General features: G+C 44.0%; 1 protein-coding gene across 1 annotated transcript; it reads right to left on the bottom strand.

Moving 5' to 3' along the window:
* Positions 1-21287: 21287 nt before the first annotated feature.
* LOC149469203 (cytochrome P450 3A24-like) lies at positions 21288-64185 on the bottom strand. Its single transcript, XM_089669640.1, has 13 exons — positions 64017-64185; positions 59684-59777; positions 50287-50339; positions 45298-45397; positions 44135-44248; positions 42116-42204; positions 41592-41740; positions 41370-41497; positions 29481-29565; positions 27395-27555; positions 26010-26236; positions 21995-22157; positions 21288-21716 (listed from the first exon to the last, which is right to left on the bottom strand). Exons 1-13 carry the CDS (start codon positions 64085-64087, stop codon positions 21621-21623), a joined length of 1530 nt encoding a protein of 509 aa, XP_089525766.1. The 5' UTR covers positions 64088-64185; the 3' UTR covers positions 21288-21620.
* Positions 64186-72089: the final 7904 nt, after the last annotated feature.

Below are 72089 nucleotides of genomic sequence, written 5' to 3'. Positions count from 1 at the left end.
TAGATAAACTCTTCAGCTGAAAATAAGGGTACCAGGTGCAGACCGGAACACATTGTTACACAGGAAATAAGGGAGGGGGGAAGTGAGCTGATGACCTTGCAAACAGAGGCTGTTAGAAATGTTAAAGTTTAAAGGGGAACTCTGCAATATTTGGGTGCTGCCACGTTCCCTCCTTTAATGGTATGATAGTGAGAATGTGAGTGAGATAAAGCATCACCAATTGACCACTGACCGCCCAAAGCATTAAGGGGCTAAAGGCAGTCCTGCTAATCCTGGGTCTGCATTTGCGGTTTCACACTTATGAATCTTATCTCTCTAGTTTCAGACAGAAAAATACAGAATGTTGAGAGGGGGGAGTGAGTTGAGAGAAAAAAACAAATCTGTATGCAGCTGTGAGGAACTGCAGAGATGCAACACAGGTATCAGCCTGTTCTTCGCAGCAAAAAACGTAAGCAGAAACAAAGCATCACTTAACATAACTTCATAGATGAGGTCATAACAGGTTATCTGGTTCCCTACAGTGCACATTGAATAAGTTTTTTCATTATGTATGTACACAAATGTCAGTTACTGTGCCTTCACATAATGAGAATGCCATAGTAACATTCTAGTGGTTACAGATCCTACTCTAGCAGTCTTGATACACGGGTCACATGATCTGCCCTCCCCCCTATTGTTCTAGCCAGGGTTATTACTATGGCTACCAGCAATTTTATTAAAACATTTTTATCAGGCATCATATTGATGTAGATTCCCTTTCTTCCGCTGTACGTTGACCAGTCAGCTTCTGGGTGTGACTGGAGCAGAGCTGGAGTTCTTCCGTCTAGCAGATATCAGATATATCCCTTTTTTCCGCCTTGCGTTGACTCAACAGCTTCTGGGTGTGTTGAGAACACGGCTGGAGTTGCTGATTTCTCTGGTCAGTTTTAGCTTAAAGGGGACTTGAGGGTCTGCTTTACTCAGCCAGGAATTTGCGATCAGCAGCTCGCTTTGCGCTGGAGTGATGTATCCAGGGGGGTCACCTTAATGGCTGGGAGTAGATAGCAGAACAGTGTAAGAACCTCTCCATCCGGGCCCTAAGGGGGTTACGCTCCACTCCTTTACCCACAATGCATCTCCCGGTGCAAAGGGATGAACGGGGTTGGACAGGCTTATGGGGAGTTTCTCTTGAGCCCACTTCCCTATATCCTGCATATTCTTCCCCAATTTCTGTAACAGTTCACGGTTCACCCCCCCTATCTGGTGTAAGTCTCCCTTGATGCCTCTAATGATGGATGGGGGCCTACTATATAGTACTTCAAAATAGGACAGATTTGTCCTCTTTGTTGGAGTACTCCTGAGTTTCAGAAGGCAATGGGCAGCATCAAGGTCCACTTCATTTGGGTTTCCTGACAGAGTTTTGCCAGTTGTAACTTTAGGGTGTGGGTCAGTCTCTCCACTTTTCCAGAACTTTGAGGCCTGTATGCGGTATGTAGTTTCCAAGTAATCTTGAGTGCGGTTGCTAATTCCTGAAGGCACTTGTGAACAAAGGCAGGACCATTGTCTGAGCCTATGGAGGAAGGAATTCCATATCTGGAGATAATCTCCTGTATTAGGCATTTGACCACTTCTCTGGTAGTTTCAGTTCGTGTAGGCCAGGCTTCCACCAAACCCGAATAAATGCAGATGGCCACCAGCAGATATTTATATCCTCCTCAGGGGGGCATAACAGTGAAGTTTACCAATAATTCTTCCATCCTGCAGTTGATACCACCGATCTTCCCTGTACTTTCCAGGTTCAGTCTCTATCCATTCTTGTTCTGCCTTTGTATAGATTGGGTCCTATTCAGAGAGTGGTACTGGGAACAGAGGGGCCATAATCTGTTGTGGAGATCGCTGTAGTGCTGCCTCCCTGGCTGCTTGATCTGCTTTTCTGTTGCCTTTGGCCACCTGGGATTCTTAACGTCTGGCTTTCCCAAGGGGCTGTCTCTCAAGTCTGGCCAACTTGCATAGACTTAATTCATTACCTGGAGGCAGTCATGTATTAGGGGTTCTTTTGAGGTGGGGAGCAGGGTGGCGGGCTTCAGGGTGTTAACAGTCTCCAAATGGATTTGAGGATTTTCACACAGCATGGCCTGGTATTTGTCCATCCGGCTGTTATTGAACCAGTGATTTCCCTTATAATCCATCAATGCCTGAATGTGGTGTGGAACTCGGACATAGATCTCTTGACCCAGTGACAACCTTTCAGCTTCGGCCACCAAGAGAGCTGTTGTTGCAATAGCCTGCAGGCAAGGTGGCAAACCTTGAGCTAAAGTGTCCAGTAGTTTGGAAAGGTACACCACCGGGCATTGCCATGAATCCAGGTATTGTGTTAACAATCCCACTGCTATCCCCTGCTTCTCACTGACATACAGATAATAGGGTTTCTTACAGTCCGGTAGGCCGGGGGCTTTCATTAAGGAAGTCTTAATGTTTGGGAATGCTTGGTCTTGTTGTCTTTCCCATAGGAATGGTTCCTTCTCTCCCCCCTTTGTAAATTCATAGAGGGGCTTGGCTTTTGTGGCAAAGCCTGGTATCCAGATCTGGCAGAGTCCGGCTGCTCCCAGGAATTCATGCACTTGACGCCTGGTTGTTGGTGTAGGGATTTGGCCAACAGCCTCTTTCCTGCCCTCTCCCAACTGTCTCTGGCCTTGTGATACTTTAAATCCCAGGTATTTTACAGTCTCTTGGCACAACTGAGCCTATTTCCTGGATACCTTATAGCCTGCCTCCCACAGTAGTTGTAGCAGTAAGCATGGGCTCCCGGAGGGCCAAGTGGGATGGAGCCCGGTCGGTCTCAGTACTTATCCTCATCTGGATACACAGAGCCTGCTAGTCCCACAACATCTGCATATGGGTGGGGTTATGCGTCTGGATTATTGAACAGAGAAGATCTGTGACAGCCTGTGGTTTCTCACTATAAGAGGGGTTATGGGTCTTCCAGTTCAGTAAGTCAGTTGTGGTGGGAGTATAGACTAGAGTCTGGTGGGCCCCCTATTAATTGTTCCCTTAGGGGTATTTGCATGGGTAAATTGAAAGATGGGGCAAGAGTCCGATTACTGGCACTGGAGTCCTTCAGGGTGGAAGTGAACACCTGATCTGTGCGCCCATTAGTTGTTGTGCCTCCAGCTCCCATCTTATTGCTAGTACTGAGAGTATCACAACTAGGGGTGTTAGTATGATCATGTTGGTAAGATTTGGCATTTACGGGCTGCTCCCATCTGCTTTGGGAAGTAAGTCTGAGCTAAATTCCCACTGTCTATGGGGAGAGGCATCAGGGCTTGAACTTTGTCTATATTTACCTGTGGTATGTCTCTGTACACATGGAGGAGGCAGATCTGTCTCCTCAGGTTGGGTAAGGATACGCTTGGTACTTTTAGTCTGTGGTATTACCTCTGTCATAACCATAATTCTACACTGCTCCTCCCTGGCTTTATGTATTTACTTAGGGTCTTCCTCTGTCACCCTTTTCCAACAGTCTATGTACGGAATCTGGTCATGCTTCTGTGAATCAGACCTAATATATTCTTGCAATCGGTCAATTATCTCTAAATCAAATGTGCCCTGGAGCGGCCAACATTTTCCATAACGGGGCCAGTCTTTCTCGAACAGTGTTTCTAGCCTTTTAGGAATGAGTTTCAGTTCTTGCAAAATTCACTCCTGAAATTACTGACCATGCACTCTAAGGGGGTCTGAATTGACTGATTACCACCAGTATTGTTTCCTTAGAGACACCAAAACAGACACGGAGGGGTAGAGGATTGAGGATCTGGTAAGGGGTCCAAGATCCTCGACACAATAGGTTAAAAGACAAACGCTTCCCCTTATCGGTGGCTTGGAACAGGACGATATCAGCCCCAGTACCAAGAACTGCACCTACTGAGGGTCCAATCTCGCTTCGCTGCTGGGCAGCATCTCATTCACTCACATACACACCAGATTTTCCAACCCGAAATTACTGACCGACTGGAGTTTAGCCCAGGATGCGCAATCATCCGATTGGGGTCACCTCGGGAGGTGATCAGGTTCCCCTTCCCTCCAAAATACCGTCAGGAGGTCCTTACTGACTGTTATAACCCAAAAGGCAAATATCTCACCTTTTCCTGAAGTGGAGCTCCATAATTTGGTGGTTGGTTCCCCAGTCCGGGTTCTTGGACTCCAGCAGGTTGATCCTCGGAGCAGGTGACCAAGATATAGCGCAGTCTCCTAGACAAATGTCCGGCAGCGCCTGAGACAATGCAGTGATCCCAGGAGCCAGCTCCGAACTGATCCCCGTGTGTCGTGGTGGAAAACCACCTGTCTCGGTAGTTACACCTGGTTTCCTGGCCATTGCACCAGGAAATGTAATGGCAACTTTGGGAATACCAGTTAAAACTCCGGACACAAACTTGAGGAAAACAAACCTTTTATTAACCAGTGCTGGTTGAGACTTAGCAAGGAATTGTGTCTGCAAGCTAAGTGCCTTGAAAAGCATCTCACAGGGTATACATATCAGCAATTACGTCACAATGCATATATTTCTTCTTTCACTTTTTGTACATTCAAAAGACTTTCTAAACAGTGCAGAATATGACCTTGTGGTTTCACAGATTGATAAACTCTCTTCAGCTGAAAATAAGGGTACCAGGTGCAGACTGGAACACATTGTTACACAGGAAATAAGGGAGGGGGGAAGTGAGCTGATGACCTTGCGAAGAGAGGCTGTTAGAAATGTTAAAGTTCAAAGGGGAACTCTGCAATATTTAGGTGCTGCCACAGCACGATTTCAAAGTTAGGCTTGATGTGTCCGGTGGCTTATCAGCATTTCCTTTTCCCACATGCTGTCACTGTGTGAGGAAAGGAGAGATAGTAACTGGCAATCCTGACAGGACACATTTACTCTGATAATCAAGGCACTGATCATCAGTGCTCTGATAATGAGTGCGGCTTATTAGTGCCCATCGATGCTGCCTATCAGTGCTCATCAGCGCCGCCTATCAATGCTGCTAAATCAGTGCAGCCACATCAGTGCAGCCTCATGAGCGCCCAGGTCCATCAGCGCAGCCTCATCAGTGCACAGTGTAGACCCATCAGCGCTCAGTGAAGAAGAAAAATTACTTATTTGCAAATATTTCTAACAGAACTAAGAAAAATTTAGTTTTTTTCCCCCTAAATTTTCAGACTTTTTTAGTTCGTTTAGCAAAAAATAAAAAACCCAATGGTGATTAACCACTTGCCTACTGGGCACTTATACCCCCTTCATGCCCAGGCCAATTTTCAGCTTTCAGCGCTGTCGCACATTGAATGATAATTGCGCGGACATGCAACATTGTACCAATATGATTATAATTTATTTTGCACGCATAGAGCTTTCTATTGGTGGTATTTGATCACCACTGGGCATTTAATTTTTTGCACTATAAACAAAAAAAGACCAACAAATTTGAAAAAAAAGTTTTTCTTTGTTATAAAATTTTGCAAACAGGTAATTTTTCTCCACTGATATGCGTTGATGAGGCTGCTCTGATATGCAGCACTAATGGGCACTGATAGGCAGTACTGATGGGCACTGATGAGGTGGCAGGGATAGGCAGCACTGATAGGCTGCACTGATGAGGCGGCACTGGTGGGTATTGATGAGGAGGCACTGATGATGCTGCACTGATATGCAGCACTGATGGTCACTGACTGGAAGCACTGACTGGCAGCACTGATGGGCACAACTGCTGGACAGCACTGAAGGGTGGCATTGCTGGGGGGCACTGATGGGCCCTGATGGGTGGCACTAGTGGGGAGGCACTTCAGGGCACTGATCATCAGGGTACTGATGACCAGTGCCCTGATGATCAGTGTCGATCTGCTCTGTGACAGCTGCCGGTTATTGGCAGTATAAAGTTCTGCTGATAACTGGCAACTGTATTTACTCTGAACGCTGTGATTGGCCTTTTACCTCATCACATGATCAGCTGTGTCCATAGGACACAGCGATCACGGAGATTGATGGGTGCGCACCCCTGGTGGCGCGCGGGAGGGTGCGTTCTGGGATGATGTCATATGACGCCCTCCCAGAACTGGGTAACCAAGCTGTAGCCATCATTCGGCTATAACACGGTTACCAAGTGGTTACATACCACCAAAAGAAAGCTTTATCTGTCTCAAAAAATGATAAAAATTTCATATGGGGTACAGTACATATGGGTTACAATTTCATACGGGCCCTGAAAGATGAAAATTGACTGGGGCAGGAAAGGGGTAAAGTGCCCCATATTGAAATGGTTAATGTGTACCACAACCAGGGGCGGACTGACAACTCGTGGGGCCCCCGGGCAATAGGGGATCATAGGGCCCCTGTGTCTTCGCCCACACTCAAATCAGCCTATGAAAGGTACCAGGGACACCTCATGGGGCCCCCTACTGACCCCGGGCCCTCAGGCAGTGCTGGAGTTCGCCAATGGTCAGTCCACCCCTGACCACAACATTGAACTCTTGTAGCTCCCAAAAGCCACAGGTATGAAAATATTTCAGGATACAGCTCTGTGCTCTCTTAATAGGCATACAGACATATACCCCAAGATACAGATGGCCTTAGTTCAGGGGTGTATGTTCGTACACATGTTTACACCCAGAACTGCATATACTCACAGGCAGCATACATACAGTATTTTCTCCTGTCCTTGAGGGCCAGTCCCCACCAGAATGCGGTGCAAGAAACCTGCATTCTCTGCGCGTTTCCCGCACTGCATTCAAAGTGCACTGCAGTTGCGATCTACAACATGTGTCAATACTAAAGCTGAACTTTACTCACCTAAAATCCAACAATGCGCCATCCCTGGAACTAACTACTGTCCAACTGATGTCTTTGGGTGGCTGGCTTCCAGGTCTCGGATATTTATTTCTCATAGGAGGGGTGTGGAGGCCTAATCTACTCTGGAACCTCCTAGCATAGGGGTGTTTGGGTTCAAAATGCTAAACCAATAACTGATTAAGATTAATATGACTTTATTCTGGCTATTTGGTCATGATTTCAGAAGCTATGGAACATTCTGGGATGATAGGTTCTCCTGAAAGACAAATATTCATATTCTATGGATTCCAACTAAGGTATTTATGACCCAATGTCTGTTTCCTCTGTAGCCACTAAGATGACTAATGCAGGCCATAGATGGGTCGAAAATCGGCTGATTTTTCTTTAAAAAAATGAAAAATCGGTCATTCAAGTGGCCGACGTTACCAGCAACGGTAAAAAAAATTGGCCGATTTTCATCCCGTCTAGAGCCGGCAAAAAGTGTCCCTGCAGAGAGCTCCGCTATTTCTTTGACAGTTCCTTGACATTTATAGCGGTTGCAACAATGTATCTATTTGTATCCATTTAGGATACAGATGTTTTTATTTGGAAACAAATAGATACTTTGTTGCAACCGCTATAAATGTCAAGGAACTGTCAAAGAAATAACGGAGCTCTCTGCAGGGACACTTTTTGCCGGACTGGAATTCCTCTTCTTCTTCATCCTCTTCTTCTTCATCCTCTTCTTCTTCTTCCTCTTCTTCTTCTTCCTCTTCTTCTTCTTCATCCTCTTCTTCATCCTCTTCTTCTTCCTCTTCTTCATCCTCTTCTTCTTCGTCCTCTTCTTCTTCCTCTTCTTCATCCTCTTCTTCTTCTTCTTCTTCTTCTTCTTCTTCATCCTCTTCTTCTTCCTCTTCTTCTTCTTCCTCTTCTTCATCCTCTTCTTCCTCTTCTTCTTCATCCTCTTCTTCTTCTTCATCCTCTTCTTCTCTTCCCCTTCTTCCTCTTCTTCTTCATCCTCTTCTTCTTCATCCTCTTCTTCTTTTTTCTTCAGCTTTTTGTCTTCCTCTTGCAGGTCACTGCTCATGCGCAGATTTTTTTATCGGTAAAAGATCGGCCGATTTGCCCACCATTGCCGCGAAAATCGGCCGATCGGCACAATCGGCCGATTTTTTTCCAACTTTACCGATAAAAAAAATCTGCCAAATAACCGAAAAACGGCCGAACATTTAGCCCACTAACGATCCGAAAATCGGCCGATTTTATTTTCGGCCGAAAAATCGGCCGATTTTCGACCCATCTATGGCCTGCATTAGGCAGACACTTTTATGAGCCCTGAGATGTGTATTGGGGGTAAGATCCTGCTAGTCCTATTAACAGACTGATAAGGATTGACTGGTAGCAGCTAAGACTTTGTGGATTGTATGAGCTAAAATGAGGAGGGAGGAGGAGAGAGGAAAAGGTCACTTTGCTATGCCTTCTTATGACGAAATGGCATAGGAGACTTGTGACATGGCTGCTACACACACAGCTATTCAGGTACGAGATACTCATGACCATTACAGGCATGGTGGGGGGCAACTATTGGAACTGATCCTCTGTATGGCTCTCTCCGCAGCAGCTGAAAGCTGGCTTCTTCTCCTCTCCCTCTTGCTGGCTTTCAGCTGCTGTAGAAAAAGCCATACAGGGGATCAGTTCTAGTAATTGACCCCCCCCCATGCAGCACCCATTACCCTCCTGATGCCCAGGCCCCCCACTGTGAGCCCCCACGCCTGCAGTGCTGCCAGCAAAATCCCAATACACACAATCCTGTATCATAAAGTGGCTATATGTGTAGGTGGGTGCTGCAGTGGCCAATCGGCTGGAACCGAGAAGCAGCACACCAAGGTTCTCCAATATGGGTCCAAAGCTTTAATAAGCAATCACATAGTTACAGCAAGAGTAATGTTTTGGTGTCTTGCAGGACCCCTTCATCAGGCATGTGACAAGTTGTAGCAACACAGAGAAACTATTTAACCACTTGCCCTCCTGAGGATTTACCCCCCTTCCTGACCAAGCCATTTTTTGCATTATGGCGCTGCGTTACTTTAACTGACAGTTGTGCAATGATGCACCCAAATGAAATTTACGTTCTTTTTTTTCCCACAAATTGAGCTTTCTTTCGGTGGTATTTGATCGCCTGTGCGGTTTTTATTTTTTGTGCTATAAAATAAAAGGCCGACAATTTTTAGAAAAAACAATATTTTTGACTTTTTGCTATTAAACATGTCCAGTAAAAAAATGTAAAAAAAAATCAAATTTCATCATAAATTTATGCCAAAATGTATTCTGCGACATGTCTTTGCTAAACAAAATCTCAATACATGTAAATTAATTGGTTTATGTGAAAGTCATAGCGTTTACAAATGGAGGTATAGATACTGGGATTTTTTTTTTTACTAGTAATGGCGGCGATCAGCGACTTATAGCAGGACTGTGGCGGACATTCTGACACTGGGGGGAACTGACTTGTTGTCACTGACATCCCCAGTGACACCAATACAGTGATCAGTGCTAAAATAAGATCACTGACACTGTACTAATGGCACTGGACAGGAAGGGGTTACATTAGGGGTGATAAAAGGGTTAACTGTGTGTAGGGAGTGTTTTACTAGGGGGGTTGTGCTTCACTGTATTCACACTGTTGTGGATGGCTGTGTGACAGAGAGGAGGACTGTTAGTAAACAAAACAGTCCTCCTCTCTGTCGGTGATCCTCGGAAATCACCATGCACCAGTAAGCAATTACCGGCCGGGGCCCAGTGCTTGACAGCCGCGGTTGTGAATAGCGGTGCGAGTAAGGTGTAGGCATGCCTCGCGCGTGCCCCCTACCCGGAAATGTTTATATACGTGATTTTGCGCACCCCAGCCACCCTGTAGCAGTATATCTGCTATAGAGCGGCGGGGAAGCGGTTAAAGAACCATCCACCAATTTACATTTACTGTGGCAAAGCGGCCCCTGTAGGCAGGATCATGGTTATAAACGTCATCCTGTTTACAAGGTAGGGGGCGCGCACGAACCACACGACCGCCCTGCATGCGGCACCGATCACAGCAGCGGGTGTCAATCAGCGGGCAAACGCTGACATGGAGCACAGCTGCATTGTTTTCAATGCAGCTCTTCTCCCTGTCAGTTTCCATTACACTGTTCCGGAGGGGACACTGTGTAACAGTGAAGCACACCCCCCCCTGCCCACTAGTAAAACGCTCCCCTCACACAGTTAACCCTTTGATTGCCTAAAAATATTAACTCCTTCCTCCGCAGTGCCATTAGTACACTGTCAGTGCTTTTTTTTGCTCAAAAAAATTAAATGAATCCTTTTTAATCTGAGTTTAACATCAAGTCAATTAAACTCCTGGGATATTAATCTGGCCAGTTAAGTAGCAGAGCGGGTTGTTAATCGGTTTCAGCTGCTTTGGTGTTAATGAAATTAACAACAGGTGCACTAGATGGGCGATCCCCAGGAATGGTTTTACAGGTGGAAGCCACTGAAATTTTTGTTTCCCTACTCATCTTTTTCTGACTGTTTTTCACTAGGTTTGCATTTGGCTAGGGCCAGTGTCTCTACTGGTAGCTTTAGGTGATACCTGGACCCTACAGAGGTTGCACAGGCAGTGCAACTCCTCCAGGATAGCACATCAATATGTGCCATTGCCAGAAGGTTTGCTGTGTCTCCCAGCACAGTCTCAAGAGCATGGAGGAGATTTCAGGAGATAGGCAGTCACTCTAGGAGAGCTGGACAGGGCCATAAAAGGTCCTTAACCCATCAGCAGGACCGGTATCTGCTCTTTTGTGCAAGGAGGATCAGGCTGAGCACTGCCACAGCCCTACAAAATTACCTCCAGCAGGCCACTGGTGTGAATGTCTCTGACCAAACATCCTCTAGTGGGCTCTGTGCTCACTGCCCGGCCCCATAAATCTCGATTGGCATTTGCCATTGAACATGAGAATTGGCAGGTCCACCACTGGTGCCCTGTGTTTTCACAGATGAGAGCAGGTTCTCCCTGAGCACATGTGACAGACGTGAAAGGGTCTAGAGAAGTCGTGGAGAACATTATGCTGCCTGTAACATCGTTCAGCATGACCGTTTTGGTGGTGGGTCAGTGATGGTCTGCGGAGGCATATCCATGGAGGCTTTGCAATAAATAGGGATATTTGGTTCACACATATTGCAATACATGTTTAAAATGGCCATCTGCATCAAAGTAATCCCTATGACCAGTCCTACTCTGCTCTGCCTACGCAAATGCTACTGTGGACACAATGCCAATATTGGGGAAAAGACAAAGTGGGGGAGAGCTGCCAGGTCCATGGAGGGACACATAGACCTCTACAGGCTAGACAATGGAACCCTGGCTGCCATTAGGTATCGGAATAAAATCCTTGGACCCATTGTCAGACCCTACGTTGGTGAAGTGGTTCCTGGGTTCCTCCTTGTGTGTGACAATGCCTGGCCTCATGTGGCAAGAGTATGCAGGAGGTTTCTACAGGATGAAGGAATTTACAGTTGCAAGAAAAAGTATGTGAACCCCTTGGGATTATGTGGAGTTTTGCATGAAATGAGCATAAAATGTGCTCTGAACGTCATCTAAGTCACAACAATAGAAGAATACAGTCTGCTGAACATAATACTACACAAACATTAGATGTTGCCATGGTTTAATTGCACATTACATGTAAACACTCACAGTACAGGGAGGAAAAAGTATGTGAACCTTTGGACTTAATAACTGGTTGACCCTCCTTTGGCAGCAATAACCTCAACCAAACGTTTCCTGTAGTTGCAGATCAGACCTGCACAACGATCTGGAGTAATTTTGGACCACTCCTCTTCACAAAACTGTTTCAGTGTAGCAATATTCTTGGGATGTCTGGTGTGAATCGCTCTCTTAAGGTCATGCCACAGCATTTCAATCGGGTTGAGGTCAGGACTCTGACTGGGCCACTCCAGAAGGCGTATTCTGTGCTGTTGCAGCCATTGTTTTGTTGAATTACTTGTATGCTTTGAGTCATTGTCCTGTTGCATCACCCATCCTCTGCGGAGCTTCAGTTGGCAGACAGATGGTCGTTTGTTTTCCTGCAAAATGTCTTGATAAACTCTGGAATTCATTTTCCCATCAATGACAACAATCCGTCCAGGCCCTGAGGCAGCAAAGCAGCCCCAAACCATGATGCTCCCTCCGCCATGTTTTACAGTGGGGATGAGGTTTTGATGTTGGTGTGCTGCCTTTTTTTCTCCACACATAGTGTTGTGTGTTCTTCCCAAACAACTCAATCTTGGTTTCATCTGTCCACAGTATATTTTGCCAGTAGTGCTGTGGAACATCCAGGTGCTCTTTTGCAAACTTCAAACGTGCTGCAATATTCTTTTTGGACAGCAATGGCTTCCTCCGTGGTGTCCTCCCATGTACTCCATTCTTGTTTAATGTTTTCCTTATTGTAGATGTGTCAACAAAAATGTTAGCATGTGCCAGAGATTTCTGTAGGTCTTTAGCTGACACTCTGGGATTCTTCTTTACCTCATGCAGCATTCTGCGCTGTGCTCTTGCAGTCATTTTTACAGGACGACCACACCTAGGGAGAGTAGCAACAGTGCTAAACTTTCTCCATTTGTAGACAGTCTGTCTTACCGTGGACACGTGAACATCAAGGCTTTTGGAGATACTTTTGTAACCCTTTCCAGCTTCATGCAAGTCAACAATTCTTGATCGTAGGTCTTCTGAGAGCTCTTTTCTGCGAGGCATGGTTCACATCAGACAGTGCTTCTTGAAACCAGTAAACCCAAAACAGGTGTGTGTTTTTTAAGGGCAGGACAGCTGTCAGCAACACATCCAATATCATCACACTGATTGGAGTCAAGGTTGGCTCACTCCTGGCTCCAATTAGCTCTGGGAGAAGTCATTAATCTAGGGCCTCACATACTTTTTCCTCCCTGCACTGTGAATGTTTACATGTTATGTGCAATTAAACCATGGCAACATCTAATGTTTGTGTAGTATTATGTTCAGCAGACTGTGTTCTTCTATTGTTGTGACTTAGATGACGTTCAGAGCACATTTTATGCCCAATTCATGCAAATCTCCACGTAATCCCAAGGGGTTCACATACTTTTTCTTGCAACTGTATACCATTGAATCGCCCCCATGCTCACCTGATCTAAATCCAATAGAACACCTCTGGGATATCATATTTCGGTCGATCCGACACCGCCAGGTTGCACCTCAGACTGTCCAGGAGCTCAGTGATTCCTGGTCCAGATCTGGGAGGAAATACCCCAGGATACCATCCATCTCATTAGGCGCATTCCCCTGACGTTGTCAGGTATGCATACAAGCATACATACTGAGTTGCGTTTTGAGTTGCTGCAATGAAATTTCAGCAAAATGGACTACACTGCTGCATAATTTTTTCACTTTGATTTTCGTGGTGTCTTTGAATTCAGTCCTCTGTAGGTTGATAATTTTCATTATTATCAAACAATGGGGCATCCTTACGTTCCTAACACATTACCCAGTCCATATCAGTATAGATATCCAGCATGATATTTTTTCCCCATTGAGATCTGATGTGTTTTCAAAGTGTTCCTTTAATTTTTTTGAGCAGTGTATATATGTTACAGTTGTAGTATTTGTATGTGTGTGCACCCGACTCCATGAAAAAGGAAATAAATCCAGCCTTGCAGTGCCCCCCCAGGAAGGGTTAATTGTTGGTTATGTCTGGGGGCAGAGGATTAAAGCGGAACTGAAGTCTTCATTGTATTAGACTGGGAGCAGGCAGGCATACAATGTCCCTTCTGCAATAAAATACACCCACTTTTCTGCTCACAGGGATCGCTGGCATGGTAACTGAACTGTGCATGCGCAGCTCACCTTACAGCACCGGCCTGATCCCTGTGTGCCAGGATGATTGGCTCCTGGTGCAGGAGTAATGAAGATGTCTGAAGACCAGCACATGAAAGAAGATGGTGGCGCTGGTGAGGGATGGAGATCGTTGGAGTAATGCTCCCTTTAGTTTCACTTTAATCGCTTGATCTTCCCCCCTTCATGACCAGGGCATTTTTTGTTGCTATTCGGCACTGTGCTACTTTAATGGACAATTGCACAGTCATGCAACACTGTACCCAAATGAAATTTATATAAATTTTTTTTCACACAAATAGAGCTTTCTTTTGGTGGTATTTCATCACTACTGGAGTTTTTATTTTTTATTATATAAACAAAAAACCTGAACATTTGAAAAAAAATATACTGTGCTACAAAAAAAGAATTCTGCTACATGTCTTTGGTAATAAAAATCACAATAGTTTTAACTATTTTTCTATACTAGTAATGGCAGTGATCACCAACTTGTAGTGGGTCTGTGATAGTGCAGTGGGCAATCTGACACTGACACTGGATGGAAGGTAAACTGACATCACCAGTGATACTAATACAGTGATCAGTGCTAATTAGATAATTTTTCTCTCGGGGGGGGGAGGGGGTTCAGCTCGCAGCTGAGATGTGTTTTATCACCCCTCAACAACATCCCTTAAGCTACAAAGGCAGCAGACAGTGGGTACCCAAATTCAGCGAGCAGTAGTACCCACCAAACACCATGCAGTTGAGGTGCAGTGGTGCAGATTTTGCAACATTAATGCCGCACCGCCACCTGTCAAATGCCCTCTGAAGAGCGATCCTTCACAGATGATTTCTTAAAATTATTTATGACACAATTTTTAAAAGGTTAACAAAAACCTGTCAGTGTACTGACTAACAAAAAAATATGCCCTTTGCACCTGCTCAGGTTGCACACTAAGGATTCTTTCACATAGTACACTCTGCTCTGTTCAGAAGAGTGTCCATGAGTAGATCCCTTACTGAATCAGAGCAGAATGGGACAGATATCACTTTTGTGGTAACCATACTGTTTAGTGTTTTGTCAGCAAACATTTTGCAGACCCATGGTGGATCTTTGGGCTGCCAGATGTAAATGGACTTTTACATGTTCGTTTACATCACGTTTCTTCTGAACTGTCACATTTACGTTTAGAAAAAAGGAACAGATCCCTTTACATTTCCTTTCTGGACCTGGACAGGCTCAGTGGTAGGTGGATATACCCCCTTGCTTAGTAATTTGTTTTGGTTTCCCTGTCAATCTGAACCTCTTGTGGCAAACTCAACCTCTGCTGACACCAACGTGCTCCTGTGACTCACAACTGTAAAATGGACTCACGCACAAGTTAGTGTAAGCCAATGCAAAGTTTATGTTGGAAGTAAAAGTAGCTTGGTCAGAAAAAACAAAATGATATTGATATATGCGGCAAATATAATCATTCTTGATAATTGTGAGCAAAAGTTGCGACATTCACCATAAAGCAACAACAACTATCAGGTCTGCTTTTAGAAATAATCTACTGCCTCCAATCTGAGAGGACTGCCAAATACCCAGTGAGCAGAAAACAACTATCAAGAAAGCAAGTAAGCTCACTGTGAGTCTTCAGAACTAGATGACAAGAATTAGATGTTAAAGAAAGAGAATTTTCATTGGAAATTGAGCACTGTTCCTTTATGTACACTATAGGGTCTTTTGCGTCCTCGTTGGGGCCCAGTTGATATGAAGTTGAGTTGAGTAATATAGTTCCTTGGGATGGTGACACAGAGATAGTGAAGGAACAAGGGGAGACTTAACACTTTTCCTTTTGATGGTAGCGAATTAAGGCGGGGTTCCCTTTAAAGCACTAAACATGGGCAGGTTTGAAGTAATGAATAGCAACAATGGACATAAATGTCCATGGGAAAAGTCAGCTCCCTCTGTACATCAAAGGCAGAAATAAACATTAAGGGAAATCCTGCTTTGTTGAAGAAGAAAACTTGTTTCAGTTGGCACTGCTGTTTCCTGGCCTGTAACTGTATATCCTGTGTTCAGCTTCTGCAATAACTGTAATGTACATGTAACCCAACAATGGCGGGAAACTAAGTGTATTGTTCACAACTGTGTGTAGGTAGATGGCTGAGGTGGCAAATTGTCAGCTTTCACTTGATCAGGTGAGAGAGACCCATACACCCACTAACCAAGTAGTCTGACAGATCGTAGCAGTCTATCTCTCTTTGCAAATGGGGTCAATCCATGGACTCTCCGGCTCAGACTCAGCATCCTGTCTGGTCTTCTGTTAGGTTGACCTGCTGGGCAGTGTGACAGACTGGGTGGTCAGTAGGCTCTTTCCTCTCTTCCTCTCTTTCCAAGCCTGTCTCCGTGGCCTAGTTCAGCACACCTCCTTCTCTTTCAGTCTCTCCCCACACTTACCTGGCCAATCTCCCGGGCTTTGATATTTAAATTCCCCCACCCACACGCTACCCTTCCAGGAAAATGTAGTCCCCGACTGCCCTGCCCACCAGCTGAGTCCTGCTATACAGCTTACAAGTTCCAGAGGGCTGTTCTGTCCATGGGAGTGACCCTGAATGGCAGGCTACCGCCATCTAATGTCCATTTTAATGTACTGCAAGTAATCACATTTCAATGGGCTACCTGTAAATCCATTTACATAGACCTGCATGGAGTTTCTTATCAGGTCTGCCTGAAAATCTGACAGGTGGACCTCATCAGTAAGACCATGTGAATGGGGCCTATGACTGCATTTGCACAGGTGTTTAACTACGCTGTAAATCTCAGTGGCAAGAATCTGCTGATTCGAGCTGCTGGGATTGACAGTTGTGGCAGATAGCTGCAATCATACAGCCAGTGATTATCTGTGCTGATTGTAGTTGGATACATACAAAGCACAGGTTATTAATGACTGTGAAAACAGTCAGAAATAGCTGCATCTGCCGATAGCCTGTCATTGTATTGTACAGGCTCGGTGGCCACAGCTATCCACACACAGGTTTCAATCCCAGCTGCAGGAATTAGCCCATGTAAATACAACCTAAGACTCAATAATAGCCAACCTTACTGTGCAAGCTGAGCAGGCGCAAAGAGCACCGTGTTGTGGTAGACAGTATAGTCACAGATTGTTTCTTATGACATACGTTCAGAGTTAAAAGATTTAAAACCAGTGAATGTGTGCTGTTCCCCTCATATTTGTTATTTAACTGTGCATTGTATCACCAATTCTTATTTCACCATGTTTGTTTCTATGTCTTGATCTGTTGCTGCCATCTGCTGGCCAGAATTTGCATGCTGCATGCCTCTGTTATAGCTAGTAAGTTTTCTCTCTGCTGGGTGTGGTTTTAGGCAAGCCTTGGTTCTGGTCACTTCCTGCAGCCATTTTATCTGCTATATAGCTGTGTGACAGGACATTCAATACCCTGGGCTTGTGAAGGCATCAGTTTTTGACCAGCAGTTAGCCTCAGGAGAGATATCGCAGGACAGCATCAATACCTCTACTACCTTACAGTATTGTATCACTGTTTGTCGCTGTATTTTGGACCAAATAAACCCACGCTGATTTCATTCCCGTGTATACGTTTGGATCCATCTAACCTGAACATCTGCCGGTCCGGTCTGCTCCACTGCTTGGATACGAAGGTAGGAAGTTACACAGCCATTATCAGTTATACCTTCATTCGCCTTCATGTGGGGACAGAACAGAATGCACTGCCTACCACATTATGGTGCCCTTTGCAACTGCTCTGGTGGCACACTAAGGCTGCTTTCACACTGCTCTCTGGTAAAAACGCATGTGTTTTTGCAGCATTTTTGATGCATTTCCATGTGTTTCCAGTGCATTTTCTGGCTGCAGCCGCCTTTGTAAAATGGACACGTGACTCAAAAAAAAAAGGCACCAAAAACACAAATGCTATGTGTTTTTGCCTCGATCTATATTCTTATCAATGGGAAGATGCGTTTTTGGTGTGGTTTTGAAAAATCGCACCAAAGATGCTGCATGCAGTACTTTTCAAAACACACCACACCCACAGCACAGTAGTGAAGAGTCACCTAGGATTTAAAGGGAAATATTTTTCTTGCATTTTAGCTTACATTTTTAGCAAGGTAAAAACACATCAGTGTGAAAGTAACCTAAGCCATCCTTACTGTGCAACCATACCAAGCATTGCAAAAGGCACCACGTTGTGGTAGGCAGTGCACTCACAGCTTTTTATAACACATTCATTTTATAACACATATAACATACATTCTAAAACTACCTGCCATAATATGGTACTTGTTCCACCTAAATACTGCCATAATATGGTACTTGTTCCACCTAAATACTGAACAGATGCAAAGAGGACCATGATATTGTGGCAGTGTATTAGTTTTTGAATCTTTCAATCAGATTCTGTGTTATAAAAAGCTGTGTGTGCTCAATGCACTGCCTACCATATTTTGGTACCTGCACTAGGGCTGAGAGATATGTTGGGCCAGGGCACTGAAGACAGATATGTAGCAACAAGTCAGAGGGCTCGGGGGGCATCAGCAGAAAATAAATAATAATAAAAAAAAGAAAAAGCCACAGTCGCTTACCTATGTATAACAGTGGTGGCTGGGCCTGGGTGGTAAGACGTTTGTGACAGATGACTCTGAGGCCAAGGGTTGTAGGCAGACTACTGTATCCTACAGATTAGGCTCCTTGCACTGCAAAAGGCACTGCCAAGCAGCAGCGGGAAACCGCTAGAGTGTGGTGAATGGAACTGCCAGGCAATGGGTGGAGTGATCGGTCAGCTGGCCCAACCATGTACAGCTTAAGTCCCCCTTTACATTGATAAGGGGATAGATCAGGGTCCCCAAAGTCACCTGCTTACATCAGAGTCCCCTCTTTCATTAGGGTTTCCAAATTCTCTTCCTTACATCAGGGCCCCCCAGAGTCCCCCCTTTTCATTAGAGTCCCCAGACTCCCCTCTTCTTGAGTCAGTGTCTCCAGAGTCCCCCCTCTGCACATCAGTGTCCCCAGAGTCACAGCCCTTATATCAGGATCCCCAGAATTCCACCTCCTTAAATCAGGGTCCCCAGAATTCCACCTCCTTAAATCAGGGTCCCCAGAATTCTTCATTACATCAGAGACCCCATTTTCATTAGGGTGCTTAAAATTCCACCTATTACATCAGAGTCCCCCTCCCTCTTCATTAGGATCCCCAAAATCCCCCCTTACATTAGGGTCCCCACAGCCCCTCCCCTTGCATCAGGGTCCTCAGAGTTCCCCCTCCTTAAATCAGGGTCTCAGAGTTCCCCCTTACATAATGGTCTCCAAAATTCCCTCGCCTTAAATCAGGGTCCCCAGAGTCCCCCCCAACACTAGGGTCCCTAAAGCCCCCACCCCAATAAATCAGGATCCCCTTTTACATCATGGTCTCCAGAGTCCCGCCACCTTATGTACATCAGGGTCCCCATAGCCCCTTCCCTTATATAAGGGTCCCCCAGAGCCCCCTCCTTAAATCAGAGTCCCAAAAGTCCCCCCAATACATCAGGGTCATTCCGTTACATCATTGTCTCCAGAGTCCCCCACCTTATATCAGGATCCATATAGGACCTCCCTTTACATCAGGGTCCACCAGAGCCCCCCTCTCTAAATCAGGGTCCCTAGAGTTCACACCCCTTACATCAGGGTCCCACTAGTTACCCCCCACATCAAGGTCCCAAGAGTCCCCCCCCTCAATACATAATGGTCTCCAGAGTTCCCCCACCCATAGACTCTCCCTATACATCAGGGTCCCCCAGACCCCCCCTCCTTAAATCAGGGTCCCCAGAATTCCTCCCCCATACATAAGGGTCCCAAAAGTACCCCCAATACATCAGAGTCCCTCTTTACATCAAGGTCTTCAGAGTACCCACACCTTACATCAGGGTCCCTAGAGCCCGTTTGCTTTAATTTTGGTCCCCAAAAGTTCCCCCTGCTCTGACATTAGGATCCTCCTAACCCCCCTTCCCTCAGGGTCTATTTCTTTTCATTGCTAAAGGGCAGCTACATGAGCTGGAAGACAGAAGTTTCGTCCTTGCACCTCTCCTCTTCTGAATGTTGGGGCCTGGGGATGGGAAAAGCATGTGCCAACGTCCTAGCAACCAATCATGTTCTTGCTCCGCCCCCTAGTGCTGACAACACTGGGCAGCAGCGCAGCGGTGGATACTGTCAGCCAGCTTGTTTTCCCAGACAGCTCTGCGCTGTTGGTAAGGATGAACGGAACTGCTCAGGGGAGGGTGCTCTGGGGGAGTGTTCAGGGTTTCCGACACCCCTACCCCCCCCCCCCCCATCTATGACCCTGGATGCGTTCGTTTTTTTGTTCAAACTGCAGGTTGAACAAAAAAACCTGACCCCCATTCCCCCATCCTCACATTAGAGGTGAATGGGGGAATCCTCCCAACTGTTTCTTTGTACTCTGAAAGTGGGACAGTGAGACTTCTCCACTATCAGAATACACAGATCATTGCTGCAGGCTATAGCCCACAGCACTGATCTAGTGGAAATTTTACATCAGGATGGTTGAACAGAATTTGATTGGTAGATCAACTTCTGTTCAACCATAGTGGACATACATTTATTGAAGTTTGGCTGGTCTCTGCTCCACCAGCCAAATTTTGATCCATGCATGGCCAGCTTTACACTAGAAGTTACTACTAGATGGTTAAGGATGCTCTGTGGAGCACTGTAGTCATGGATTTCTACTCTAAGTACATCACAATGTTTTGTTGAATAATCAGGCACAGATCCCAGCAACATTAAAATACTGTACTTGTCCCGTGGTCTCATTTACCCTTATTTTACATATTATTCTTACTGCAGTCCTTGACCTTTATAAGCTTTATTATGCGGTGCACTATGGACACAGAATTTCTTAAACAAGAGATGTTGAGAATATTCACAATGTAAATAGTGTGAATATTTACTTCAATTACCCAATGTGAAACACTAAGTCCTGTTTACTTATTTCATCTGTCCATGAATTAAAGTAGAACTATAGGCAAAAACTTTTTTTTTCATTTTAGAGGGTTATAATCCATGTCAGATTGTTTTTCGCAATCTGTGTCCCATTTCGGAGATTTCCCTTCACTTTCTGTTCCATAACCATGAAATCCCTGCAAATTAAGGGAATTTCTTGGGGACCTCCAGGTCACAAGAACTAGTGTCCCCATTGGAAGACTTCCCAACTATTATTTTTCTGAGAACAACCCAAAATTTAGGATTTTTTTAACTTTCAATAATAATGGTAAACAGGACAAAGCAAAGGGAATCTCCCTAATGGGGGTATGGACAGCAATAAAAATTGACAGGGGTTCTAATCCTTCTCCACTCTATCCAAAAGCTAAAAAAAAAAAAAAAAAAAAAAGTTTTGCATTTAGTTATAATATAAGTATTCAAAGTATACAGGAATTTCTTGATTAAATAAATAAAGTGAATATCAACACAACACAATATATGTAAATATCAACACAATTTATATGAATATTCTCAATCACTTTAGTAAATAAGCCACAATTTCTAAATACAAATGTATAAAACCAAATGCAGACACCATATTTGCAAAAAAAAAAAAAAAGGACACCACCACTAAAACTCATGTAATGCATTCTTTATTTCTTTTTATTGTCTTGGTGTGAGGGAATATTTTTACAATTGTAAGTTGCCAGGGAAGTGACAATACAATGTACACATTAAGCAGCTGTTACAAAAACATATTTTATTTAGAGTTAGACCTTAACCAATTTATATACTGCTGGTCCCTTAGTGGAAAAAAGTTAAGGACATGAGCTCTTAAAACTTGAATAATGTTTTTTATCTCAATATTTTATCTGCTATAAAAAAAAAAGTATTATATGCTGCACTGAAATCCAAAATGTTTATCCCGATTCACATGTTATTATTGTTATCACATTGTTATCTTCCAAATCTATTTTTCTGTCTTCTGGTCTTCTCTGGGCACCAGATTGAGTATAACAGGTTTTGTTGTCTTTAGGAACCCTGTGGTGTCAATTTTCAGGGGGATCTGTAATACAAGTGGCAGAATTAACAAAACAGGTAAAACTAAATTGTACTTTTACATGATCTCTTATTTCTTGTATAGGATTCAGAAGGCTGTTGTCCATATAGAAATCCATATAGAAATCTCTATTCCAGTAATTATCACCATTTCAGAAAAGTGACAGCAAAGTGATCTTTTGGCTGTAACAACAGTAGGTAAATGATATACTTCTAGTGATAATTTTACTTTTCAGAATATAAATACACATTTACTTTTTAAAATAAAGATAAGTGATTTCTTACTGGAGTATCTTTGCAGGTTCGGAAACTGAAGTTCTGTAGTAGCATGGTGATGGCTGACTTCATGTTGACCATAGCAAACCTCATCCCAATGCAGTTGCGGGGCCCAAATCCAAATGGAAGAAAGGTGTAAGGGTCTTGAATTTCTTTATTCTCCTTACTAAATCTATAAAAAAAAAAATAGTATTAGTATCTTGTCAGTGTTGCTCTGTAAACCTGTACATATGGTGTGGGGCTTGCATATAGATAGTGCCGCATGTGTTTCAAATCTCAGTGGAATTGATGCTACCAAAAAGGTAAAAGTCCCTACTTGTAAAAAAAAAAAAAAAATCCAACTTCCAAATGATTAAGTTGATAAAGTCTGTTTCTTTACAAAGACACTCCAGCCAGTTCCCTCCTTGATATATGCAGTGGGGTAGTGCCAGATCCATCTATTGGCAGGCAATTAAAAAATCTTCATAAACATCATAAAGCTACACAATCATGGAACCCAAAAAAAAACAAAAAACATTTTGCACTGTAGCACTACATGTCTGAATTTTACCCCCTCCATCCCCAATGTCCACACAGCATTTGGCTTTAAAGTGAACCTGTTGCTTTGCCTTCTATAGTCAAAGTACAGGTTCACTTGAACAAAGTTCTACTAGCATAGTGCAAACTGTTTTAGCCTCACAAACTTTAGGTATTTTTGAAGATAGACACTTCCTAGCACATGGTCTGTCTTAGTACTTCTTAGTATCTCTCTGGTCAAGCTGTAGATCTCTGCAAGTATAGCGAATAGCATTTTTTTTCATTTTGTATAAAATAAGAAATGGCTATAACCCCAGTCAGCTTTCTTTTGCAATCTGTGGCTCTTGGGAGAGATTTGCCTTCACGTCCTGCCTGATAGCCACAACAGGAAAAGAGAAGAATTACATCTAAAGTGAGGGAAAATCCCTGGTTCTCACCGGGGTCACCAGAACTAGTATCTTCACTGGAAAATTTTCCCTTTATTCCTGTTCTGATGTTAACCCACACTTTGGAATTTTCTTTCCCTTTCAATCTTGGAAAAGCATTCCAAGATTGAAAACAGGAACAGGAAAAACAGATTGCATTTCCCTAATTGGTACATGGACAGTTATACAAGCCTAAGAGGTGTTTTAATCTTTGTCCACTCTATCTAAAACAAAACAAAACAAAACCAAAAAAAAAAAAAGGAGTTTTGCCTTTAGTTATACTTTAAAGCCTCCATCTCCTTATGTAGGTTAAAGAAAGGAATATATGTTCAGCAATGCCCTATAAGGATAAATTGAGATTATTTTATCTTTTCCTGGATAACTACTTTAATATTGTTTTTTCTATTTCAATGGTTTTTATTAAATTTTTTAAACAGTATAAACAGAGGCAATAAAACAAACCCATGCAGGGGCTATCAATTGCACAGATAAACAAAATGCAAAATAAAAAAAAAGGAAAAACAATGTTCTAATGCCAACAGAGCAAAAGGTACGCCCACGCAGGGGCTATCAATGGCACATAAGTTACAAAACAGTAATGTAACTGATTATAACAACTAAATGCAGCTGTCCAGTCACACCAAAAACAGAGAGAGAGAGAAAAAAGAAAAGAGAGAAAGAAAGAAAAAAAAAAGGGGGTGGGGGGGGGGGGGGCAAAGAGCAGGGATTCAAGAGCGCCAATACCGAACGCCATTACATCCCCAGACTAGCCGGGGGGAGTGAGGGAAGGACATATTGCAACCACGGCTCCCATATTTTCAAAAATTTACGTTGGGAGTCGTTGCGGATACTCGACATCTGTTCGTTGAGCATCATAGTGGTCATACGATCCCGCACCCCCTGAAGAGGGACAAACGGACTCTTCCAGGCCTGAGCAATTGTTCTAGTGGCGGATAAAAACAGATAGGAAGCCAACTTCTGCTGGTGAGCTAAGAGGCCCGGTATGGGGCAATGAAGCAAGGCATACCGAGCATCCCGGCGTATGGAGAGATGGAACAAGGTGAAAAGGAGGCCAAATACACGAGACCAAAAACGAAACAGTCTCGGGCATGACCACCAGATATGTAATACATCACCACGATGACCACAACCCCGAAAACATTGATCACTACAGGCAGGGTTAGCCCGGGCCAGCCGAGCCGGAACCCAGTACCAACGAAACAATACCTTATAGGCTGCCTCCAGTGTGGTCGTATTAAATGAGCATTTAGCTATGAGTGACCAGGCCTTATTCCAGTCCTCCGGATCCACAGCTACTCCCAGGTCGCGCTCCCACTGAACAACATATGAAAGAGAAGTATGCGACGAGCGTCTGTTCAGAGCTGAATAAGAAGGGATATAAGGCCCGGAGCGCCCGGACGCAGTTGGCAGAGCTGTTCAAAGGCAGATTTCTGGTACGGGAACGCAGAAGTACCCCGCAGCGAGAGCAGCCAGTGTCGCAATTGAAGATATCGAAAAAATTCCGCCGGGGGGATATTCCGGGATTCCCGAAGAGAGTCCCAGGTGGGAAAGGACCGAAAAATCAAAAAGTGTCGCACCTGCGAAAAACCATTAGTCACCCACCAAGAAAACGCCCCTGGGTGATCCAAACCCGGCGGGAAAAGAGGGTTGTTAATAATTGGGAGCAAAGGCAGAAAAGGTGACATCAGGCCACCAGAGTAACGTACCGAGTCCCAAACTTGTAGGCCATGAAGTAACATCGGACTCAGTGCCATAGGGCACAGGGCAGGGGGAAGCCATAGAAGCGTTGACAGTGCGATAGGGGCACAATTAGGTAGTTCCAACAGGACCCAGAGGGGGACGTCGGAAGAGGCGTGCAACATAGACAGCGGGGCAATCTGGCTCGCTTGATAATACTTAGTCACATTAGGCACCCCAAGACCACCCTGAAGTCTATGGGCAAAAAGCGTACTTTTGGATACTCTGGGGTGCTTATCGGCCCAGATAAAACGCATTAACTTCGCCTGAAGCAACCGAAGAAAATGAGGGGGAACCCGCACCGGGAGTGTGCGAAAATAATACAACAATTTCGGCAAGATGGTCATTTTCACCGAATTAACCCGTCCTATCCAAGACAGGTGCGGAAATTGCCAAGAATGCATAAGAGAGGATAGAGAGCTAAGCAATGGATAGTAATTCGCAGCAAACAAGGAGTCATAAGTGGGGGTCAAGCGAATGCCTAAGTATTCAAGAGAAGAGGAAGCCCATTTGTAAGGGAAGTGGGATTGTAGGCGCGAAACCAAATCTGAAGCCAAAGTAATATTGAGGGCGACAGTCTTATCCAAGTTGATACGGAGACCCGAAATCAAGGAGAAGCGCTCAAGAACCTGTTGCAAATTAGGAAGCGTCGTCAGGGGGTTAGTAAGAGTCAGGAGGGCATCATCCGCAAAAAGGTTCAGTTTGAATTCCTGTCCCGCGTAAGGAACCCCCGATACATTGCAATCGGTCCGAAGCGCCAAAGCCAACGGCTCAAGCGCCAGGACAAAGAGCGCTGGGGACAGGGGGCAACCCTGTCTCGTCCCTCGCCCAATAGGAAAGGGATCTGAAAAATACCCAGCGTATTTGACGGAGGCCGAAGGAGAAGAATACAAGGCCTGAATCCAAGAAAGAATAGAATCCCCAAAACCCCAACGAGACAGCACAAACCGCAGATATTCCCAGGATAGAGAATCAAAGGCTTTATATATGTCTAAAGACAGTAAGAATCCCGGGATTTTCCGCTGTTGCAGAAAATGTATAAGATGGACCACCTTACGAACGTTATCACCCGCCTGCCTCCCAGGGACGAACCCTACCTGGTCCCTGTGGACCAGGCTACGCAAATATTTATTAATGCGGAAACTAAGGATCTTGCCCAATATCTTCAGGTCTTCATTAAGAAGAGAAATAGGCCGGAAGGCTTGCGGTTCCTGTACATCATCGGTCGTCTTAGGAATCATGGCTAATATTGTTTTTTTAGGAATGTGAAAACATGCTTTAAAGAAAACCTGTCATTTGCAGTATATGTAACAAAAATAAGTTACCTTTCAGGTCGGAACTCCTCTGGATCAGTCCAAAGTGCAGGGTCACGGTGTAAAACATAAGCTGGAATCACAGTCACAACTCCCTCTGGGATGGTTACTCCGTTAATCTCTGTTGTTTTCTTACAGACTCTTTCAATTCTCCCAGCTGCAGGGTACAGTCGCAGGCTTTCATAAATCACCATGTCCAAATATTCCATTTTCGTCAGAGCTTCATAAGTAAGAGGAGCCTGTATACAAATAAAGCCTTCTTAACATTCTAGGATACTTATTCCAACATGCTGCTAATTATATATTAGCTTAAAATATAACTAAAGGATTCAGATATAAACATAGTGGTAACAAAGTAGAACTGCATAATAATTTGTTCAACAATGTCTTTACCTATATAATAATTATAACTTTTGGAAACCACTACCTCTATGTACGTTTGTTCATTGACTTCTATATTTGTGCACCTGCTCTGGAGTCAGAGGTACACATGAAATATTACACACATGACATGTTAAACTACATTTCCCATTTGCCTCTTGAGGACATCTGTTTTGGACAAAACATGTAGGGGCATGGTTATTGCATGTGATATCACTTCCAGTTTCAGCATCCAGGTTTGTGGAATGCGAGGTTATATGTTTCTGGTGAGTTTTCCAAACCACTGGGGTGTAAGCACTGGAGTGCTTTATAGGTTATTGGCACTTTGTGTGTCTAATATATATATTTTTTTGTTTTTTGCTTAACCCACTGGTTAAACCAAAAAAATTGAATCATGTATGGCTTGCCTAATATATATGATTTTGATGGCCGGCTCTGCCGGCTGTTAACATCCACAAACAGCGAATGCACCTGATTGAATGCATCCACTTTTATCTGACAATTTTCCACATGGCCCCTGTGATTTTTCAAGAAAGAAATGACAGGCAGGAGGCAGCCAACAGGAACACTCAAAAGTTTTCCAACATTCCTGTTCAACAGAAGTCGATCTAACCATCAGTTTCTGTTTAATGGGGATGGCCATACATGAATCAAAATTTGGCTGGTCCCCTCGTTTGGCTGATCCACGTATGTCAAGCTTAACTTTCTAAGAAAATTGTATCAAATACTTACCATAATTTTCCTTTCCCAGCGCCAGTCCATGGCAGCATACTACCACATGTATGCTTCAATGTTAGCACCAGGAAAATTGATTACCCTGAGTAACCAAGCAGAGTTTCTGACAAGTCTTCATTTAGCAGTAAACAAAATAAACCTTACAATATGTGTGCTCTCTAGTTTATATATTTAAATTTTTTTTTCAATACAATGTCATTTTTTGCCATTTCTTTTGAGCTAACACTTTAGTGTATTTTGAAAATAGAAACACAAAAAATAAAAACAAAATTATGATTTACCTTGTTAGGTAAATGGGTCTCAATTTCTTCTTGCAGTTTAGTTTGGACATCAGGGTGTGTTGCCAGGAGGTAGGCCATGAACATAAGTGTAGTGCTAGTTGTCTCATAGCCTGCTATGATGAAGATAAGTCCCTGGGCCATTATCTCAGTGTCCGTCAATTCTGTGAAAAAAAACAGTTTACGTGTTGATGCGATAGGAAGTGGAAGAGAAAGAGCAAAAATTGTGCACTTAATACCTGCGTGAGTATGCTTCTGTACACCTGCAGCTCTATTGAAACCCCTTGTACCTGCACAGAGTTTGTACTCAAACGCTACTGCAGACCAACTTTTACTGATTCCATTAACTGTATGAATAAATTACTATTTTAAGAAACATTTACCTACTGGTTTGTATAATCTTATTTTACCTTAAAAGTCCCCATGAATTCTTTAAACACTGCAAGGAATACATTCTCATTTATAGGCTCTGCATTGTACTTGATGACATCAGCAAACCTGCGAATGCTGGTGTCAGAGCCTGGGATCGAACCGGGGCCTTCTGCGGTGAGAGGCAATGTTTCTTCTCACTGAACTACCTGGGAAGCTGGACAACACTCTGCCTGATCTATTGGACGATCCTGCCTTGTTTTCTGTTGAACCTTGAACTCCTTGCTCCTCCCATGAACTTCCTGATAAAAGCCATGCCTCTGCATTTCCTCTTTTCCAGATTATTGTGCCTTCCCAGCCAATATCCCGCTTATTTTTCCTGCTGCCGTCTACATCTTTGCTACCGACCTTTGGCTTGGTACTGACTACAATTTTGCCTCATCCTCATCTGCTACCATTTGTGACCGACCCTTGGCTTGTGACTGACTCCGCTTCTGTTTGATCCCTAACCTGTTTGATCCGCTATTGATTTCCAGCTTGCTCATTCCCTGGTGGGGTGATCCTGAGATCAGCGACCTGGTATTAACACGCAGCCAAATCCATCTCCACCACTAGGAGCTCTGGTGAAAACTGGTTAATACTTAGACCCTGCACCTCAGGTGAGCCTGCGCTATTTCCCAGGGTGGGCCACTGGTGTACCAATCCTGCTGGTTTCAGGTAAGCCGTACAACTGCTGTAGCAACTGGTCTCTGAACCTGACCCAGACTGTGACAGCTGGAGCATGAGGGAGAAGAGGCTGCAGGTTGGATTTACAGCCTGGAGGGAGCCTGTGAGAGCAGGGACCATGTATGAAAAGTGCTTCCAGTACCCTAGACCCAAATGAGCATTTAACCCATGCAATGTGGGGCCAATCCCACTGCCAGGAAGGATTGTATTTTGCATGATCAGCTTTAGTTGTTTTTGGATTTAGTATGTTAGGAAAATTAAAATCAAGCTCCAATATCCAACTCACAGCAGTACAATACCTTATCCTGCAATAACCTGATCTATCCAAATGCCCTGTCTGATACCCTTCCACATTGTAGACAATCCATAGGTACCCAGTAACTTGCAGGTATCTATTGTATATGTTTTAAAATATTTTTTCAAGGGTAAGTTTGAAAAAAAAAAAAAACCCTTTCACATACCTGCGTAATTCATACTCAGCTATACACTACGAAAAAATGCTCAGGGTACCTGTAATGCAATATTAACTAGGTTGAAGGTCTTTACAAGTACTCTAGTTGAGCAACATCAAGCAATCACAGTAGTGCAATAGACCAGGAAGTGGATGCTATTGTTTTTCTCCTTGCAAAAATGCCACTCCATTCCATCTCATGGCTGTTCTTTGCTACTAAACTCCTTTGTGCCATCTAGAACCTGGATCACTGGCCTCAGCAAGCGGTTTTTATTATTATCTAGGGGCCAACTACAGGCACTTTCCAGTTCATATACACATTGAGTGTAACATTTGATGTTATAAGATTACAGTTAGATTCTTTTTTTTTTCGTTTAATGCACTAATGTGGTGGTTTGATATTCCTCCTATTACAGTAGTTGTGAAGACCTTCTATCCAATGAAAATTGCTTTGTTGTTGCAGAAAATGTATAATTAACTGAATAGTAATCTGGAGTCTGTGGTGTTTCTAGTTGTCAAAAGCTTATATATATTTTGTTCTACCTTTGTAACCATGATTCTCCTCTTCTGATGATGTGCCATCTTTGGTCTGAGAATCAACCAGAAGTTGCAGAAAATCCACCCGGTCCTAAGTAAGAAAACAAGATAAGCGTGAGTTGATATATTAGATCACATGCATAGAAAAGTTATTTTATGACTTGAAGAACAGCAATTTAAGTCCAACTATCATAAATAAGGCTACTGATTTGAGATTCATTTGTGATATTATGGACCTATTTTTGAGAGCAGTAACAGTGGTCAACGATGCTTATTAAAACATACAGGGATTTTCTCACCTGTGGAAAATCTTTTCTATTAGTGGGAGGGTGGTCAAAGGGCAGAAGAAGAGGGAAGGATCAAAATACTACACGTTTGCTGTCATTAGAAATATAGCAGGTAGTGGAACCTGGTGGAGAATGGGCAGATAACTCATGTAGTTCATAACTGTACCCAGGGAGCTAGCCGTTGCTTTTGGATAACAGTTAAGGTGTTAACAAACAATTCAATAAAAACCACCCATCTTAAATACATATGCATGTAACTCCTAGGAGCATACATTTTTATGTCCTACAAAAGTCATAAACAGCGTTTATATCTCTGAAGAACAAGTCTTCTGCCAAGAAATTCCAGCATTTTCCCATGATAAGACTCTTTGAGAATATGTACAATAGTGGTATCTAATTTCTTTTGTAATTTCTTTTAAATATTTACAGAATTGCAGACAGAAATTACTAATGGAGGTATCAGCAAAACTCATCAAAATTAATAATTTCTGTATAATCAGAAAAATTTCACTGTGCAGGCTATAATCTGTACAATTACAAGAGTACAAAAAAGTGCATCCTTCTTCTACTACTAATGTTTTTTAAAAGTACAATCCAGCCAAAACTGAAAAATAAGACTTGAAATGCATACGGAGAACACAGCCAACATCATTTGTTCACAACTTAAAACTGCCATTCATCCCGTTTATGGGCAGCCTTAGATTAAAGTGATTCTAAAATTGGTTCTAAAGGCAAAAGGTGTTTCACCTTAATGCATTATCTGCATCCTGTTAAAAAACCCCTTTGAATGGCAGCTCCCCCACTATCCCCTCCCAAACACTTGCCTGAGTCCATTCTTGATCCAGCAATGTCCTGTCTGCAGCAGCTCTTCTCCCCTCTTCCTGGTCTGAAAGGCTTTACTAATAGCAATGGGAGCCATTGAGGAGGAGCAGGGGGTGGGGCTGACCTGCACTGTGTGTGTCTATAGTAGATGCACATAACTCATCTCGAGAGTGCGCCTGCACGAGTGCCTCCCCCATAGGAGGTGGCTTCCTATGGAGGCACTCAGAGAAGAGGAGCAGCAGAAATTACCAGCAGGGGAACCCAAGAAGACGAAGTCTGGGAATGAAATGGTTGCCATCTTGGGGTCTTTAGGCAGAACAGCAGTAAAGATGGTCTGATGGGAACATGCCCCTTTCTTCTTCCTTATCCTCCATTGAGAAAAGTTCTTTCATTTATTACTGACACCTGAAACTAGGGATTCACCAATTCCGTTTTATTATCAGCGAGTAGCAGTATCGGTACGTTTGGTCAAGTACTCGCCGATCCTGAGTACCGATACGTTACGGTGCAATTTGCGTTAATAGATGCAAATTGCACTGCAAAGAATAGCATGCGATTTGAACAGGAATACGATTCCTGTCCAAATCGCATGTGGTTTCCCCACTGCTCCTGTGTGAACCCAGGCTTGTCATAGCCCGAGTTCACACAGGAGCGGTGCGGGAAACCTCCCTCCAGGCGTCCCATGCTGAGTGTTAGTGGTAGGAAAGGAGAAAAAGTGGCAGGGATTTAAGATTCCCGCCATTTTCTTTCCTCTCCTTGCAGCTATGACAATTCGGGCTAGACAGCATCTGAATGTATCGGTTATGGTATTGGGAGTATTTTCACGAGTACTCAGAAAAATACTTGTTATCAACACAGATACCGACAATACCTGTATCACCATCTGTGTATAGGGGCACGTCTGCTCAATCACAGGATTCGATTCGATCAATGGAGGGAGAAGGGGAAGGTTCCCTGTTGGACCATCTGTACAGCTTTTTGCCTGAAGACCCAGAACTTCTACATCATACTTTACAATACAGGACCTGTAGTGGTTGCTGGTCCTGTTTTGTATGTGATGAAGTCAGTGATAGGGGAGGCAGTGATCTGCAAGAGCAGCTTGGGACTGGTTATCAGAACTGGAAGCAGCACAGAAGGAGACTGCGGGACCCTGTTTTATCTTATTCCTGAGAAAAAAAAAAGAGCAATAGTTCTTGTATCAGCTGAATCTCTTCTGTCAATATTCTGCAGTACAAAACACACTGTAGCTGTCTCTCACATACAGCAAGCCTAATGTATAAAAGTGTCAAAACTAAGGAGATCATTTATAATGGAGCGTTCACTATCCACTCTCTATTATACACTGCTGTGCTAAGTGTACTGCGGCCTGTCACATACATATCAGGCAGCAGTGTGCATTCTTAAGAGCCCCAATACAGTAAGTTCTGTCTGCTCAATGGAGTAAATAGGGCTTCACAATTGCACAAAAGCCAATCATGCGAATTGGACAGGTCATGTGACCAGGATCAAAAGTTCATTGATTTTCAATGTACACTGCCAGCTTCAAAGTCGTGAAAAGAACATTAATAAAGCACGTCACTGTGCTTTATAAATGTAAGTGTGGGGTTTTTTTTGTACAGCATATATGACTAACCCCCTGCTTTAAATAAAACTTTGAAACATTTGTGGATACCCCAAGCAAAATAAGTGAAGCGGCACAGAGCAAATTTAGAAAGTTGAAAAAAGACCAGCCCCCCTGGTCGAGAAGCTTTCTGGAATCTTGCTAAAGTGGATTAGTCAGAACCCAGAATAAAGTAAAATTTCTTCAGCACAATTGGAGTTTTTTCTGCATGGGATTACCGGTAGAGATGAGCGAAGTATTCAAAAATTTGATTCGGCGAATTCAAGGAATAAATTCGATTCGATGCGAATATATTCGCTGCGAATTTAACTTATAAAAAGGGTGTTTCTAGGCTTCAGAGAGCCTTTATATTAGTGCAGAACACTGTACCTTTAATTTAAATGCCCTTGGAGTCTGCTGGGGAAGAGAAATAATACTGTCAGTCAGTATGACATGCAGATGAGTGCCGTCGATCTTAGAATCACCGCACACTTCACTCATTTGGGCAGTCACGGGGCCAAAACCAGAGTGTGGAGCCACAGTGTGGCGGTGGAGGCAGCAGCAATGGGAGGCCATACAGCACCCTATGACAAAATGGAACCCACCAGCAGTGTGAGGAGACCTGAAAGTGGCACATGGCAGAGTGTGGCGATGGAGACAGCAGCAATGGGAGGCCGTACAGGGACCCATGAGACACTCTGGACCTGGCAGCAGCATGAGGAGGCGGTACGGGGGCCCATGGCAGATTACGGGCCTGGCAGCAGCAATGGGAGGCCCGTAATCTGCCAGCACCCTATGACAAAATGGAACCCACCAGCAGTGTGAGGAGACCTGAAAGTGGCACATGGCAGAGTGTGGCGATGGAGACAGGAGCAATGGGAGGCCGTACAGGGACCCATGAGACACTCTGGACCTGGCAGCAGCATGAGGAGGCGGTACGGGGGCCCATGGCAGATTACAGGCCTGGCAGCAGCAATGGGAGGCCCGTAATCTGCCAGCACCCTATGACAAAATGGAACCCACCAGCAGTGTGAGGAGACCTGAAAGTGGCACATGGCAGAGTGTGGCGATGGAGACAGCAGCAATGGGAGGCCGTACAGGGACCCATGACAGATTACGGGCCTGGCAGCAGCATGAGGAGGTGGTACAGGGGCCCATGGCAGATTACGGGCCTGGCAGCAGCAATGGGAGGCCCGTAATCTGCCAGCACCCTATGACAAAATGGAACCCACCAACAGTGTAAGGAGACCTGAAAGTGGCACATGGCAGAGTCTGGCGATGAAGTCAGCAGCAATGGGAGGCCGTACAGGGACCCATGACACACTCTGGACCTGGCAGCAGCAAGAGGAGGCGGTACAGGGGCCCATGGCAGAGTGGCGAAGCGTAAGCAGCTTAAATTGAAGGCCATACAGAGGCCTATGTTAAAAATAATAACATGTTTGGGGCATGATTCATGGCGGATTTAGTCAGTTGTGTCAGGAACTGGTGGTTTGAAATCCAGACTAATCCACGCCTGATTCATTTTCACAAACGTGAGTCTCTCCACACTTTGGGTGGACAGTCGTGTCCTCCGCGGAGTTACAATACCTCCTGCCGCACTAAACACGCGCTCCGATGCCACGCTACTGGCCGGGCATGACAGCAAATTCAGCTAGTTGGGGCCAAAGGTCAAGTTTCGTTGCCCAGTAGTCAAGGGGATTGTCTACCTCGGTTGGCAGGGTGCTGTCCAAGTAGGCCCAAGCCTGTTGTTTGAGGTCCTGCTCCAGGTCCACCTGATGCTGCTGCTGCTGCGGCTGGTTAGTAGTTTCCTCACTGCGCTGGTGAAGAAAGCTACTCATCATCGACTGCAGACTGAGGCAGCCGCTGCTGGTGGAGCTGCCACTGCTCCTACCACCCCACCCCTCCCCTGCTGCCATGGCAGCGGAACGCGAGCGCACAGGGCCCACAGTGTCTGAGGATGGACGTTGGCGCAGAAAGGCAGAGACCAACTGACTACATAGGTGGTTTTTATAGTACATTATTTTGGCCTCCCTCTCAGCAGGTGTGAAAAAGGCCACCATTTTTGAACGGTAGCGAGGGTCCAACAAGGTGGACAGCCAAAAGTCATCCCTCTGTCTGATGGTTATTATTCGGCTGTCGCTACGCAAGCAACCGAGCATGCTATGGGCCATTTGTGCCAAGGAATGCGAGGGACTCCCTGCCTCCATCTCCACAGCATACTGCCACGGTGCGTCTGGGTCCTCTGTCTCCTCCTCCTCCTCTACCAGATGCTCCTGCTCCTCCACTCCTGTCCGCTGAGTGGAAAAACCACCCATTTCACTCAATAATTCCTGAGCACCAATGTCCTCCTCCACCTCCTCCTCTTCTTCCTGCCCTGCCCCCACAGGGGTCATGTGGCGTTGAGATCTGTGCGCCACGTCTACCGCACCCTGACCAGCCATTGTTAACAGCATTTGTTCCAGGACGTGCAACAGAGGAATTACGTCGTTCATCCCATAGTCCTGCCGACTCACGAATAGCGTGACCTCCTCAAAGGGTCTGAGCAAGTGGCAGGTGTCACGCATGAGCTGCTAATGGCTGACATCTAAGTTACACAGGGGAGTACCTTTATCCGCTTGTAACATCAGGAAATCGGTGATGGCCTTTCGCTGTTCGTAAAGGCGGTCTAACATATGTAGGGTTGAATTCCACCTTGTTGCAACGTCACAGCATGAGGAGTCGGTACGGGGGCCCATGGCAGATTACGGGCCTGGCAGCAGCAATGGGAGGCCCGTAATCTGCCAGCACCCTATGACAAAATGGAACACACCAGCAGTGTGAGGAGACCTGAAAGTGGCACATGGCAGAGTGTGGCGATGGAGACAGCAGCAATGAGAGGCCGTACAGGGACCCATGAGAGACTCTGGACCTGGCAGCAGCATGAGGAGGCGGTACGGGGGCCCATGGCAGATTACGGGCCTGGCAGCAGCAATGGGAGGCCCGTAATCTGCCAGCACCCTATGACAAAATGGAACCCACCAGCAGTGTGAGGAGACCTGAAAGTGGCACATGGCAGAGTGTGGCGATGGAGACAGCAGCAATGGGAGGCCGTACAGGGACCCATGAGAGACTCTGGACCTGGCAGCAGCATGAGGAGGCGGTACGGGGGCCCATGGCAGATTACGGGCCTGGCAGCAGCAATGGGAGGCCCGTAATCTGCCAGCACCCTATGACAAAATGGAACCCACCAGCAGTGTGAGGAGACCTGAAAGTGGCACATGGCAGAGTGTGGCAATGGAGACAGCAGCAATGGGAGGCCGTACAGGGACCCATGACAGATTACGGGCCTGGCAGCAGCATGAGGAGGCGGTACAGGGGCCCATGGCAGATTACGGGCCTGGCAGCAGCAATGGGAGGCCCGTAATCTGCCAGCACCCTATGACAAAATGGAACCCACCAGCAGTGTGAGGAGACTTGAAAGTGGCACATGGCAGAGTTAACATGTTTGGGGCATGATTTATGGCGGATTTAGTCAGTTGTGTCAGGAACTGGTGGTTTGAAATCCAGACTAATCCACGCCTGATTCATTTTCACAAACGTGAGTCTCTCCACACTTTGGGTGGACAGTCGTGTCCTCCGCGGAGTTACAATACCTCCTGCCGCACTAAACACGCGCTCCGATGCCACGCTACTGGCCGGGCATGACAGCCTTTCAAGGGCAAATTCAGCTAGTTGGGGCCAAAGGTCAAGTTTCGTTGCCCAGTAGTCAAGGGGATTGTCTACCTCGGTTGGCAGGGTGCTGTCCAAGTAGGCCCAAGCCTGTTGTTTGAGGTCCTGCTCCAGGTCCACCTGATGCTGCTGCTGCTGCGGCTGGTTAGTAGTTTCCTCACTGCGCTGGTGAAGAAAGCTACTCATCATCGACTGCAGACTGAGGCAGCCACTGCTGGTGGAGCTGCCACTGCTCCTACCACCCCACCTCTCCCCTGCTGCCATGGCAGCGGAACGCGAGCGCACAGGGCCCACAGTGTCTGAGGATGGATGTTGGCGCAGAAAGGCAGAGACCAACTGACTACATAGGTGGTTTTTATAGTACGTTATTTTGGCCTCCCTCTCAGCAGGTGTGAAAAAGGCCACCATTTTTGAACGGTAGCGAGGGTCCAACAAGGTGGACAGCCAAAAGTCATCCCTCTGTCTGATGGTTATTATTCGGCTGTCGCTACGCAAGCAACCGAGCATGCTATGGGCCATTTGTGCCAAGGAATCCGAGGGACTCCCTGCCTCCATCTCCACAGCATACTGCCACGGTGCATCTGGGTCCTCTGTCTCCTCCTCCTCCTCTACCAGATGCTCCTGCTCCTCCACTCCTGTCCGCTGAGTGGAAAAACCACCCATTTCACTCAATAATTCCTGAGCACCAATGTCCTCCTCTACCTCCTCCTCTTCTTCCTGTCCTGCCCCCACAGGGGTCATGTGGCGTTGAGATCTGTGCGCCACGTCTACCGCACCCTGACCAGCCATTGTTAACAGCATTTGTTCCAGGACGTGCAACAGAGGAATGACGTCGTTCATCCCATAGTCCTGCCGACTCACGAATAGCGTGGCCTCCTCAAAGGGCCTGAGCAAGCGGCAGGTGTCACGCATGAGCTGCCAATGGCTGACATCTAAGTTACACAGGGGAGTACCTTTATCCGCTTGTAACATCAGGAAATCGGTGATGGCCTTTCGCTGTTCGTAAAGGCGGTCTAACATGTGTAGGGTTGAATTCCACCTTGTTGCAACGTCGCAGATCAGGCGATGCTGTGGAATTCCGTTCTGCCACTGCAGCTCAAGGAGGGTGTGCTTTGTGGTGTAGGAATGGCTGAAATGCATGCAAAGTTTACGTGACATTTTAAGGATGTCTTGCAGTGGGATGGTGGATTTTAGGAACCGCTTGAAAACCAGATTGAACACGTGAGCCATGCATGGCGCATGGCACAACCTTCCTTGATGCAGAGCAGACACCATGTTCTTTCCGTTGTCGGTCAACATGGTTCCGATTTTCAGTTTGCGCGGAGACAGCCATCTGTCGATTTCTCTGTTCATTACACTCAGAAGTTCCTCCCCTGTGTGACTACGTTCGCCAAGGCATACCAGGTGCAGCACAGCGTGACACCGTTGCGCCCTGCACATGTGATATGCCGGTCGGGTAATGGGACTTGGCACGGGGGTGGCGGCTGAGGACACGGCGGAAGAAGAGGTGGTAGAGGCGGACATGTTTTGTGGACCAAGGACGTGCAAACGTGGAGGCAAAAGCGGCGTGACCTGTCCAAGTTGCTGGTGCGGCTGTGCCGGCACCACGTTCACCCAGTGGGCCGTAAATGACATGTACTGTCCCTGACCGTAGTTACAGCTCCACACGTCGGCGCTGCCGTGCACTTTGGCAGAGACCGACATGCTCAAAGACTGGCCCACCATCTCTTCTACATGTGAATGCAGGGCTGGAACTGCCTTTTTGGCGAAGAAATGCCGGCTTGGCACTCTCCACCGCGGCGCGGCACAAGCCATCATTTCTCGGAAAGGTGCTGAGTCCACCACTTGGAAAGGGAGGGACTGCAGCACCAGCAACTTGGACAGGAGGACGTTCAGCTTTTGCACCGTCGGGTGCGTGCTCGCAAACTGTTGTCTCTTGGAAACGGATTCCAAGAAAGACTGCTGACGGAATCCGTGAAGAGGAGTAGCAGGAGAAGGAGCATCTGAACGAGCGGAAGATGCCAACGAGCGACAACTCCCCTCAGCAGAGGTGTTGGAGCCTTGACTGGCTGATAGAGGGCGATTGACGTCGGGTGACGGAGCAAGTAACGGAGCGGGTGATGGAGCGGGGGCTGGGGCAGGCAGAACCGCCGTATCTTTATCACGGTTTTCCCAGGCCACCAAATGGCGACGCTGCATATGCTGACGCAACGCTGTAGTCCCAACATGGGCCCCCTGGCCACGCTTGACTTTCTGGCCACATAGTCGACATACGGCTACGTTTACTTCCTCGGGCGGCTTGACGAAAAATTGCCACACCGCCGAGTAGGAAACTTTGCCCCCGATACTCCTCACTGGCTGACTGCTACTTCCTCCGTGCACACCGGCACCACTACTGGCTGTGGTGGTAGGCTGCAGTGGAGCTGGTGCTCTACTCCGTGGCCGTTTGCCTCCACTGACACTGCTGCGACCCTGCTGCCTCCTGGGCAACCCACCGACTGTTTTGCTCGCTGCCAAGCTGGCACCCTCTTCTCCTGATGATGCAGAAGCAATAGCCTGATGACAACGAGGCTGCCAAGTGCAATCAGCCTCATCATCATCAATTAGGGTCTCCGCCTCACTACTAGCCCCCTCGGCTGCGTGTGGGTCAGGAGACAGACCTGTCTCTAGACCGGCTACCGAGCCACTCTACTCGCCAGTACTTCTTCGCCTGGCTGCTGAAGAGGCGGATGTCTCCCCCCGTTCCTGACCGCCCTCTGTTAGCTCTTCCTCACTGTACAGTGGGGCTGAGCCCACAGCATGCGATACTTCGCTTGGTGAGGGAACACCAAAGGACAGGGGCAGGTAGAGGACACGTGATTTCAGTGGGCTTGCTCCCGGGCCATGCCAACTAACGGTTTTGTCTGACGTACCCACCGACCATTGGCTGTAGGTGTCAGAGGTGATCTGGGAAGAGGAAGACGACCAAGCCAACCAATCGATGACGGCAGGGTTGTCGGTGGAGACACGACCGCTGGATGACACCGGGAGCACTGGCCTCTGGCTGCGACTAGTGCTGCCTCGACCCCTTCCTCTGCTGCCACGTCTGCTCGCTCCTAAAACATTGCCTCCTCTGCCACTCCTCTGCGTGTTGTCTGACATACTCTTTAATTAAACGATTCTGTGTCCCTGAGTAACAATTCTGTGTCCCTGAGTAACAATTCTGTGTCCCTCAGTAACAATTCTGTGTCTGTCCCTGAGTAACAATTCTGTGTCCCTGAGTAACAATTCTGTGTCCCTGAGTAACAATTCTGTGTCCCTCAGTAACAATTCTGTGTCTGTCCCTCAGTAACAATTCTGTGTCTGTCCCTGAGTAACAATTCTGTGTCCCTGAGTAACAATTCTGTGTCCCTCAGTAACAATTCTGTGTCCCTCAGTAACAATTCTGTGTCTGTCCCTGAGTAACAATTCTGTGTCCCTGAGTAACAATTCTGTGTCTGTCCCTGAGTAACAATTCTGTGTCCCTCAGTAACAATTCTGTGTCCCTCAGTAACAATTCTGTGTCCCTCAGTAACAATTCTGTGTCCCTCAGTAACAATTCTGTGTCTGTCCCTGAGTAACAGTTCTGTGTCACTCAGTAACAATTCTGTGTCCCTCAGTAACAATTCTGTGTCTGTCCCTGAGTAACAATTCTGTGTCCCTGAGTAACAATTCTGTGTCCCTCAGTAACAGTTCTGTGTCCCTCAGTAACAATTCTGTGTCCCTCAGTAACAATTCTGTGTCTGTCCCTGAGTAACAATTCTGTGTCCCTGAGTAACAATTCTGTGTCCCTCAGTAACAATTCTGTGTCCCTCAGTAACAATTCTGTGTCCCTGAGTAACAATTCTGTGTCCCTCAGTAACAATTCTGTGTCCCTCAGTAACAATTCTGTGTCTGTCCCTGAGTAACAATTCTGTGTCCCTCAGTAACAATTCTGTGTCCCTCAGTAACAATTCTGTGTCTGTCCCTGAGTAACAATTCTGTGTCCCTGAGTAACAATTCTGTGTCCCTCAGTAACAATTCTGTGTCCCTCAGTAACAATTCTGTGTCCCTCAGTAACAATTCTGTGTCTGTCCCTGAGTAACAGTTCTGTGTCACTCAGTAACAATTCTGTGTCCCTCAGTAACAATTCTGTGTCTGTCCCTGAGTAACAATTCTGTGTCCCTGAGTAACAATTCTGTGTCCCTCAGTAACAGTTCTGTGTCCCTCAGTAACAATTCTGTGTCCCTCAGTAACAATTCTGTGTCTGTCCCTGAGTAACAATTCTGTGTCCCTGAGTAACAATTCTGTGTCCCTGAGTAACAATTCTGTGTCCCTCAGTAACAATTCTGTGTCCCTGAGTAACAATTCTGTGTCCCTCAGTAACAATTCTGTGTCCCTCAGTAACAATTCTGTGTCTGTCCCTGAGTAACAATTCTGTGTCCCTCAGTAACAATTCTGTGTCCCTCAGTAACAATTCTGTGTCTGTCCCTGAGTAACAATTCTGTGTCCCTGAGTAACAATTCTGTGTCCCTCAGTAACAATTCTGTGTCCCTCAGTAACAATTCTGTGTCCCTCAGTAACAATTCTGTGTCCCTCAGTAACAATTCTGTGTCTGTCCCTGAGTAACAATTCTGTGTCCCTGAGTAACAATTCTGTGTCCCTGAGTAACAATTCTGTGTCCCTGAGTAACAATTCTGTGTCCCTGAGTAACAATTCTGTGTCCCTCAGTAACAATTCTGTGTCTGTCCCTGAGTAACAATTCTGTGTCTGTCCCTCAGTAACAATTCTGTGTCTGTCCCTCAGTAACAATTCTGTGTCCCTCAGTAACAATTCTGTGTCCCTCAGTAACAATTCTGTGTCTGTCCCTCAGTAACAATTCTGTGTCTGTTCCTGAGTAACAATTCTGTGTCTGTCCCTGAGTAACAATTCTGTGTCCCTAAGTAACGGTTCTGTGTCCCTAAGTAACGGTTCTGTGTCCCTAAGTAACGATTCTGTGGCCCTAAGTAACGGTTCTGTGTCCCTAAGTAACGATTCTGTGGCCCTAACTCTCTCCCTCAATACAGACAGGTCTGCCTCTCTTGAATGACTGGAGGCTAATGGAGAATTCTAAAATGGCCGCAATTTATAGCTCGACCATTGCACAGTGCTGGCTGGCTGGCTGCTGATTGGCTAATGCGATCACATGTCATGAATGAATGCATAATGGGTCAGCGCGCCTTGTCTGCGCGCCTTCCCAGAGATCCCCGCTCCGTCGCCGCACATGTCGCCGCCATTTTTGGAAAAATTTCGATTCGCGCATCCGAAGTCTGCTAATTTTCGGATTCGGCGCGATTCGAAATTTTCCTAATATTCGAAACGAATTCCACTTCGCCAAGTTCGATTCGCTCATCTCTAATTACCGGTATCAGTTCACAAATTGATTTGCTGCCTGGAATTGTTTGTTAATATGTTCACCACTTCACTTTAACGTTTACTTACCATATGAATACCTTTCTGCCTGTCTTTCTTGATACTTTTTATGGCATCTTGGAAAAAGTTGAGAACACTTATAGGAAGAAAGCAGAAATTCAGTTTTTCCAATAAAGGTATAAGGAATGGACATAGCACTGCAAGAAAAAAAAAAAAGATAATTATTAGTTAAATGTTCTGAGAAATGGCAAGAGGTAAATTGTGAATAGGAGACTGGATAACATACTGTACCTGTGGTTAAGAACAATGGATTGAAAAAGGAGAATGTGAAAAGCTTCTTGGCATTGGTCACAAATGGATCATTGGGATTGTTCTGAGAATCCACATTCACGCTGAATGATGTACTTAGAACAATGTCCATGGTGTAGCTTCCAAAGATGCTGATGCAAATAACAAAGCATTAGTAGTCTAAAAATAATCTATATGAGATTATCCAGTGTAACTCAGATTTTATATTCCTCCAGAATTATATTGGCTGTGCTAAAAAAAATTAAAATACTACATTAGCCAAATATGCATGCACCTTACCCATCCATCATTCTAGCCTTTGATAACAGAACTCAAGCACAATTGCACAAAATAGAAACTACCACCATCCTGTCTAGAACAAAATATTCAACTGACAACTACAGAGTCTTAAATCAACAACAGCAAATAAGTAATGAGTTATATTAAAAGTGGGTCCTTATGAGTGTGATAGATTTCATCAACATTACTTTTCTATGTTATTCAGGTTTAATACACAATATACTTACTCCTTCATGTTTAGAAGTTCTTTGTTATCAACTTTTTTGTGGACATTCTTCACTAAAAGGTCTCCATAGTTTTGCATTATTGGAAACATCTGTGAAGATGACAAGATATTTTTATTTTTTTAGCTACAATATGGTACCAAAGAACTAGAGTTTCAAATTTCCATTGCCAAATGCAGAAAGCAGAGTGAATGGAGGGTTGATTAATTGATTTGTAAAAGTGTTTCAATAAAGAAGAATTTATTCATAGATGCTCAGTACACATTCACTTCATTACAGCACAGTATAACAATGCTTTTTTAGGCTCCTAGTCTGTTGATCTATTTGTTTCAACTAGAACCACAAGCACTATGGTGAACTTGCCATGAATCAAAAATGTGCATTGAGGGCCCAGTTTCAAGCATTGTGTTACAGGTTTCTCAGACCCCTATCCAGCTCATTTCAGGCAGCCAGCTAAAAATCTGTTATTTAGAAATGATCACCATATGCTTTTCTTAGTTCTATCGACAATACTTTTTAGTTAAATTAAGGGTTTGTTTATACTTGCGGATGGGGGGATTAAAAATACATGGTTCAGTCATGTTTTTAGCACCGCTTTAAGATGCAATGGCAGCAGATGGGAGTGTTCACATGCCTTGCTTATGATGCTTCACTTCATGCCCATGGTAAAAATTATCTGACATGACACATTTGTAACCCAACCCATTTAGGCAAATGAGGAAGAGCCATAACTGTAGCTGGCCAGCTAAGACCAGTCCTAGGTTGTTAATATGGTTCACATATATGTGTATACCAAACCTGCCAATAACCTCAGTACAGTGTATATGTGCATATGTTAAAGCCAAAAGCAGAATCATTGCTGTGATTTATGTCTTTGATTGTTATATGACATTTCTATATTAATTGTGTTAGCAGAAGCAGAAAAGGAAAATATGCCTTTAAGAGTTAGTTAAAGGTGAGCCAATCACAGACAGCCTCACACTGTACAGAGCCTTAACCAATCCCAGCCAGTTTCACATTTATGCCTGTGTAAAACTCCCTGCTAGGATTTTCTAGAGACACATGCTCACCAGACAAAAGAGGAAACAGGCAAAGTTCCAGTCAGAGAAGCTTTATGGAAACAGAGAAGGCCAAATAGGTATTTAATGCACTTGTGTGTTCCTCTGTTGTTTAACAGTGCAGGTAGATCTGTGTGTAAAAACTGTTGTGTGTGTTTTACTTGTAGTTCCACCGAATTTACGAACTTACGAATCAAGTCACTGTAGAGTAATCTAACAAATTTACGAATCAAGTCACTGTAGAGTAATCATAATCGATACAATCTACCGAATTTAAAGAATTAATCTAACAACATAAGCTAACGAATCTAATGAATCTATCGAGATAAGCTATCGAATCAACCCAATGTAATACGAATTAAACCATTGTAATATGAAAGAAATAAGCCATTGTAAGCTGTTATATGAAGAAGATTGAAATTATTAAAGAAGTTAACTAAAGTATTCGGTGTGCTCTTTAAACCTACTGCATGCATAGAGCGGCATTGGAGGAATTACAGAGTAAAGTCAGTCCAATCAAACAAAGAAACAGCAATTGCATAATTTTTCTAATGCCACAGCGCACTAGGCACCAAAGGGTGCTGCGCCTGCCACAATAACCGCCCCGCACCTGTGTGCAATACATGTGGATGCTGCGTATTTGGGTTAAAACAGGCGGAAGGGAGGCTGTCAAACGGCTCTGAAAGATAATCTAAATGTGGCTTGCTTTTCAGTGGAGTGGCAGTTTAGACGCAAGTCTAAACCTAGTCTAACAGACCCGCTCTTATTATAGCTTGGTCACTGGTTACCTTTGCATTTTGCTGTCAGAAAAGATCATCTCCACCTGCTTACAGATACATGTTACCTGACAGCAATAGGCATTTGTGACTGGTGAAGAACATATTTGTTGCACCGCTATTTTTCTTATTGCACTGGAAAAGATGTGGTGGGTTACATATACATTATGTATACAGGCAAGACTCACCTGTTTCAGTTTTCCACTGGTGAATGTAGGTGACAGCACAGTTCGTATTCGCTTCCATTGGTCATCTGCAGCAATTGATACCGCAGATTTTAAAGGTCCGCTTAGTCCAAAATTCTAAAATGGGTAGAATGTACAGGCGAGAGCTGGGTTAAAAAAGAAATCAGATTCTTCTGAGGATGAAAGAAAAGTAAACTCAGTCTGCCAATTTTCCCATTCAACCTGTGAATCTATACAGGAAATACTCCAACTGTCTTCAACTGGCTGCCAGTTATAGCTAATGCTATCCTTTATTCATTACCAATAATGCATGCCAATTGCAGTTACATTATGGGGATCAGTAGAAAAAGGGAAACACCATGCCTGGATCTGTAGTATTAACTAATCTGAATCAGAGGTAAAGAAGCCAAAAAAAAAAAAGGATAGCTGATTGCAGCTATCTAAAATATATAAAAAAAACAAAATATAGGCCTTTAGAACTATAAACTCCCTTCTTCAGGTATTATGGCAGATATAATGTAAAAATGGCAAAATATACAGATTTTTGCCATTTTCTGCATTTTATCTCTCATAGTGTCCTGACTTGTACTTGTATTTTTTAACACTGTAGTTACCCACTACAAATAATTATTTTGACATTTTCCTTCTCTACCTCAGCATTTCAGAAATGTACATTATTTTTAGAATTTGCCATAAGGCCTCATGCACACAGAGCTTTAAAAATGTCACCAAAGCAGGTGTTCAGGAGAGCAATGGAAGAGCAAAAAAAAAAAGAATGCGCCTATATGCTAGACACATTTAGGTGCATCTAGTGTTTGTGCGATAATGCATGCCAATGGCCACAATAAAATGATTTTACTGGCTAACAGACTGCATTAATGCTCAAATGCTATACTTACCAAAACGCGTGTGCAAGCAACTTTTTCCTGCCAGGAGTTCTGGCATTTAGAGGGGCTAAACATACGCCCTGTGTATATGAGGCCTAACAATGTAATTTAAAAATATTATTAAAGGATTTATAAAATGAATAAAATAGATATGATAATAAGTAAAAGAGACTGACAAAGCTGACACCTTGGCTGAAAGAAAACATTATGGAGAAACACTTAGAAGCCAGTATTATTTTACAAACTGTAGTAAGTGCCATATATAGTACAGCCACTTACCCTTCTGTTGGTGAATATACTGTAACATTCCTTTACAAGAATGGCTTTTATGATTACTGGATCCATAATAGATAGAACTGGCTGTCTACCATCAAAAAACCTGCAGGAAAAAAAACATTTAGATAAAATATTAAGTTGATCTGTGAGCTCATGTCACATGAACTAGAGAAACTGATCCATTCAATACCCAGTGTCACAGGTACTGTAGCCTTAGTCCTATTGTATACAGCAGTGGTCAAATTTAACATTTCCAGAACTGTATAAAAATTATGATATGAATAACTCAAATGTAATGGTTCAGGCAAAAAATAGCAGCCAGGAAGATTCAAACATTTAATTTTCCAAGTGTCACTAAATGGTGAAGATTTAAACCTGAACAGTTGCTGTGATTTGCCTGGAATGGGCATTTCTTAAGACAATTTTTAGTATCAGATCCTGACAGTGTGGAAGCCATTTTGTAGGGTACTACTAATAATGAAAGAGCAGAATGGCAATTATCTTGAACTGCTGATGATATGAAGACATACATGTAATCCACTGGTTTAACTCACAAAATGCAGTACTTAGGTAACTACTACATTTTCAACTCAAGGTAAGTGCAGTGTATGATATAACTGCAGTCTTCTCAAACGGTTTGCCCGAAATCCAGAACTAATTTAGAAAAAATAAATATAGGATAAATGGAAATAGAAACCAAGAAATCATAAAGAACGGTACCACACAATCAGACCAAAGCCTAATCAGGCTCAAATAGTAGCTGAGACACAGCATGGATCTCCGAAAACTGGACCATCGCACTCAGCTTCAGGAGCAGATAACTGAGACACTAAAAGGATCACCGGACAACCGGCCCAACACACGCAGTCTGTGGTAGGTTCAGAAACTCAGTAACCTTTAAGAAAAAAAAATAAATACATACAATGGTTTAGGGGCACATCTGTATACATAAAGTAAGGTGTAACATTGATTGTACAAGACTCAAACCACAATTCATGGTCCTGTAGGTCTTACTGGTAATGCACCAGCAATGCATTTAGCTAGACAACTACTCTGTGACTTTTCAGGACACTATGCACATATTGGGCATTTATTGTCTGTAGGCACCTATATGCTGCCACTGATACTAACTGAGCACCAACACTACCATTCAATATATGACACCGCAGTTAAGCATAGCAAGGCACCGAGGCTGAGGCACACAACATATGTGAAGAACCTGCACAAAATACAAAAACAACAGCAAAGCAATTACAAATGTATAATAATACTCTATCATACTACCCTATCTATACAAAATTATCTCCCAGCTACTGATGATCTAATTAGAAAAAGTATGATTCTCACATTTTTGAATCACCTGAACAATCGGTATGTATTTGAGCTGTGCATTCCACTGACTACTGATCTTTTTACATGATCAACAACATGATGATATGTTGGACACGCTGTACAACAATATTTACAGGTATTAGATCTATTTATCCTTTTGATATGCTTAGGTTTTCACTTAAGGTAACGTCTTCATCTCTTCATTTAACAAAAGGAACAATTTAAAGGAATCTGCACTAACGGCTGTTGTATTCAGACAGCTGCAACAACCACAGCTGTCTGAATACCCTAACAGTGACTGCATCTAATTGGAAGCATTTACTGTTCAGTCAACAGTTTTTCACCCGACTTCTTTAATTTTGAAATTGACTTTTGTTGAACAGGGCCACTTAGTACTTGAGTTTCAACCTTTCAGCAAGAATCAGCAGAAGTTCAAGATGTGTATTGCCAACTTTGTGCACAGGGCTTTCTCACTTGTTGATTACTCCTAAATGAAAATCCTCAGATCTACACTATTGCCAGAAGTATTGGGATGCCTGCCTTTACATGCACATGAACTTTAATGGCATCCCAGTCTTATGCAGGCCATGCATGGGTCAAATTCCGAACAAATTTTCTTTAGAAAATTGGACATTTTGTGCATTTTGTAAACTGATGGTGCCACCATTAATTTTGAAATTCCACCAACCAAGCCTTTAATTTCACCTCGTGTTGCTACAGAAAACAATTTTCTTGGTCAAAAATTCTTTTTTTTCCAGGTCTCAGCTCATGCTCATTTCTTTTTCAGTTACATTTCTTGCACAATTTTCCCATCGTTGATTAGAAATTTGTTCGTTTTTAAAAAATTTCCAACATACCCGATGGCTCAAATTCGATGGCCACTCGAAAATCATCCATTGCGGTAGCCCACTAATGGTGTGAAATTCGAACAAAAATTCTTAGAAAAGATTTTTGATAGAAAATTCTTTCGGAATTCGACCCATGTATTGCCATCTTTAATCCGTAGGGTTCAACATTGAGTTGGCCCACCCTTTGCAGCTATAACAGCTTCAACTCTTCTGGGAAGGCTGTCCACAAGGTTTAAGAGTGTGTCCATGGGAATGTTTGACTATTCTTCCAGAAGTGCATTTGTGAGATTAGGTGATGTTGGATGAGAAGGTCTGGCTTGCAGTCTCCGCTCTAATTCATCCCAAAGGTGTTCTAGAATATTTAGTAGCAAGGGAATTTCACAGATGGACTTATTGCACAGGTGGCAACCTATCACGGTACCACTCTTGAATTCACTGAGGGCAACCCATTCTTTCACAAATGTTTTTAGAAGCAGACTGCATGTGTCACGTACCTGATAGTTTGAATTGATCAGGTCAGTTTCCCTTGTATCTCCAACCCAGGCCCCACTGAAGGTGAAACCGATGGTGCCGAGGGACAGGAGAAACACAAGTGCCTGCGGATACTGATTGCAGAACTTGCGGCTGGAGGTGTAGCCTCGGTCAGGAACAGAGGAGATGTCGGGACAGCCAGCTGAGGTTAAGGAAGCACTCCACTTGAACTGCAAGATCTGGGTATATGGCTTAGCAGAACTTCTGATAAGCGTGAGGCTGGAACATACTGTGACAACCGAAGCTCATAGTCAGGACAAGCACTCGGCAGGACTGTAGAGCCAAACTGGATCCGGATGCGTAGTCAGAATAACAGCCAGGGTCAGTAACAAGCAGGTGATGAGGTACCGGAACATCAGACAGGGACGAGGTCAGGAGGAAGCCAGGATCAGAAACCGATGAGCAGAAGCATAAACAGAATCCAAGAGCAGGTCAATGGCAAGCCGGGTAAGTAACGGATAACAGAGGGGATACAGCAGGACACAGGAAATTAGCTGAAGACCAGTCAACACTGACAGAGTGTAAGAGCCTCCTTTAAATAGTCCATCTTGCGCTAGAAACTGTGGGCACGCTCCCGTGTGCATGCACCGGTGTGCATACATTCTTTTGCGCATGCGTGAGCCTATGCTCATTTTTATTAGCAATGTGCCTGTGCTCATTGCAATGTGCGATGTTGCGCATTTCTATGCTCCAGTCGCCGTACAGGAATTTCCTTACAGCATGCCTAGGTGCTTGATTGTATACACCTGTGGCCATGAAGGTGATTGGAACACTTGAATCCAATGATTTGGAGGGATGTCCCAATACTTTTGGCAATAAAGTGTATGTGCAAAACAGGCTAATTAATCTATTCACCATACAACAGTGAACCATTCTGCAGAGAACATGACCTTCAGCAGACCAACTTCTGGCTACAAGTGGCAAATGTAAAATATTCCTGCAAGATCTCATATTTATCTGATGAGAAAAAAAAATTAATAAAAATATATCTATTTTTAGTTCTCACATGCATATTGAAGTTATGAAAATATATACATTAACACTATATCTGCTATTACCGGTCTTGTAACATAGCATTTTGTGCACAGTTAATTGTATCCCCTGTATCCAGCACACAGAGATTTTTATTTATTGACTTTGAACTTCTTTGTGCAATAACAAACATTGCTAGTGGTCAGAAACACAAATTATTATTCCTGGGAAATCTGCATATTACCTATTCCTCACCCAGTTGGTGTATAAGGTTGGCAAGTCCGTGTAGAATCAGGCGATATACGCTTAACCTGAAAACTACAAAGTGCTTCAAGTCCTCATTCTATTTCAATTCCATCAATGACCACACAATCCCAGATTTCACCTTCCAAAACAATCAACCACACCTTGTATTGTTGTTTTAGGCTGAAACCTAGGCTGAAACCTAGTATTGAAACTAAACCCTTCAAATAATGACCCACACTGATTGAATACTGGAAAATCTCAACATTAAAAAAAAAGAGAATAATAATAATAATAAAAAAAAAATCAGTCTGTACAACCATAAGGCTTCCTGCAGACAAAGAAGACTCCAACACAAACAGCAGGGGATCCACTCACCGATCCCCCGCTGATTGAAGCAGAGCGGGCAGATGACAAATCCATAGCCATTCGGTTTCTGCAGTGTCTGCTCTGCTCTATGGATGGCTGGAAGTAAATGGACTCCACTGTCAGTTTACACCCGACTACCATCCAATCCACCTAAATGAATGAGGACAGATTCCTCTCCATTTCTTTTAGCGGACTGGATCAGACCCGGAGATAGGCGGGTATAAAAACAGACACAAGTCTGTTTACACCCACCTGTCCATAGGGATGAATAGACCATCTGATCAGGTCCGCCTCAAAAACTGACAGGTGAACCTGATCAGACCCACCATGTGTAATGGAGCCTAAATGTATCTCAAACATCTTCATGGCACCAAGTTTGTTTATAATCACGATTATGCATCTCGTAGGGGTCACCCCGGTCACTAAACCCAAATGTTTATTTTAGTCACACTTAGCCAGCTGGATTTGTGGGTGCCTCATAGATGTAAAGTGGTCATCCAATCCATGAGACTGTCATCTAATGTCTATGGACACCTGCAGCCTTCTATTAGACCCAGTAAGCAAATTTAGACCGGGACTCAAAAATGTACATTCTCTGTATTGTGGATGGAAGCAGAGCTCTACTCTTTCAAAGACCAGTGATCAGCGGTTTCTGCAATGTAAGGTATTTGGGTAATACATTAAAGAAAGAACTTACCCCCATATTTTGCCATATTTTTTAAAACATTCCATGTCAAATTCAGCAATACCCTGGAAAAGACAAGTTTACAAAAGTTTACAATTTTACAAATGACAGTTCAAAATATATAGTTTAAAGTAATGCAGTCATAAGTTAGAAAAAGGGTCTCCAAACTTTTCAATCAAAAGGACAGTTTACTGTACATCAGACTTAGGGGGACCGGATTGTGGTTAGTGGAGGTAGAAAATGTCCCGGGACCAGGAACCGTGAGAACAAACATGGCCTTAGGGCTGGTGGTCAATAAAAGGAAGAGTATTGTGGAAGGAAAACTCTCCACTGTGGTTAGTGGAGGTAGAAAATGTCCCGGGACCAGGATCCATGAGAACAAACATGGCCTTAGGTTGGAGGTCAGTAAAAGGAAGAGTATTGTGGAAGGAATAGTAACCCATCGTTGGTATCAGTGGAAGAAATAGTGCACCATTGTTGGTGTCAGCGGGAGGAATAGTGCCTGGTATTCAGAGGAATAGTGCCCAAGGACTGGTTAAAGGCTGGCAAAGGGCCAGATCCGACCCCCAGGCTACAGTTTGGAGAGCTTTTGGCATCATATTCCACTAAGGAAATGCTAAAATTTCCAATGTTATGTACTGTACACAACACAGAGAAATTGGTTTAATTTCTTGAAGTCTTCTACATAGTTTGGTTTAACTACTACTACCGACAGTAGTAGAAGGAATTACGAAGGCTCTATTCACACTTTGCAATTTCGAATCGCGGGGAAAAAAAATCACAGTGATTACGAATCATGTGGCAATTGCAACACAGCGCACGTTTCGGCACCATTATCCTTCACCACACCATTAAAAAATCACCTGAAGCTTGTTGCCCGAAAAAGAGCAGGAGCTTCTTTTCAGGCGACAAACACACATACGCCAGCCCATTCAAGTGAATGGGCTGCCTAATACGACACACCCATTTAAGTGAATGGGCTGCCATATGTGACACACAGAACCGCATGAAAATCCTCACAGTCCAAATCACATAGCAGGAATACGGCCTTAGGGTTCATTTAGACATACGGGTGGTGGTGGTGGTACAATTGCATTTTTACAGCCTCCTAACCTCTCCCTTAAACTGCAAAGGCAGCAGTTGTGGGTGCATGTATGCCACAGTCGGGATGCTTTGACCAGGCATATGGGAAGGCGCAGTAATATGTAGAAGCATAGGGGTACATGTGGATGGGTAAGTGTACTCAGTACATCTTGCTTATTTCCATGGGGGTGCTATCAGTGACCCATAAGTAGGGGTGCTATGTGCTCCTTACTCATTCACATGGGGTGGGTGCACTATTAAGGCTTATAGGTATTGGGGTCATTCACATTGGAGGTGTCAGGGATCGCGTCTCCGTGGTCCACGATCGCGGCTCTGTCCCCCGCGCATGCGCATTGGCGGCAGATCGCGCCGGGACACAGGCACTAGGTCCCGGCGAGCCGCGGCTGACAGGACGCCGCGCATGCGCAGTAGGTGCCGCGGGTGCGCCTCAGGCGTCCAATGACAGCCGGGGGCGCGTCCTAGCCGGCCAATGACAGTGCAGGGCGCACTATTTAAAGATGCCCTGCACTGTCACAGATTGCCGCAAGGTCTTCCTGTGATCCTGAGTTCCTGCACCTGTCTAGTGACCCTGATTGACCCTGACTATGCTGCCTGCCCCTGTGATTGACCCGGATTGCCCTGACTTATTCTGCCTGCTCCTGTGATTGACCCGGATTGTCCTGACTACTCTGCCTGCTCCTGCGTTTGACCCGGATTGCCCTGACCATTCTACGGATTGACAACCCTGCGTGTGACCCGACTACTCTTCGCCTACCGATTCTGTACCCCGCTTACCCTCACGGGCCCACGATCCGTTACTACCCTGCTGGGGCCGCCATCCTCTTCATATCTGGCTCTCCCGGTACCTGTCCCCAAAGGTCTCCTCAGCCACTGGTGGGCCTGCTCGAAGGTCGTGACCTGGCCCGGGACTGTTTCAAGTCCATCCCCACCATCAGGGGCTCTGGTGAAAGCACAGCCCGGGCTTAGACCCCACGCTCTGAGTAGGTCTGTCAGTTGGCAGCCTGAGGCACCACCTGGCGGATCATAACAGGAGGGCAGTATTGTTGTCTCATAAATAGGAGTACTATTTCAGGTGGGGGGGGGGGATATAGTCTGCTTTTTCTTCAGATTGATTAAATATTTTGCCTGGTACAAAAAAATAACAAAATAAAAATGATCACCCATTCATGTAAATAATCACTTGAATGGGGCCACGCTGCAACATTTATGGGGAAGTGATATATTGCTTTATCAACGCCTGTCAAAAGTCTCTGAAAAGCTAAACTGATTTCAGAGGTGTGGTAGTGACAACCACTAGTGTAAACGTAGCCCGAGACTGGTACTGAACTGATTGGACCTTAGCCTTGTTCCCTAAGCACATACCATTCCTATTCATTCAATCTGTTGTTTTCTTGTAACCAGTAAGCCTTATGATATGTAACCTGGAAAACTATTTACTCTGCTATGTTTGATCTCATATATTTTAAGTTAATCATTGCTAATCTCCCTGATTAGTATGTTTGGCTCGTATGTTTCCTGTTCTATTCATAATGTTGTATAATTTATTTTCTCATTTTTCTGAAAGTTTTTATTTATCCAGGTCAGAAAAATCAAGAGCACCAACCTTGATTCCATTCTGGCCAATTGCTTATTGAACCTAACTGCTTATTTCTGGAGAACTGGTGCACACATATTTTAGTTTATTGTTCAAGGAAAGACTTTCTGGCAGGCTGTTTAAAGTTGTGTGCTATAAAATGTATGTTATTAGTGACCAAATGATGCACTCTAAAGCTGGCCACACATTGTACAATATACTTAACCCTTTAACTCCAGCACCTCTCGGCCCTTTAAGGGGTTTCTGATGCCGGAAGATGGGGAGGGGTTTATGATCATGTAACTCACAGGTAGCTATTGGGAGATTTCCATTAGGCACAGTTTTGTTTACATTTTGGTACGCAATCATGTGGTCTCTCGGCATCAAGGTCCACCCGCCAAGAGGCCGCATATTTGCATACTCTCGGCACGAAGAGGTGAAGATTTACCAACTATGATGTTTAAGGGCTGGCCAAAACAATACATTACATTTATATCTGATCAAGAAGATTTCATTCATTTCATAGTGGTTGGTAAATCACTAAGGCAGGCAATAGATGGTTTTTGTTATTTAATTTTTTTTGATCAGCCAGAGAGCTGATCAAACAAAGCTGAATGTATTCCTCCATCCACACATTTGAGGTGAATAGATAAATACTCCCAGCTGTGCCATTGCATTCTGACAGCAGGGACTCCCCAGAATACAGTTATCTGCTGTGCAGTTGCTGATCAAATGAAAATTTTCAAACCTCCAATTTCAACAAAAGTCAATTGCTAGATCAACTTCTGTTGAGCAGCAATGGCCATAGATGGAAGGAAATTCATCTGGTCCCTGCTGAACTGGATGAATTTCAATTTTTCTATGGCCAGCTTTAGACTAAAAAAAATAAACAGATTCCTCCATCTACATTGGACAGTGAAGATGGAGGAATTTGTTAAGGTACTGACAGGGCTCAAATTTCAGGGGATTCGAGCTGCAATCCTTCAAAATTCAAGCCACACATGGCTAGTTTAAAAGAGATTGTATAAATCAACTGGTAATGTGTGTGGCAGGTCTAAAAGAATGTATCATGTTTCCCATTAAAGTATCAATTCCCCTTTCCACAATATAAAAGTATTACTTTGGAACAAAACAAAAAGAGTCAAAATGTTTTATTTACATGTGCACTGCATTCATGTATATTTAAAACTCCTGAATTGCCCCATCCCTGTCTTAATTTCTTTTCGAGAACCCACTAACACTAATTATGAGATTCACACACCTCTCAAATTTAAAACTTAACCACTTCCAGTCCGGACACTTTTACCCCCTTCCTGTCCAGGGCAATTTTCAGCTTTCAGCGCCATCACACTTTGAATGACAATTGCGCGGTCATGCAACACTGTACCCATATGAATTTTTTACCATTTTTTTGAGACAAATTTAAAAAACTTTCTTTTGGTGGTATTTATTCACCGCTGGGATTTTTATTTTTTTTGCTATGTAAATGAAAAAGTCCAAAAATTTTGAAAAAAATAAGTGTTTTTCCTATAAACTTTTGCAAATAAATAATATATCATCATCCTGGCCAAAATGTATTCCGTTATCTTTTTAGTAAAAAAAAAAAAAATAAGCCAAATTAGTTTATAACCAAAAATTATAATTTGTAAACATTTTTTTTTTAATTTTTATGTTATTTATTTATTTAGATTATTATTTTTTTTTTTTTTACATACTGTCACCCTAGCAGTAAAGTGTCACCATGGTTGTTCCATAGGAACTATAAGTGTTGCATATACACTCAATGTCCACCATGGTGACACTGTACTACTTGTTGGGGGTGATGAAGATTTTTTTTTTTTTACACTGATTGCTTTTACACCCATATAGGATGTAAAAGCAATCACTTCTCTTTCTCTCTATCTGCATTCTTGCAGCCATTGAAAACTACTGAGTGAGCTGTGATTGGTCACAGCTTGTCACATGGTAGAAGGCTGTTGTGAATAGCCTTGTACCATGTGACCATTCACAGATTTCACATGTAGTAAGCAATGATGTCACAAGTGAAATCTTGCTTACTACTTTGCATGTGATCACTGATTGGCCAATCAGCGATCACATGATCGGGACCTCGTACAGAGGTCCCGTCCGACGATCGGTGTTTCACTGTGTCCAGAGGACACAGCGGGCACCGGATCGCGGTGCTGCGCGCTCCCAGTGAGCGCGCACAAGCAGGATGCGGGGAGGCAGTTTATAAATGGCCACCTGACCCTGCAGTGCCACCGCTCGCCGTTTATATACAATGGCTGGACGGGAGGTGGTTAAACAATGTAGGGCTACTTTCCCTACTCGTCAAAGTAAATTTTACCGAGCTGTATATATTAATGTTCCAAAAGACAAAACCACTAAAATATATGTAGATAAACCGCTGAAATATACCACAATAAATGTATGCACCGATCGTCAGACAGGATCTCTGTACGAGGTCCCGATGAGTACCTTGATGAGTAGGAAAAAGTAGCCCTGCACTGATTACATTTTATAAATGCATAAATGCAGTACTTTTTTCAGGTACACCACAACACACCGTAGAAACAAGGGAGATTGTGTTGTCTTTACACTAGGGCTGTACTGGGCAAGGCTGTTCTGCTCAGCCCAACAAAAATGGTGTGAACAGGTCCTCAAAAATCTTCAAAGATCTAAAGTTGCATCTCAGTTGGTTTCTAACAGCTCAGTGCTCATGCACAAGTGCATACAGTGTAAATGATGACAGTATTTTGTTCCATAGGAACTATAAGTGTTGCATATACACTCAGTGTCCACTTTATTAGGTACACCTGTTCAATTGCTTGGTAACACAAATTGCTAATCAGCCAATCACATATCAGCAACTCAATGCATTTAGGCAGGTAGACTTGGTGAAAACAACTTGCTGAAGGCAAGCTCTGTGTACACAAAGGAGCATGGGGGAGCTCTTGTACATAATGGGCATGGTTTTGACACAGCTCCAGATCCACATTTGCTCACAATTGATATGATCCAAAATATTTAAACAGTATAAAAAGTGAATAAAGCACCTGGACCGAATGGCATACACCCACGGGTCCTGGAAGAAATTAGCTCTGTCATTTCAAAACCATTGTTTGTAATTTTTAGGGACTCTTTAATGACTGGCATAATACCACTGGATTGGCGTAAGGACAATGTGGTGCCAATATTTAAAAAGGGTCAAAATCTTTACCAAGTAATTATAGAGCTGTGAGTTTAAACTTCTATAGTTGGGAAGATACTGGAGAGTTTAATAAAAGACCACATAGATAAGTTCTGGAAAAAAATATTTTAAGCAACAGACAGCATGGATTCATGAAAGACAGAAGTTGTCAAACAAATCTGATTTCTGTTTATGAGGAGGGTAACCAGCGTACACACAGTGAAGGATGCAGCCTCCATTTTGTTAAGAGTATCCATGTTATTCCCTCATTCTTCCCCCCCCCCCCCCTTAGAGGCACAGTGACATATGGCAGCGTGTGTGTGCGCGCGTGTGTGTGTGTGTTTGTGTGTTAAAAAAAAGTGTCACAGGCCAGAGCCAGCAGGGGGGCTATGAGCTATAGGACCCCCAAGGGAGCTGGGGCCTAGCTGTCCAAAGAACCTGTGCAATTTAACACCTCGTATAAGATAAGGTAAGCTTTCCCAGGAGTTCAAAGAACATTCCAAGGAAACACGACCAGATAACCTTTGTTAAAATCCATTTTTTCCCTATGTCTCATATCTTGGAATATGAGAGACTTACATAAAAACCGGACATATCGTCAGATTGGCCACGAGAAGACGAACATTTTGGTAGGTCACTACTACCTTGTCTCGAATACATAAGAAATCAGAAAAGTAGATCTCGTGAACCAGGCAGTGTATAATTTCATATTTTATATCTAATCAATCCTCAGACATGTCTGCATAATAATCTACCCACGGGTGGAATGTCACTTGTGCAGATGGAAAGTTATGGGCCAAAATATGAGTTATGGGAGATTTTGGCTCTAGTTGAGGAATCTGCCCAGACCTCCACGCCCTACACGGGGTATTGGTCCTTGACTTCAGAGACACCCCCTGCTGGGGAACTACAAAATGGGCTGTCAGGCCTAAGAGCTAAGTTGAAGACGTCTCCCATTTTAACATCAGTACCACCTAGGGAGACCCGTACCTTTCGCTCTGAAACTTGGATCTGCTAACCCAGGACTTTGGCAAGTACCTTAACCCTTTCACCTCTCTCTGATATCTCTTTGCTGTGCTGTTGGTCTCCGTATGTATATATCTCTTAGTTACATCTTTTTCTGTAAATATTTTTATTGCACCCGTTTGACCTTTTAGTAATAAATCTTTCCTTCTGAAAGTGTTGAACTGCGTCTATAGCTCTTTATTGCAATGTACGAATTCCTGCCTCTAAAGAGAACGATACGGTGTTTGTTTAACCCTCTGTATAACCGGCCTGCGGTGACCATGTTATACAGATGATTACTTCAATCATTATAGTGTTATAGCTGATATCGCCGAGTTTCCTCTTTCTCTGTACAAAAAAGGAGGTGGTGGCAGTGTGAAGGGTTAATTGTGTAATTAACCTGACCCAGTAACAAGTGCATTCAGGCTGCCAGTACATCGATTGTGGACCAATTAGCTGGAAAATCGTTGTGCAGGGTGCAGCTGGGTGTGGCATTGTTACGCACATGACAGCGTGGTTTTATTTTTGCAAAAGCGTTTAACACAGTTCCCCACACATGGCTAATGTGTAAGGTAAAGTCTGGGGGCTTGAAAAAAATCTGTATGTAAAACGGATAGAAAACTGGCTAAAAGATCGTGTTCAAAGAGTAGTGGTTAATGATTCATACTCTGAATGGTCTGGGGTCATTAGTGGTGTACCCCAAGGTTCAGTGTTGAGACCCTTACTTTTTAATATATTTATAAACGATATAGGGTCTGGGATTAAAAATCCCATTTCAGTCTTGCAGATGACACCAAGCTGTGCAGTGGAATAATGTCCTTATAGGATGTCGGCAACTTACAAGCCAACCTCAATGCACTGTTTAATTGAGCAACTATGTGGCAAATGAGGTTTAATGTTGATAAATGTAAGGTTATGCACTTGAGGGCCAAGAATATGCATTCATCATACATACTAGGGGGGTACAACTGGGGGAATCAATGGTGGAGAAGGATCTGGGAGTTCTGGTAGATCACAAGCTTAATAATGCAATGCCAAGCTGCGGTTTCTAAAGTGAGCAAAATCCTCTCTTATATCAAAAGAGGTATAGACTCCAGAGAGAGATATTATATTACCCCGGTACAAATCATTAGTAAGACCTCATCTGGAATATGCAGTTCAGTTTTGAGCACCAATTCACAAAAGAACGTTGGGGAACTGGAGAAAGTACAGAGAATGGCAGCCAATCTGATAAGTGGCATGGAGGAGCTCAGCTATGAGGAAAGATTAGAGGAATTGAATTTATTCTCTCTTGAGAAGAGGAGATTAAGGGGGGATATGATCAACATGTATAAATACATCAGTGGTTCATATAGGGAACTCGGTGTAGAGCTTTTCAACCCGAGGTCATCACAGAGGACAATGGGGCACTCTTTACGTCTGGAGGAAAAGAAATTTAATCTCCAAAACACAGAAAGGTTTCTTCACAGTGAGAGCTGTGAAAATGTGGAATAGACTCCCTCATGAGTTCATTCTGGCCAGCTCAGTGGATTGCTTTAAAAGAGGCCTAGATTCTTTCTTGGATACACAGAATATAACTGGTTACTAACAATTATAGGTAAAGTTGATCCAGGGAATATCAGATTGCCTCTCGGGGGATCAGGAAGGATTTTTTTCCCCTGCAGGAGCAAATTGGATCATGCTTTGCTTGGTTTTTTGCCTAGGATTATAACTTTTTTTTTTTTTTTTAAATGGTTGAACTGGATGGATTTTTGTCTTTTTTCAGCCAGACTAACTATGTAACTATGCAAGGTGAAAATGAGCATCAGAATAGGGAAGAAATGGGGTCTAAGTGACTTTGAACATGGCAATGTTGTTGGTGCCAAACAGGCTTGTTTCAAAAACTACTGATCTACTGGGATTTTCACGCACAACCATCTCTAGGGCTTACAGAGAATAGTCCGAAAAAGAGAAAATATCCAGTGACTGGCAGTTGTGTAGATGGAAATGCCTTGGTTAGAGGTGATTTATTCTTCTAAAGCAAATACACTTTTGCACACTGGTATTGACTAGTATTCCATTGTTTCTCTCTCTCACTCAGCTAATGTGACCCCAGTGCTGACAGAGAGGGGCAGGGGAGGGGCAAACAAGGATGTTGTGCTGGTGCCCGATGTCCTTCTCATCAACTGATGACATCATTGTTTGCTATGTCACCGACGGCTAGAAAGTTGTAACGGTGCACAATGAAAACCTGTAGCTTTGTGTAACTAAAAGGCTTGATCCACCTGCTGGCTTGTACACAATTTTTAGACATTTTTCCAAGGCACGGCTGAAGAAAACTGAATGCCCCCCAGGGTGCCTGGGCAGCCTGGCTGAAAAAGGCTGGCTTAAAAAACAATTGTGTTCGATGTGCCCTTGCAGAGACTGGTGTTTTTTCCAGTGCAGAAAAACACCAGTCACCGCATATATCTGAGCGAGACCTTAGATTTTAAAGGTTATAATTCTAAATCTGGTTAATAGCAAACTTTGATATAAACAGATTAAGATTGTGTACTCACATTTTTGTTTTCCAGAAAAGTCCCAATAAAAGGCAGGGGTTTAGGGCCTGGTATTCCATACTTTTTGAAAATTCTATAAGGCCAAATCCCATAGCTGAAAAGAAAAAAAAAACAGCAGATGGCAGATGAGAGTAAACATGAAAAGTCAGGTGTCAAAGGGATAAGAAATAAATGGAAATTTTCCTAAAACAGCAATAAAAAACCGACAGAAGTTCATCTGAAAGTGACACTAAACTATATCCTTATATACGCCCACTACTCAATGGCCCTGTAATCTATCTTTCATGAAATAGTTTTTTTTGCCTCCTTATAACGTTCTCTATGCTGTCAAACCACTCCTCTTCCCTTTCTGTTTGTTTGGAATGAGTACTGCACATATTAATTGTGATCATGTGCATTGCTCTATACACACTACAAATCCCACAGTCCGTAATCCATAGTATCTAGTCCATCTCGGGATAAGCAAGAGAGGGTGGCTACCTTCCTGCAGTGGGAACAAGGAGAATGAACGCAGCCACCCTCTAACATAAAGCTGGCTCACAGCAGCAAGACATTTGGAGGGGGGTGAGAGCAATAGATGGTACTTTTTGAGTTAAGAATATATACTTGATGCGGCCAGAAGAAGCGTTCCTATGTGTTGGTTATCCGCTATACCGCCCTCGATGTCCACTTTGTTTAAAATTATTGCTGATGTACGACAGATGGAATACCTGACTGCTATACATTCCGGCTCGACAGCTGTGTTCGAGGCAGTGTGGCACCCGTGGGATTATTTTTCCCCATCCCACCTTTCTCCGACTGTGCTGTTCTGAGAGCCTCCCCACTGTAGCTATGTGACGTTATTATGTTTATAACCATGCAGATTTTACCATCGATGTGCTCCTTTTTATTTTGTTCTCTTTCAACGTGTTCTTTTTATATGTATATATGTGAAAATCAATAAAAATTATTAATACAAAAGAATATATACTTGAATAGAATTTTATTTTTTTTAAACCAGAGATTAGAGTCACTTTAACCCTTCCCTGCTCCATCCAAAATTACAACCAAAGTTTTGGCTGAGGTTGGGTTTTAAATATTATAAATAACTAGGCCAGCCCTCAAAATTTCCACTCACTTGCTCACATTGGACAAATGGAAAGAACATAGGGATAAGCAGCGCCGGCACTAGGGGTAGCTGAGAGGTGTGGCAGTGGGGGAAGTTACAAGCACCGATCTTCCTGTATGGCTTTCAATTAAGCAGCTGAAAGCACTGGGAGGTAGAGGCTGCACCAATCATTCTGTTTCTTTCCAGGCCCCCTTGTGTGCTCCTCAGTGCTCAGCCCCTCCCCCCCCATCCTCCAAATCAATAAGAGAGGAAAGGAGAGAGGATGGATCTGCTCTGCCTCCCCCTGTGCCCGCCCACATTCCAGTCAATGCTGTGCAACTTCTCAGAAGAGGATGTGTGGGTGGGAAATTGTATACAGATCAGCTCTGTGATGCTTCTGACTGAGCTTGTGAGCCGGGAACCATCCATGTGAGGCCGACCTTCCTTCCTTCCACCCCTCCCTTTCTTCCCTACTCCCTCCCTTTTTTGTCTCCCTTCACTCCTTCCCTCTTTGCCTTCCCTTTTTTCCTCCTTTGCTTCCTTCCCTTTTTTCCTCCCTCCCTTCTATCCCTATGTCCTTCCTTCCCTGTCCTTCCTTTCCTTCCTTCCTCCCCCCCCTTTCCCTTCACTCCTTTCCTCCCCTTCTTCCTCCCTCCCTTTTCTTTCCCTTTCCTCCCTTCCTTTATTTTGCATAAAACATTTAACAGTGCCATTTCATTAGATAATTTACAAGGTTGTGTTTAAGGATGGAATTAGGGACGGGGCAGGGTAGGGGTTGGGTGGGGCAACTGGTGGCGAGTAACTCTGTACGTACAATTGCTACAGGGGACAAGGGCTTAAAGCAGAACTTCCCCTTTTAGGTGGAGCTCCACTTTAAGAGTTACTCGCTACATCCCCCGCTCCCCATTAAGGATTGGCACCTTTGGGGCGCGGGGGGAAGCGGGTACCCGAATTTGACAGGTACCCACTACCACTTCTGCTGCGATAGCCTAGGCGATCGGAAGCGGAAGTTGTCCTCTCTCCCTGTAGTCTTCTGGGACATGTGACAGGTTCCAGAAGACTACGGGCCATTCACATAGTGCAGCGCTTCTAGCACATGCACAGTGGGCATGTGGCTGTGAAGCTGCAAACTGTCACAGCCGGATGCCCACACTGAAGATGCCGGTGCCAGGGAGAGAAGACGGCCAGTGAAATCACTGTGGTGAAGACACCGCTGGACCAAGGGACAGGTAAGTGTCTGTATTTTAAAAGTCAGCAGCTACAGTTTTTGTTGCTGCTGACTTTTTTTTTTTCTATTTTTTTTTTATAGGTGGAACTCTGCTTTAAGTCCTGGCTAGTAGCTTAGGACTTGGAATTTTGAGCCCTGGACTAGACCACTTCACTGCTAATTGCAGCACCTTCTGAGGCTTATCAAAAATAAGGTGTTGCTGCAGCCTGAAGTTTTTGCCCGTAGCAGCCAATAAGGATCTAGTTCCTAATTGTCCAGTACAGGTTAAAATATAAACACGAACAGCTGATTGCTGCCATGGGGAGTAACACTAATTTTCATTTGGTCCAGTTTTTACGAATGAGCCTACAGCTAACGTACAATTTCCATTTACAGGCTATCTCCATGCAATATTTTAGCAGGTATTTTCTCAGATTACAGAAAGCAGCATCTCCCGCCCTGTAGTGCTGCCGATTTCCATGTGTTCCCTCTGTACAGACATTACAGGGATCATTAAAGCACCTGCACTGTTTTTAAGGTTGAGGTTTCTCATGTTACAATAACGTGAAGAATAGATTACAGTTTATGGATTGCCTCTCCCTTCCCTGTGTTAATATTGACTCTGTTTCTCCCTGTAATTAAACAATGATTTTGTTGCCATAATAATTTTGTTATATAAGACAATGCTGTCCTTCAATCACATCACCGATACGTCAGTGACAAACTGTATACAGCCTGAATTCCTTTGCAAAAGAAAGACAAGGTCAGGGCAGTAAACCAGGGTTCACTATTGGACGTGAGTGCGTTTGTGACTTTTTGTTTGCTTTTGTGCATTTATTTTAGCGTTTTTCGTCTTGAGTTTAGTTAGATTTGCCAATGGAAATTTATTTACTAGAAAGAGGTGACGGTATCTAGGTGCACATTTTTCGGGGACGCAAATTAAAAGCGGTATTAAACAAAAAAAATGTAATATGTTGCAGTTTAACAATTAGATGTGGCAGCTGCATTAGTTTTCTTTTTTCTCTGTTTTCACATGGTGATCTGGCCATTAACACACCTTCTGTATTAAGAGTGTCCCCACTCTGGATGAAGGAGCACAGGGGGCTCATTTGGACAGCAGCATTGTCAGTCTGGGTGGAGGGGAGTATTGGATGTACTGCCAGATTTAGCTGATACACTAAACAATTTGAAGCCAAAACGCCAGGTAATTCATTATAAACAGTTACAGCAAACATTTTTTTCCCTTTTGGGGATAAAGGTTTTACATAAATAAAAGCTGACATTATAAGCATCGCTCTCGTTGTTAAATGGTTTGTCTCATCCCTGTAACTTGATACATTTGCAAGAGAGCTTGTTCTTTTGAAAAACAGCATACTGACTTTCTGGATCATAAGATGAAAATACAAGAAAGAAGGCCTAAAAATAAAACTAATGCAGCCATCACACCTAAGAATTGTTAAGCTGCAATAAAATAAATGTTTGCTTTTGGGTTTAATACCGCTTTAAAAGTTTATAGAGGCCATAACAGGTGATCATGCTTCAAAAAGTTCCTCTATTTTTTTGAGCATTTAGCGACAGCACATTGCTCAGATGTGAACATGCACAATAGAATAACATAAAATTCTGGTGTCTAGCATTTGCGTTTCAGATTGCTCGATGTGGATAGGGGCTAAATGCTATATAACAATAATCATTGCGCCAATCTCATAAGCAGAGCTGACAGTCCTGTTTTTACTGGGCTGAGGCACTATTGATTTTTTTTTCTTCCTAAAGGACGCTGTTTATTTACAGAAGTATCACTATCACTATAAGCCTCATGTAAAAAGTTTGTTCTAGTAAAAATATTCTCTTTGCCCGTATCAACCAGACAACTTTCAAATTTCATCATAAAGTGAGTGTTTATAAGGCAAGAGGAATATTTTATTTTTACATTTTCAATACGCGGGGTCAATATAATGCTTATGATATGGTACAAAATAGAATCACAAAAAATGCCATTTAAATGTAATCAGTACATTCTGAGATAATGATATACTCACAAAGTGAGAAGTGTCAGCAAAAGGATTAGCAAAATCCATGTTTCCTTGGAGAACTCGGGAAGGAAATACATGTTTTTATCTTCCTTCGTTGTTGGACCTTCCCTTTTATTTACTAGATCTTTCCCTTCTCTTCTGCACTTCTGACTGTCCGTACTATGGCAGTTGTTGATATACTGTTTCCTGTACAGTGGTGACATCATACCGTAGGTGGAGATCAGTGACAGAGGCTGGAGGCCCAGTGTATGGGTGTGTGCAAAAAACAACAGATTCATGTTTTACTGTGAGCACTAAGCTTGGAGCAGGGGGGGGGGGGGGAGGGGGTAGAGATAAGGTGGAAGGAATATTGCAGTGTATCAAATATTCAGTTTAGTGAAGGGGTAGGCAACCTTTTGAGCACAGTGTGCCAAAAAATGTTTTCAAAGAAATGGAGAGTGACGGTTTTATTTTTAAATAAAATGTCAACTTCATACTCTCAGTCACAAAAAAGGAATTTTTATAAAGTAAATGCTGTACACTACTTGAGTAAAAGTGAGAAATGAACACCCTGTACTTTCACACCTCAGACCAGCCCCAATTCCTGCAACTTCATGCTTCAGATCACCCCAATTGCTGCACCTCCAGTCCTTGATCAGCCCAAATTCATGCACCTTCACACCTCAGATTACTGTACCCCCCTGCACATCTGTCCCACCACTGTACCCCCCCCTGCACATCTGTCCCACCACTGTGCCACCCCTGCACATCTATCCCACCACTGTGCTCTCCTGCACCTCTGCCCCACCACTGTGCCACCCCCCTGCACCTCTGCCCCACCACCACTGTAACTAACTGTTCATCTGCCCCACCACTGTTACCCCCTGCTCACCTGCCCCACCAATAGGGATGGGCTGACGGTTCGAAGCGAACATAAGTTAGATTTGGACATTGGCTGTTCGTGTGTTCGCTGAACATTCAGCGGGAAGTTCACCCGCGTGCCCAAACAATGTAAAACACGTTTTGTGATTTGCCAAAGCTTTGCACCTGACCACAGGTTAAGTGCAATGCTTTGGCCAATCAAAGCTGAGTTCTCAGGAAGAGACATGGTTGGCCAAAGTCTTGGTGACTTTGGCTAATCATGGCTAAGGGGGTAAGACCACGCCCCACACTATTTAAGGCTGCTGATACCACTGCCTTGCATAGTGTGTGTTATAGGAGCGGTCTTGTGCACTGTTATAGCAGCAGCCTGGTGCAATGTTATAGCAGCAGCCTCGGTGCAGTGCGATGGCAGCAGCCTCGGTGCAGTGCGATGGCAGCAGCCTCGGTGCAGTGCGATGGCAGTAGCCTCGGTGCAGTGCGATGGCAGCAGCCTCGGTGCAGTGCGATGGCAGCAGCCTCGGTGCAGTGCGATGGCAGCAGCCTGGTGCAGTGTTATAGCAGCAGCCTGGTGCAGTGTTACAGTTTATAGTGCACAAAGCACAAACATATTGCACTTAAGCACCAAAATCCCACCCCATACAGATAAATAAAGTGGAAAAATCCCCATCAAGTCCAAAAGGCCAAGAAGCAGAGTCAGATGCTCACAGGTAGCTACAGTATGAGAGGACAAGCAACCTCTGTGTCCACAGTGAAAAGTGGTGGTCGTTGTATCATCTGCAGACAGGGCATGCTTGTCCTTTTCCCGGTGCTGGCAATAATATTTAGCCACAACATGCAGAAGAGGTTGTGGAGTGAATAACTCAGCCATCCTCATCCTCCATCACCCAGGCTCATACTATTTTGCCTTCCATCGTAGCTGCCAAAGCGGCCTATTCCACAGGCACCTCGTCCACCACAGCTCCATCCATAGCTCCACCATCATGCACGGAAGAGTCACCAGAATTATTTGATCATAGTGTCAGTTATATGCTGCTGGAGGATGCGCAGCAATTTGAATGCTCAAGGAGCTTGGCTTTTTTTCGCAACACCAGTGGCTGCTGATAAAGGATGCATGCAATGTCCTGTCAGTGAGCCGTGATAATGCATGCATCAGTGACACTACACTATCCCTCTAGTCTTTCTGCTGGAGCGCACGCTGTGTGGAATCATGGACAGGGGACTTAAGGTCCATTTCTTTGGCACCTGCATGCTCTCACAGTGCACAGTATCCACCCCACAGACAGAGGGAAGAATACTCTCCCCGAAAAAATAAAAAACAGTTAAATAAAAAGATAATAAATTTAAAGAAATAATATAAGCAAAAAATACATTACAAAAACAAATCTGGTATAGATTGGGGGGGGGGAACCACGCTGTTTTTTTTTTTTAAAAAAAACATGTAATTTAAAAAAAAAAAAGTCAGTCCTGCTGCCAGGTTTTATACGTTGTACAGATGTGCAACTTTGCAGGTAGTTTAGGTATTTAAAGGAATTTAAACATTTTTTTTTTTTTACTTCCAGCAAAGATGACTGCCCCTTTCAAAAATTGTGCTTTTTGAAAATGTTTTTTTTCACTGATTCATGTCCCTCAAGGCAGTACCTGAGTCCCCATACCAGTTTTATGGCAAATACCTTGCATATAAGCCTTCAAAATTGTCACTTTTGAATTTGCAAGTTTAAGTCCCATAGACTTGCATTAGGTTCAGTGTTTGAAACTTTCAAACTTTTGGTCTGTTTGAATGTTCTACCGTAAACCAAACTGAGGGGTGTTCAGCCCATCACTATCAGTTACATGCTGCTGCAGGATGTGCAGCAATTTGAATGCTCCAATATTGGTTCCCAGGATGAGGAAAGGAGTGAAGTGAGCCTAGAGAGAGGGGGTACCAGTGAGGGTAAAGAAATTGGCAGTCATGTTCCCCCAGCTGCAGTGCACTGCCAAGTTGGCTCCAGCGATGAGGATGAAGGGGACAATGAGGTCACTGACTGTACGTGGATGCGTGAGAGAGCAGAGGAGGAAGCACAACCTCAACGAGGCAGGAGCACCACCAACTGTTTGCCCACCAAAAACCCCACAATGCACTGCGATCCCCCAACAAAACAAAAAAATGAAGAATAATAATTTTAAAATAATATAAACAAAAATACATTAAAAAAAACATACCAGGCCCTTTAGGTCTAGTGGGAAAGTTAGAAGGGTCCCCACAGTAAAATTCTTTTTTTGTTTTTTTTTTTAAAAGTGCGTGGAGTTCCCCCTAAAAGCCATACCAGACACTTTAGGCCTGGCAGGCCTAAAAGGGCCTGATATGGCTTTTAGGGGGAACCCCATGCACCTTTTAAACATTTTTTACTGTGGGGTCCCTCCTAACCTTCCTACCAGAGTTAAAGGGCCTGATATGGATTGGGGGGGACCCCACGCTGGTTTTGTTTTTTAAAATGTAATTAAAAAAAAAAAAGTCAGTCCTGTTGCAGCAGGTTCTATACATTGCACAGATGTGCAACTTTTCAGGTAGTTTAAGGGGACCCCCAGGCATGATATTTAAAGGAATTTTTCAATTTTTTTTTTTTTAAATTTAAGCAATGAAAAAGGACTTCCCCTATGTCTCACTGACACTTCCCTGCACTGCATTGCTGATGGGAAGGGAGTCACATGCCAGCAAAAATTTCTTCACGTGCCACTTCTGGCACTCATGCCAGGGGTTGCCTACCCCTGGTTGTGTGTGTCACTTCAGTTTGTGATACACATACAGTTTTACTATTTTTTGTAATGTAATTATAATATTTTTAAACCATGGTGATGTGCAAAAAACTAAACACCTAGAGTAGAGATATACTAAAATTGGAGCGTGGAAAATCTGATGTAGCTCTGCAGAGAAACCAATCAGCTTCCAGGTTTTATTTTCAGAGATGAATTGAACACACTGAAGTTATAAGTTGATTGGCTACCATGCAAAGTTGCACCAAATGTTGAGCACTCCAGTTTTAGTAAATCTGTACAAAAATGTGCATGTGAAAAACACAAACAAAAAAGTGCACTTAAAGTGTTTCTAAAGCCCTAAGGTTTTTCTTACTGCATTTTATGCTTTAAGACAAAAACCTTCTGTGCTGCACAATCCCTCCCAGCCAGGGGCAGACTGACCATTTGGAAACTCGGGCACTGCCCGAGGGCCCGGGGTCAGTAGGGGGCCCCATGAGATGCCCCTGGTACCTTTTTCATAGGCTTTTTTGAGTTTGGGCAAGGACACAGGGACCCCATGATCCCCTATTGCCCGGGGGCCCCATGAGTTGTCAGTCTGCCCCTGCTCCCAGCCCCTCTTATTCTTACCTGAGCCCAATCCGATCCAGCGATGTGCACAAGAGCAGTGGCTCTTGCCACTGTTTCCCTCCTCCCTGGGCCATTTACTCCTGCTGCTGTCAATTAAATTCTGTGCCAAGGGAGTGGGGGGGCAGGGCCAAGCCACCCGCTCTGTGTCAATGGACGCACACAAGGCAGCTTGGGAGCAAGCCTGCATGGATGCCCCCCTAAAAAGCCACCGAAAAGGAGCAGGAGGGAGACCTGAGAAGAGGAGGATCGGGGCTGCTCTGTACAATACCATCAGGTAAGTATACCATGTCTGTTATTTTCATTAAAAAAAAAAAAAAAACATGAAGCTTTAATGTCACTTTGAGGGTGTGCCTCTAATCCACCTTCTGAAGAAGTCAGACTCTACCCTGACCCCCCCCCCCCGGGTGCAAAGCTCCTGACTGGCTAGGTGAACGAAGTTGGGCTTTGCCCCTAAGGCCTGGCAGACCCTTCTTCTCAAGGCCAGCTGAAGCCAGCCCCTGAGTACTAGGTGGGGGGCTCTCCCGAAGAAGAACTCCCCAGTTCTTCGGATGAAGGAATCTGATTGCCACACATCCTCCCCCTAGGCTTCACAGTAGGCCTGAGGACCCACACCCTCCATCTCAGTGAAAGAAACAGACAAAAAAGTTACAAACTCATGAAGAAAAATAAATTAAACAGTGCCAGTGCAGGTACTAAGCCTTGCAGCCTGGTAGCAAACATTGTTTGCAGCGCCAGAGAATGCAGCAAATCAGGCAAAGCATTGCATGTCTTTTCTGCAATAAAAGCATGAATGACGGTTACAGCGCAGTTATCCAGTTCTGCGAGGGCGTCATATGACATCCTCCCAGAACACGCCCTCCCGCGTTACCCTGGGGGCGTGCACCCGGAGATCTCTTACGGACACAGCTGATCACGTGATGTGGTAAATGGCCAATCACAGCGGCCTTTTACCACGTGATCAGCTGTGTCCAATGACACAGCAGATCACTGGTAAACGCAGTTGCCGGTTATCGGCTGCACTTTCCTCACGCTGTCACAGCGTTAGGAAAGTACTGCCGATAACCGGAAATTGTCAGAGGATGGATCGGCACTGGTGATCAGTGCCCAGCATTGCCACCCACCAGTGCCATCCACCAGTGCCTAGCAGTGCCACCCATCAGTTCCCTTCAGTGCCACCCACGCCACCCAGTAGTGCCTAGCAGTGCTGCCAGTCAGTGCCGACCATCATTGTTGCATATCAGTGCCGCCTCATCAACGCACATCAGTGGAGAAAAATTACCTGTTTGCTAAATTTTATAATAGAAACAAAAAAAATCTTTTTTTTTTTTGCGCTATAAACAAAAAAAGATCAAAAGTTTAAAAATAAAACACCCAGCGGCTAGTAAATACCAAACAAAAGAAAGCTCTATTTGTGTGAAAAAAATAATAAAAATGTCATATGGGTACAGTGTTGCATGACCACGCAATTGTCATTCAAAGTGAGACAGTGCTGAAAGCTGAAAATTGGCCTGGGCAGGAAGGGGGTATAAGTGCCCGATAGGCAAGTAAGTAAAGTGGTTTTAAAGACAGAAGGGTTTTTACCTAATGCATTCTGCATGCAGCTCCCTACTGCACAGGTTCGGGACACAGCCTGCCATTTGTCCTTCAGCCCCCTGGGATATGTGAGGTTATCCCAGGAGGCTGCGGCGGGGGGGTGAGGGGAGGGAAGACCAAGATGATGTCCTCCTTGCCTAAATGAAGAACAAGGAAGTGGGAACAGGTATCACCAAGAAAGCTACTCCCCCCCTTCCACCCAGAAAAAATCTACCACTTTTTACAGTTCTGGGTAGAGGAAATGGAAGGGGGTAACTTTAATTCTTGAGTGAAGGCCTACTTTAAGAAGATTAAAAGCAGGAAACTGAAATGTTTTTATGTTGTTATTCTGTTACCCTTTTTAGTTGGGGTTTTATGATCCTCACACAAAAGAATGCTCTAGTACTTCCTGCGTTATGGCTCATTCACACTATGGTCCTTCCTGACAGTATTCAGACACTTGCAATGAAGTTCTGCTCCCCAGAATTATGGATCTTCAAGCTTTTAGTAATCTGAATGGCTCAGTTCACACTTCATAGCTGGGACAGGGAGTTATCTGCAGCATTCAGACCACAGCAGTCTATTTACTTCTATGACTTCCCTTATCAAACTTCTACACTGCAAGAATGGCGTATCCACACATAAAAATACTGCATTAGCTGCTCTTCTAAATTCATTGTAGTGTATATAAGGCCTAATACAGGCCCAGTGAGCTTTACAATGAATTATAAGGATAGAGTGGGGAGAAACAGACCCTCTATCATGTTTTTCTTGCGTTCTCCCTACTCTGCAGATTCACCCCTCTATTTGTACTGGTGACCATTGTCACCAAGAATAAATGTGGGATGGAATACAAAATTTGGAGTTGTTCCCAGAACAAGAACTAAGAAATCTTCCAATGGAGACACAGAGGAGAACTGACTAAGAGGGGATTTCCCTTCACTTTGGTAGATTTCCTCTAACGTCCTGTTGTGTCTCAGGAACAGGAGGTGATGGGAAATTTCCTCAATGGTACATGGACAGCAAATAATCTGGCAGGGGTTTTAACCATTCCCTACTCTATCCAAAACTAAAAAACAGGTATGGCTGTACATACAATTTAAAAATTGCTGCTCTAAAGTGTAAACTACAATGTTTTGGAAGTCTGCTGGGAAAAATAGTTGAGTAAGGCTCCTAGTTCACACTGTTTGAGAGAGCATGAATTAAATACTTTTCTTTAGAGCCTTTCAAACAGTTGTGCGTTTGCCATGCTAGAACACCTTTCCAGTGCAAAAGCGCATTAGAATTATTCTATAAATCCTATGTAACTGTTCACATCAGTGCACTGAGGAAGAGGCCTGCATGCAGAATCTTTGGTGAAATCAAAGGAAACACACCAAAAATACACTCACAGTGGGTTTTTGAATCACATGTCAAGTTGTTAAGGAGCCAACACCCAACAGCATCCTAATGACCAGTGCTTCATCCCTGCTAAAGTACTACACTATAATTCGTGTTTCTTAACCATTTCTCTACCACTGTACACAGTGGAGTGGTGGACATGTATTTCTAGAGTGTGGTGCATCAGAAAACACATATAGGCAGCCAGTGTATGCCCAGGAATGTCTGATCTGAGCCATCATTGAAAGGCTCCGATCAGAGACACAAGGTACAGAGATGGTCGGAGTGGCTCTGTACCTTGGCATCACAAATTTACTAAGACACATCAGTTCCTCAAACTTATTCTATCCAAAACTGAGCTCATAATATTTCCTCCCCCTCAGACCTCTTCCCCTGACTTCTCTGTGGAGACGGATGACACAACTATCAGTCCGTCCCAACATGCTAGTATGTTAGATGTAATTCTGGAATCTCCCTTTTCGACCCCCCATCCAATCACTGTCTCAACCTCTGTAACATCTCCAAAACATGCCCTTTCTTAACCATTTGCCCTCTAGAAGATTCCACCCCCCCCACCCCCTTCCTGACCAGACCATTTTTTGTGATACAGCGCTGTGTTACTTTAACCAAATGCGCGGTCATGCAACGTTGTACATAAATAGAATTTAGGTAATTTGTTCCCACAAATAGAGCTTTCTTTCGGTGGTATTTGATCACCTCTGTGGTTTTTATTTTTTGTGCTATAAACTCCAATATTTTTGACTCTTTTGCTATAAAACATACCCAATAAAAAAAAATTCAATTTTGTCATAAATTTGGGCCAAAATGTATTCTATATATACACGTGGTGCAGCGCTAAACATATATTGCAATACACGGCAAACAGCAAGCCTAAAATCAAAGCGC

Source organism: Staurois parvus, unplaced genomic scaffold, assembly GCF_062004578.1.
Source record: "Staurois parvus isolate SC_StPar_1 unplaced genomic scaffold, SC_StPar_1.0 ptg000080l, whole genome shotgun sequence".
Taxonomy (NCBI): domain Eukaryota; kingdom Metazoa; phylum Chordata; class Amphibia; order Anura; family Ranidae; genus Staurois; species Staurois parvus.
This window is presented reverse-complemented; position numbering and strand designations above follow the sequence as displayed.

Bases quoted from the DNA above. Each gene is read 5' to 3' on its own strand.
- LOC149469203 (XM_089669640.1), bottom strand. From the start codon at position 64,087: ATGTATTTCCTTCCCGAGTTCTCCAAGGAAACATGGATTTTGCTAATC. The intron at 42,205-44,134 runs GTGAGTCTTGCC...TCATCTTCACAG, and splicing joins CCAGTGGAAAACTGAAACAG to ATGTTTCCAATAATGCAAAA. The intron at 41,498-41,591 runs GTACAGTATGTT...TTTTTCTTGCAG, and splicing joins TCCATTGTTCTTAACCACAG to TGCTATGTCCATTCCTTATA.